This window comes from Helianthus annuus, chromosome 3 (assembly GCF_002127325.2).
Source record: "Helianthus annuus cultivar XRQ/B chromosome 3, HanXRQr2.0-SUNRISE, whole genome shotgun sequence".
Lineage (NCBI taxonomy): Eukaryota > Viridiplantae > Streptophyta > Magnoliopsida > Asterales > Asteraceae > Helianthus > Helianthus annuus.
In genome coordinates, this window is record NC_035435.2 from 133810260 (window position 1) to 133882348 (window position 72089).

General features: G+C 37.3%; 1 protein-coding gene and 1 long non-coding RNA gene across 3 annotated transcripts; both read right to left on the reverse strand.

Moving 5' to 3' along the window:
* Nucleotides 1–41294: 41294 nt before the first annotated feature.
* LOC110929754 lies at nt 41295–42782 on the reverse strand. The gene is made up of 4 exons (XR_002587374.2): nt 42469–42782; nt 42236–42342; nt 41721–41771; nt 41295–41645 (listed from the first exon to the last, which is right to left on the reverse strand). It is a non-coding gene; the product is annotated as an uncharacterized LOC110929754 (long non-coding RNA).
* Nucleotides 42783–42808: 26 nt separating this feature from the next.
* Nucleotides 42809–46146, reverse strand: LOC110929755 (zinc finger protein ZAT4-like). 2 transcript variants are annotated; one of them, XM_035988478.1, is made up of 4 exons: nt 46072–46146; nt 45656–45983; nt 43789–44841; nt 42809–43032 (listed from the first exon to the last, which is right to left on the reverse strand). In XM_035988478.1, exon 3 carries the CDS (start codon nt 44655–44657, stop codon nt 43839–43841), a length of 819 nt encoding a protein of 272 aa, XP_035844371.1. In that variant the 5' UTR covers nt 44658–44841; nt 45656–45983; nt 46072–46146; the 3' UTR covers nt 42809–43032; nt 43789–43838. The 2 variants fall into 2 exon arrangements, with proteins under 2 accessions (XP_035844371.1, XP_035844372.1); XM_035988479.1 differs by lacking the exons at nt 45656–45983; nt 46072–46146 and adding an exon at nt 43140–43189 and having other exon boundaries at nt 43789–45435.
* Between the last annotated feature and the right edge of the window lie 25943 nt (nt 46147–72089).

The following is a 72089-nucleotide window of genomic DNA, read 5'->3' on the forward strand; positions in this document are numbered from 1 at the left end:
ACTCAAGGGGGGCAAAACCTAGTTGACGATTATCTTCATAACTCATTATAAAATTCGAAATTTAGAAAACCGTCGACACAGCAAGCCTACATGCACGAAGGGCTACTCTATGAAAATAGGGTGGTCACTCGCGTAGCGCGACGCCTAAGGGGGTACCCCCTCGCGCTACGCGACGGTGTCAAAATTTCAGTATAAATAGCAGGGGTTGGGATTTGAATTTTGGCACTTGAACGACGAAAATCGGAGTTACGTAGGTCGAGTTATAAGCAAAACAGTCCAACACACACACACAATTATCGAATCGCTGCCGCAAAACAGGGTAATTAGTCGATTGCTATTACGATTCAGTTTCAGGGATCAATATACCCAAAGAATGTCTAAGTGCCGCCCACATTGGGCTATGCTTTATCGTTGTCGATAATTCGATAATGAGCCGAAGCATTGTACTTTGTCGTTGTCGATAATTCGATATACGAGTTGAAGTACTATACTTTGTCGTTTGTCATTTTGATAAATGAGCTGAAGTATTGCACTTGGACATTCATTGTAAAAATTGATCTCGGGGAATTATCGTAACTGATGTATTGATCATTAACCTGGTTCTTGTAAAATTCGTTAAGAGTTGATTTAGGTTTTACACCAATACGTATTCCATTCCGTTAAACCACCCAAAAATATTCCCAACTACACCCTTACAATCAAACAAACTATAAAATCATCAGAAGATCCAGAATAATAAAGTACATGCTTAATTATCGGGAAAAGTAGAATCCAGAAGTTTGTTAACTCAATCCTGCATGATGATTTGTGAGTTATTCTCTTTTTATAAATTTTTTTATCACAGTTTGTGACTATTTACAATACTCCAAATTATTTTCCGAATTATAACTTACAGTGATTAAGTTTATGTGAATCACCAAATTACAGCCGGTATGTGGGGTATTGTATACATTACTTGATAATCGTCACCATTGGGGCAGCCATTGGGTGATATGACCATAATCACAGATACCATTGGACGTACGGGCCAATGGATCGAGTGGTAAAGTACTGTGGGTAGTTGGTTGATATCAGGAAACATTGTAAAAGATCTTACCACTGTGAATTATAATAAATGTGTCATTTTCAGAAACTAGAATAATTCACTCAGTATTTCCCGCTGACAAAATCTTTTTAAAACGCGTTTCAGGTAATTACAATAGATTGGAGTAAGGATTGGATCCGACACTGAAGGACTTCAAGAAGTGGCTTATTTTCAAATTAAGAAATATTATTTTTATTAAAAGCTACCTTTGTAAAACATGGAATTTATTCCATCTTTTTAAATAAAATCCGGTGCTTCTAAACTCTGATATTTTTCCTAACTCACGGTCCTGATGAAATTTCCGCTGCAATGTTTTTAAAATAATCACCGGTACCACTGGACTGCTCACGGCACCGATTCCGGCTAGATGGGGTCGGAGGTCGTGACAGAAGGTGGTATCAGAGCTAAGCCACTACTTTAAGCCTATAAGTGTTGTGATAACAATACTTAAGCTTAAATAAAAAGAGTTAGGAGATTACTATTAACTTAACTGGTAGCATATCTGATAGCATTTAGACTTGAACATAAGAAAAGATGCCTTAGTATAAGCTAAGCCACTTGTTTATGCAAATAGGTGTTATAATAATACCTAAGCTTAAACGGAAAATTAGAAACTTAATATTATTTGATAGCACTCTGAATGATATTTAGACTCGAACTTAAGAATTTTGTCTTAATATAAGCTTCAAGATAAAATTACTTATATGAGTATAAAAAAGTATAATTGTTATTCAATAAGAATAACGACTAGCAGGCAATAGCATTTAATTGCTACTTATTCTTGTTTATTAGTATTACTTGGTCACGAATAAAGATATATTATGGGAATACAAATTTCTTTGATTCTGGATAAAAGTCCTAATAAAAAAAAAGGTACTTTTAAAAAATCTTGAAAAGATACTATTTATGGGAAATAGAAAATTTTCTCCGGCAAAACTGGGTATAGAGTAGCAGACTCTCCAGCTTGTCCAGATATACTGAAATTACCGCTCCGGCGCGGACCGGATAAGACGGGATAAATTGTATGTCAAACCAGTAACAAGATTTCCCTAAATAGTATCATGACCGAATATCTGACTGGTTTTTGGAAATATGAATCTATTATATACATTTAACCCTATGAAAGGTATGTATATTACAACATGTGAAATATATAATATAGATATGTATATCTATAAGGAATTCCAAAAGTCAATTAAGAATAAAGCACAAGCATATGAATATAGATTTCTTTATCAGAAATCTTTCGCATATATCTTTAATTTTGATATCAAACATTCTTTCGTTTAATCATCTACCTCGTAACTCATGCAACAAAATAATACTGGAAACCCATTAAGTTGGGACACCATCAAAAATATAAGAATTACCAAAACGTTACCATAAAATTTTTAACGCCATAAATTATGAACGCAAGTAAGAAACATGTCAAGTTTTGCTAATGCACAAGAAAATACATGAAACTTAAATTATACATCCACAGATGTCGAAGTTTATCACACACGACTTCCAAAGGCAAGATCTTTGAAAAATATAAATTAGGCACGATGATACCTACACTAATGCCATCAGTAAAAGAACTCCTCAATCAAAAAAAAAAAAAAAAAAAAATCGGCACTTTGCCACATGATCTTACAAACGATCAAAATATCGCTGAGGTACATTGGAACGATATTTCACAAACATCGGTGCATAGTCTAACCTGAGTCATAATTATTGGCACTACAAAAGAAGTCATATAGTTTTGCAAATTCCCTATTTCATTTCATTTCATTCGACATTCCTTGGTAATGTCACTTAACAAAAGTTATCACACGAGATTTCAGATAAAGTTCTTATATTTCTTTTATTGCAATTCTAACTTCTGCCTATAATAAGTTGACTTTCGTGTTCTTTTAATGGTCATCATACCATAAAGAATTCTTTCATAATAGCAAATATTGATCCATTTCGTTTCTTGGTAAATCCACACGATACACATGCACTATTTGTTGCGCATGTGGTTCATTTGAGTTATAAGACCCTAGGAAGGCATCATTTCAATTTGTTGTTTTATCAAAAGTTCAAATATCGTTCCGCTATACTTGATCTTTGCATTGTAAACCGCGTTTTACAAAGCAATGACTCTTTAATATCGAATCAATGAATTTATTGAAAAACTCGATTTTCTTTTGAAAGGGATACATGGTTTCTTTGTGATCATTAAAACTCGTTTTATCCAAACCCAGTTAACTTGCTCGCAATACGTACTCAATTCAAAGTCCCATATGATGGATTGAAACTATCATATTCAAAATAGTCCTAACAAGCACTTCAATTCTCTTAAACCATAATATGCTTGTTTAGTCTTCGAATTCATCAAATCATCTCTTTGATCACGATCTCTTTGTGATGACATTTTCACAAAATTGAAGATTGCGCTAACCTAAGATTTAATTATTTTATTTATATTGAATCCGCTTTATTAATTTATTTTATAAAAGCAATCTTAACACAATTATATGCTAAAATAATGATCCACCATTTCATGTCCTAAATTCCGAAGTCCTTACAACCAATCGAGCTTTTCGTGATATTTCTTACCTTATCATCATTAATCGAAAAACATTGTATAAACTTAATTGATTATATATAGAAACTTACAATATAGTATTTCTGTAATTAAAATTTTTGCTAAAACCATTAAGGTAAAGAAATTATATTTTTACGTATAAAATTTTGTTTAAAGTATATTCTCATTTAAGTTTATGCATTTATTATTGGTAATTAATATTAGTTTTATTATTAGCAATAATATGGTAATAATAATAGTATTAATATTATAGAGTTATTATCAGGGGCATGTATTGGATAGCCTAGCCTTAGTTAGGCATGGACTGGCCACCTATGCTTAAACAAGGCAGCACTAACCAATATCCGCCATGATAATGACTAGTTAATTAAGTCATCATACTTATTTAGTAAATCTTAATTATATATTTTACTTTGTACTGTAAAGAGAAAACATATTTTTCATAAAACAATATCAGAATTTAAAAGGACAAATAAAACAAAATAATTATGTATCATATATTTTGTGATAACTATGTACCATAACACTCTAATAAGAAAATAACCATATAAGAATAATATAGTAGTCATCGACTACATTGGATTAGAAGAACATTGTAATACATAAAGAATAGTCACCACAACATTTGTAACTACATTTTACAACGCTATATGGTTTCAAAATAAAAATGAGTAATCACCTAGAATTGACCCAGTGGTATGTAAAATATTTTACAAATACTTTTACCCCTTTTATTTACAACTTTCATTAAAACAATAAGTGATTCTTTTACAAAATCCTAATGCTAAAATATTTTGTAAAAATAATAACTTCATTATAATATTTTGTAATCTATATTACATAATAAAAATAAGTTATTTTACATAGTATAATACAATACTAAAATAATATTTATTTGAAAGTAGTAACTATTTACACATACTAAAAATATGTAACAAATAATATATATTACATTTGCTTTAGTAATATAATATAATAGTTGGTCATGCCAAAATAACTTGTTCTTATTATAATTCCATCTCTATGACATAGTACGAAAAATATAATCACTAATAGTGTACTATTACATTATTTCACCATTTAAAACAACTTGGAACTCTAATACACTAACTTTATTGTCCTTTGGTGTATCTTTGCAATTCACTCATCTCAATACATAGAATTTTTCATATCATAATTTACTATTTGACAAATCATTTTTCATGCTTTTATTTCATTTTGAACCCGTCAATTCTAAGTCTTCCTCACTTGTCAATCAAGTAAGATTCCTTTGATAAAGAATTTTATTGGTTCCAAAAGTCCTTCACATTTATTTTAAAATCTATTTATCATATATCTTTTGACCTGAACCTAGTTACCTTGAAAACTATACCATTTCACCTCATTCGTTTGTCATCGATTTCTCGAACTAATTTCGTTGAACCATTGAATCCTCCTTATTATACAACTCATATTCACAAAATTTAAGTTGATATCATTTACCTTAATGTTATTCTTTTTGATCAAAAAGTAACATAACTCTAAAAAGAAATATCGTAACCCAAATCTCGAGGACGAGATTTAAAACAAGGTGGGGAGGATGTAACATACCAATTTTTATCATGTAAATTATAAGTATGGTTAAAATTTATTAACCACTAGTAACTAGTAACTAGTTTATTCAAATAGTTTTAAACACTATTTTATATAGTTGGTTGAAATAAAATTGACATGTATATGGGTGACCTTTATAATAAAATAAAAGTCTATATAAAATCATATAATTAGACGAGTAGATTACGGATAAGTTGACTGTAAGAAATATGAAGTTCTTAGACGGGCCTAGGAACCATATAATAAATAAATTATAAAAAATAACATTACTTGAACCTACTCTAAAACTTAGACCCAAATGTAGACAAAAATTATTCTCATTCTAAAGACATATTTATTATTTTATAGAACGTTATACACGCTAAATAAATAAAGCAGTTAAATTAATTAGAATATATATAAATATTAAAATCATAAATAACCACATTTGCTGTTGGTATCTACGTGTATCATGAGAATTGATTTCTCATATATGAAATCAATATATAACATGCACGTGTCCTTTAAGATTAGGATGAATTCCTTTACGTGAGCAGCAATGAACAACTCAGCTATAAATAAGCCAAACTATTTTCAATTGAAACCTGTTCACTTCACTTCTTCTCTCGTCTACATCTTGATATATATATTTATTATTATTTACATTATAATAAAAAAATAATAATAAAGCTATGCCTCGTTTTAAGTATTATAACTCCCAATCACCGCTACCCTTTCCGATTGATCTGAGTCCCATAACGCATGTCAAGGCTCTGCCCGACTAAGTTCGTTTGGATTCTATCTCGGGACTTCGGGACAAGGTTGAATTAGGGGTATTATACTTAACACGAGTATATTATATATTTTTAGCCCAAAAGTTATACCCAAAATTTATACCAGGAGTCCTTCTAGTTGAACCCTAAAATTTCACAGTGGGTCCATTCCTTTTTCTCACCATTTTATTCTCTTTTTGTAAGTTACCCAAAATTATTATTTATTATTTATTATTTCTATTTTATAAACAAACTTTCATCAAAAGTCATACCTATTATTTTATTTACCCAATAGGGAACCATAGTTGAGACACCCAAGTAATCCTGCACAACTCCTAAAATTTTCATAGCAATCAGAATCAGGATCAGGGCCCCTAAAACTCAAGGGGGGCAAAACCTAGTTGATGATTATCTTCATAACTCATTATAAAATTCGAAATTTACAAAACCGTCGACACAGCAAGCCTACATGCACGAAGGGCTACTCTATGAAAATAGGGTGGTCACTCGCGTAGCGCGACGCCTAAGGGGGTACCCCCTCGCGCTACGCGACGGTGTCAAAATTTCAGTATAAATAGCAGGGGTTGGGATTTGAATTTTGGCACTTGAACGACGAAAATCGGAGTTACGTAGGTCGAGTTATAAGCAAAACAGTCCAACACACACACACAATTATCGAATCGCTGCCGCAAAACAGGGTAATTAGTCGATTGCTATTACGATTCAGTTTCAGGGATCAGTATACCCAAAGAATGTCTAAGTGCCGCCCACATTGGGCTATGCTTTATCGTTGTCGATAATTCGATAATGAGCCGAAGCATTGTACTTTGTCGTTGTCGATAATTCGATATACGAGTTGAAGTACTATACTTTGTCGTTTGTCATTTTGATAAATGAGCTGAAGTATTGCACTTGGACATTCATTGTAAAAATTGATCTCGGGGAATTATCGTAACTGATGTATTGATCATTAACCTGGTTCTTGTAAAATTCGTTAAGAGTTGATTTAGGTTTTACACCAATACGTATTCCATTCCGTTAAACCACCCAAAAATATTCCCAACTACACCCTTACAATCAAACAAACTATAAAATCATCAGAAGATCCAGAATAATAAAGTACATGCTTAATTATCGGGAAAAGTAGAATCCAGAAGTTTGTTAACTCAATCCTGCATGATGATTTGTGAGTTATTCTCTTTTTATAAATTTTTTTATCACAGTTTGTGACTATTTACAATACTCCAAATTATTTTCCGAATTATAACTTACAGTGATTAAGTTTATGTGAATCACCAAATTACAGCCGGTATGTGGGGTATTGTATACATTACTTGATAATCGTCACCATTGGGGCAGCCATTGGGTGATATGACCATAATCACAGATACCATTGGACGTACGGGCCAATGGATCGAGTGGTAAAGTACTGTGGGTAGTTGGTTGATATCAGGAAACATTGTAAAAGATCTTACCACTGTGAATTATAATAAATGTGTCATTTTCAGAAACTAGAATAATTCACTCAGTATTTCCCGCTGACAAAATCTTTTTAAAACGCGTTTCAGGTAATTACAATAGATTGGAGTAAGGATTGGATCCGACACTGAAGGACTTCAAGAAGTGGCTTATTTTCAAATTAAGAAATATTATTTTTATTAAAAGCTACCTTTGTAAAACATGGAATTTATTCCATCTTTTTAAATAAAATCCGGTGCTTCTAAACTCTGATATTTTTCCTAACTCACGGTCCTGATGAAATTTCCGCTGCAATGTTTTTAAAATAATCATCGGTACCACTGGACTGCTCACGGCACCGATTCCGGCTAGATGGGGTCGGAGGTCGTGACAAGTATTGGGAGGGAGTGTACTTACACTCGAACCCAGAAAACATCAAGCATGTAAACTGATTTAGACAAGTATTGGGAGGGAGTGTACTTACACTCGAACCCAGAAAACATCAAGCATGTAAAATGATTTAGACAAGTATTGGGAGGGAGTGTACTTACACTCGAACCCAGAAAACATCAAGCATGTAAAATGATTTAGACAAGTATTGGGAGGGAGTGTACTTACACTCGAACCCAGAAAGCATCAAGAATGTAAAATGATTTAGACAAATATTGGGAGGGAGTGATACTTACACTCGAACCCGGAGAATGTAAACATGTAAGATGAGTTAGATATGCATTGGGAAGGGGTGTACTTACACTCGAACCCGGAAAATGCAAATATGTTCCTTAACGGGTCATTTTTTTGTAAAACATCGAACTTAAAAATAAAGTCAGAGTATAAAAACCGAAGCAAGGTCTTAATGCATACCGGGAGGGTTGCAATAATAACAATTTCGGTAAAACACCCGGTGGATGGGTAAGAATTAAACGCATGCGTAAACCATGAGACGTGAACGCGGGTTGAAAGATCAAAGTAACGTGGATTACGAGTTATGACTATAAAATCTCGTATATAGAAATTGTGAGTAAATATGTTCAACTATTCGAAGCCGAATGGGTCGAATAAAGAATAAAGTTGATTGTTTATAAGTGATGTATTTCGCATTAATAGGTCAAACATGTTGAATACAATATAACGCCGAATGGCACAAATGAGCACTAGCCAGATAAAGGTAGCGTTAAATGCAAGAGAATAATGAGCCCAGCAATGGGACATAATCAAACACGAATGTATGTAAACTGGATAATGGTGAGCATAAGATAAACCGACGCATAAATGACGTGAGAAATCATAAAGTCGGAAAATGTGCCCGAAAAGAAACGAATGTAGCCTTAGACTACGGTCAAGGTCAAAGATAATATCAAAACGATAATAAATGATGTTAAGCAAAAACATGGTGCCTTAAGCCGTATGCGTATATAAATGTATACACATTTGAAGGAAGACTCGAATAAAAGATGATCTACGGGATCATCATAACCTACGAGGTATTAATTAGAGCAAAAGGTCTACGGGGCCAAAACGACCCACGGGTCATGATTAGAAAGAAGTTATAAGGACTTCGCCTTAAAGAGGTGAATGTCTAATCAAAAATAGCCCATAAGGCTAAGTGATAAACCTACGGGTTAGATGGAATAAAGCAAGGAAATCAGTTAAGAATCCCCGCATAAAAAAAAAAAAAAAAACTAAGACTGTAAAGGATTAAATTTCGGACTGTCAATATCCCGGTATGGATGATTGACACAAGATAAAGAAAAGATCCTAAAACTAAAACTTCGGTTTTAGTAAGAAATAATGTTCCTACAAACATAAATTCTGATAGGAATTTAAATAGTAAGCATGAAAGATACAAGTCTTGACACTGATAGGCGCAAGACGATATATTCGAAAAGTGATATTTTCGAAAATGAAAATTTGATATAAATTGAACATGAAGTACCAAAATCACGGTCAAGAAAAGTAATGTGAAGTGGAATCACATTATAACCAAGCAAGTGGTAAAAAGTAACTGGACTAATAAGTCTAAGTAGTAAGACCCGTCAAGGTCATTTAAATAAATTTGGTATGCTTGTAAGCGGTATGTTCGGTATGACTGAACCGAATAAATAAATTTGAAAACAAAGAAATTTGTTGCAAAAAGTGAAAGATTTCACTAAAGACCCTTAAATGGGTCAAGATAACGGATTCATAAAGAATTCGATAGTATATAAAAGCGATGAATATCGCTAAGTTAACTAAACTAGTGGAAATAACGAGATTTCGTTATTTCAAGTTGCACTACGTCGAAAGAGATACGTAGATAATTAGTAACCAAAAAGACGTTACCATATTTTTCTGGTAATACTAACTATTGGGTAAAAGTATAAGTAATGTTTAAAAGAATTCTTGGATCGAATACATTGAGTTAAACTCAATGAATTAAGTAAGAAAAGGTTTCGAGGACGAAACCTCTTTAAGGGGGGTAGACTTGTAACACCCCGAAAGACGGGTTTGGTAATTAAACCCTGTTAATGCTAAGAACGGGTAAAATACCATTAGTGGTAAAAATTAACCTGGTGAAAACTAGGACTTAAATAAATAATTTTATGTTAATAAAATTGAAAAGAGAATAAACGTTGTGAGAAAACGAAGTGTATATAAAGCCCGAGTTAACGGGACTTAAGAATACTACGGGTTATGACTTCCCCAAACCCATTAAGTAACTAGGGATATCAACCTAGTTGGTTAAGTATTGTTAAAACAATTAGAGAAACAAGAAATAGATAACCCTTTTTAATAACTTGGGTAAATTAGAGGGGCTAAACATGGACAAATGAAATTGAGTTTTAATTAAATCAAATATTAAAACATAAAACACACACATGCGTGTGTGTTTCCTGCGAATTCAACCAGAGCCAAGAAAGGCTCTCATGTTCCAACCCTAAACTTCAGAAATCCATCAAATTGAAAGGGGAAATCAAGCCCAAATCGAAATCCAAGCACAAATTAGTGATCACCTTAGTAAAGGGATCATAAGGTATGTAAAATTTTACTATTTGGTTCCATCTCAAATTCTGGATGAACACATAAGATTCGAAATTTGTGCTTGCATGATTGTTGTTTTGATGAAATTGGAATGAAATCATGTCTAGGAGGTAACCCTAGCCATTAGCTTGTTGAATGTTGCTCATCATGATGAAGTTCATAATCACCAATATGGGTGTTTAGTGGGTTTTGTAGAAATATGTTAAACACTAGGATTTCGATTGTCACTCTAGTGTATTTTGATCTCTATGAAGTAAGTCTATGTGTTGTTATGCATGCTAGACATAAGAACTTGTGAATGATGTTAAAACTTGGGTAAATAACTAGTCATGAAAAATGGGTTGTTGATTTTATAGAGTATGCCCACAAGGTGTTTGTTAAAATGCCTAAGTGAACGTTTATATGTTGAAAGTACGAATGAAGCGCGTAATTGCCTAAATTGACTAATTACGTGAAATATGGGTTCAAACGGGTTTTAATCATAATGTTGATTTGACTTAATTGTGTAAAACAAGTGATCAATAAGTAGTTAACTTTTGATAAGCTAAGTTAACTAATCATGAAGTCGAATAGTAGCTTCGGCATAGTAAATAAGCGAGGTGGAATAGTCGTGATTTGTATGACTAATTTGACCGCCTTGTAAATGATTGAAAATAGTTTGACGCCTAACGAGCTAGGTGGAGGCTTGGGAAAGGAAGCGGGTCAAACGAATCAAGAATGAAGGGAAGAGCATAATTCGGATGCAAGGTAAGTATAACTTACACTAGTCTTAGATTGTGTAATATTCCCTTAGCGTATAAATAACGAATGGAATAACTAAACAATTAAAATACGATGTTCCGTCGTGTAGGCGTACGGAACTAGATAATCAAAGATGAAAGAAACCATAATAATGGTTAACAAGGAAGTAAATTGATAATTCGGTCATATTATGACGAAAGTGGTAATAAAAGGTTTATAAGTAAAAATGACCGTACCGTGTTAAACGGGGCGGGTCATGTAGTTGAGATGATAATAAATATCATCTCAAAAAGACAAACGGTCAATTCGGCCAAACGGGTCAAAAGGTGTAGACATCACCTTTTGACAATATTGACTAATGATCTTTTGTCAAGTTATATGCTTACAGGAGTAGAAATCCAATGGGTACTCGCATCGCTCTTACTTAGTGATTAAAAAGCAAGGTATTTATAAATCGGGTTTACTTGTTGATCCGGGCCAGGTATGCATATTCATGTCGTAGTTTAAAATGCTATTTTGGTCGAATAAATGGGAAAGAGAGTCTTTCGTAGTAAAAAGAACATAATCGACCAAAACGCCCTTGTTGGCTAATTCGAGCAAACAACCTTTAAAGGTTGTTTGGAAACGAGTTCTATGATTAGGTAAATACATAGAATAAATTTAGAAGCATTCGAAAGCGTTTTTAGGCTTGAAAATGCTTAAATATCCGTAACGGGTCAAAATAAGTATCCGAGCAAAAATGGGTTTAATTTGAGTAATTAAACCGGCGATTAAAATCTAATATGATAGGCAACATTAAGTCGAAGTAGTATATGTGACATGAGGGTCAAATAAACATGTTTGTTGGTGAAATCACAAACGGGTCAAAATTGGCAAAAAGGGGAAATAAGCCGAAGACTTAGAAGTCTTAAATTTTGTTAAGTCGAATGTCGGATTTTAACCTCATAAGATGGAGGATTAAATTACGGACGCGTAGGAAAAGGAATCGGGTAAAACGGATCAATAACGAAGAAGTTATGGTCGTTTCCGTAAAAACTGGCATAGTTGAACTAAGCTGCAGACCTGCTGATGCAGGGGCCACCGTAAATTACGGTGTCCACCGTAATTTACGGTGGAGTCGAAAAGTGTTACGATGGACTTCTTCTGATTTACGGTGGAAGAAGAAAGTTTCAGGGGCTACCGTAAATTACGGTACCCACCGTAATTTGCGGTGGACCCTGTACAAAATTGTATTTTGATCAGTTTTGTTTCCCGGACTCGTGTAGATACGTTTTAAATCCCTTACGACTAAAGCATTTCATGTTTTTATGAAATGTAGGTATATTTTGGATGCCGGAAGACGATCAAGCTCAATGAAGAACCGAACACGATAAAGACTCATGCTTCCGCACATTGCCTCGTTGTAAATTTTAACGACGAACACAATCACGTTGGTAGAATAGCTTATGAATTGTAAAAGTTTTAATTTACTCGGAATTTCCTAAGGATACTTAACACTAAATACATGTCTGTATTCGTAATTTATACGAAAACCTTTAATATAATAGTTAGAGTGTTACACAAAGGTGAAACCAAGTTGTCTAGATTTGACATTTGAATGAATTGTGCGACAATAATGGTGAGTTTAAACCATTATAGCGATCCATCTAAAAACACGTATAATTTGATAGAAGGATATGCCCTGGGCCTAGAATAATTATTTATTCCAGTGAAAAAAAAACAATAATACAACTATTAAGTATATATCAAATGTGAACCTTTTGATTCCTAATTTACTATAATTTCAATCACCGAACTCCAAAGTATATATATCAACTCATAATACGGGATATAACTTTATGATTATATAAAAAAGAAAACGTTTATTTATAGAAAAACAAATATTTATTCTTATCTAATTTTTGTTTAAAATTATTATTATTTTTGTTTGAAATTATTATTATTATTATTATTATTATTATTATTATTATTATTATTTAATATGAGATACAAATTAAAAAAATGGAAGAAAGCATTAGAAAGTGACATGTGACCAAAAAAAGATTTTTATTTAGGGTGTGGTCATGATACTCATGACCACCATGACCCTCCATGTAAGTGTGATGTCACTCAGCTCTAATCCACCATCCAAAACCACTACCCTAAGGGTCATGACCCAAACCTTTATCCCCTAATTTATTTTAATTTATTTTTATCTAAAGGAAAAAGAAAAGATTTCTTGAAAAATGAAAGGATGACCATGGTTGTCATGGTTTAATCAATATAAACCATGGTCGATCATTCAAAGGGATGGTGTAGCCTTTCATTCATGTTCTTAGATGGTGAATCATGTTACAACTAGGTATATAGGAAGATATTTGGATTAATTTACTAATTTATGCAAAAATTAAATATTTTCTTCTTGACTTGAATTTGAAAAAAAACAAACGGCATCATGATTATTTAATAAATTAAAGATTTTTGACCAAGTTTTCTCCTCCTCATTCCCGTATCTTTTGTCAAACGACTATTCCACATCCAATCTTTTGAGTCTTCACAATCATCCATCATCATCAGTCAATATTGCCTCACTAACTGTATTCTTCTTCCGCTCTGCACATTAATCTCTTCCTCTCTCATCAATAGCTGCAATCGCCCATAACTTCCCGCCATTTCTTCGGTTGTTTAGGGACAGGCGCGTCCAACGCCTTAAAAGCATGAGGAGGGGGTTATCGTAACCTTCTAACGGCAGTTCAGTGCAACATGAAATGATCGTTAGAAAACAATTTGTGATTAGAAACAGTGGCGAAGCTTGAAATTTTTTACGGAGGGGTCGAAAACGTATATATCCAAAAATTTCTATAGAACCGGGGGGTCGAAAACATGTATACCCAAAAAATTTTATACGAAAACTACATATATAACACTACTGACCGAAAAGTTCGGGGATCAGGCGCCCTCCCGGCCCCTTAAAAAAACAAATCTTGCCATACGAAAGCTATACACATGCCATTTACTTACTTTCTAATGTAAATGGCATGTGTATAGTCTTCGTATTGCAAGATTTGTTTTTCCTTTTTATTTGTTTTATTATTTTTCCTATTACTAACTTTGTATATCTATATTTGATTTAATCATAACTAGCAAAATTACTTCGCGCTTCACGACAGAAATTCGATTAGTATTCTTTCAATTCTTTATTGTAACAATACTCACTATAGCAATTGAAAAAAAAAAAAAAAAAAAAAAAAAAACAATGCTTTAGTACTTGGGGTCAAAGGTAAAAAAAAGTAAAAAGGAAACTAAAAGAAAAAACTTTTATGGAGCTTATTTTGGGTTTCTTATGGATGGCTCGACTCGTTCACATTAAAAAACAACTTTATAAGTTAAATACCATTTAATTAAAAATAATAGATTAAAAAACATTAAGCTTTACATATGAATTTGTATCAAATAATTTTATTGTATAATAATGATCTCTTTTATAAATTCCTTTAGTGTTATAAACTTAAGAGAAAAGGACAAGTATACATTATATACCAATTGTCTCTTTTATAAAATCCTTTAGTTTTATAAACTTAAAAAAAGCACAAGTATATGTATTTATTAAAGATACTAGCTTATAGACCCATGTATTACATAGGTTGAATAAATAAAATATCTTACGTAAATTAAAAATGATAAATATCATACAAAAATTGTTTAAAACCACCCATAAATAAGAAATTGTCAAAGTTTTTTCTTTGAAATTTAGAGAAAAGTATAATAATTTTGAAATAAATTTGCAAATATTAAGAGTATTAAGAGGCCAATATATAACAGCTAATTATTATTAATAGTATAAGTTAAAACTTACAATTTAGACAACTTGAATTACAAATAATTTGAAATGAAACACTAACATAAATAATATAAAAGTACTTCTAAGTGATAAACATCAGTTTGAGCATAGATTTCATTAACGGTTTTCACTTTAATATAATATTTTCTTTTCTTTTATGCTTTTGTGACAAGAACAATAACGTTTAAACATTTTTTTTAAAATGACCACAAAATTTTTATACTCTGAATTTTAACGACTTTATTTCTTTGGTTTTTTTTCTTTCGGTTCTTTTTCAGAGTGTCATTACCGTAATGAACCAAACCGATATCGATCAAAATTGAATTCCAGCCGAATCGCACACGGGATTTCAGTAATTGCAAATCAAATCCGTCCCGTTAGGTTATCACACTGATAAAATGTAAACTCAAGATGCTATATACATATCATCTACAATAATTAGAAATGACTTAATTATTATCGGTCAAAAATTAAAATATAAGTTAAGGATTATATAAAATTTAATTTAAATACACATTTAGTTTAGTTAAAATACTCATTTAATTATATATCTGTTAATAATATATGTCACACTCTCAAATTTCCACATGTTGAGTACTACCGTGAGGCATGCGACTGACCAAAATCAAGCCACCAATCATATTGTGTAGGTCCCCCGGAGGTTGAGGTTAAACCTTATCCTTGTTATGTTTAACACACTAGCAAGTGCGGAATCCAAGCTAGAATGCAAACCGGTAGTTTATATGAGAACACAAGCTACAAAGAGAAAGGTAGACACACGAGATATCAAAGTTTTCTCTTGTATTTCAGTGGACACGGTTACAGCCCTTGACCAAACTGAAAATACGCTCTCTACAAGACTAAGTTCACTCACACTCTCTCACACTTGCCCCTTTTTGAAGTGAACACATTACATGACTATATATACCCATCACAGCTCGTCTGGTCGAAGGATCAGATAGACTGATCGAAGGATCATCTATCGATCTGAAACCTATCGAAGGATCCACATATACCTCGAAGGATGATATCCTTCGAGGTCCATCTTCATCCATCGAAGGTTTATCTTTCGAGCTCATCGAAGGATCTAAACTATCCTTCGATGACTCATCCTTCGACACAAACATGTTACACCATGTTCTAACTGTTTGGCCAAGTCAAACCAGGAGGATGGTTGACTTGGTCAAACTTACATCAAACACACATATTAACAAGCCTAAGACGTAACCCAGACTAACAGAAGACATCGTTTTGTATCATGACAAAATACAGACAAAGTACAGACACAAGTGCACCAACAAACTCCCCCTTGGCTGTAGCTTTGTCTCGATCTTCGTGTCTTCAAGTCTCTGACGTCCTTTCAAGTCTTCAATGTCGGAGGATCTTCAAAGTCTTCACGTCTTGAAAGCAGAAAGTGTATCAACAAACTCCCCGTTTCATGTAGGAAGTGTGTTGACAAACTCCCCCTTAACATAAGCTCCCCCTTGAGTTATGCTCGTGAAAGACTTGATCCTTATAGCTTGAGATCCTTGTGGTGTTGATGATGGTCAGCGGCAACTCGATCATTTTCATCTTTTGAGGGCCTTCATGTCGTGTCTTCATTCCGAAGCTTGTCATCGACCATGTTCTCCTTGCCTTTAGAATCTGCACATGCAAGAAATCTAAACGCGTAATGAGAACAACTGCTTGGAATATAGTTTATATAAACAAATGACACACGAATGACCATGTCACAATCAAACACCGTCCGACAATTTGAAAGTTTAGTAAATTTGTCAGTTTTAGTTTCTAACTTTCAAAACTTGCAAATTTCGACCGTTTATGAAGATTTAGTCAATTCGGTTTTCGTTCAGGTTTCAGGCAACGAAGACTCGAGTTCCAACATCATACGATCGAAAATAAAATAGAAATAAAATCTTTTTGGCTTTTATAAAGTTTATACTAAAACACACCTAAAATCTTTTTTTTTTTTAAATGTAAAGACTGAAAGCAGTAAATAAATATATACAGAAATTCTTTTTGCGAGTTTCGAGGGTAAGAGAATCATATCAGTGCACGGTCAAGCCAAAACACTTTCTTTGTTCAGTTAGTTAACATTAAGATAAGCATCCTATAACAATTATCGGTATTGTTGTCCACATAAGCTCAGCTTATCAGATGTAATCATGGCGAGGGGATACGTTGAGGTATGATTTATACTTACCAACCGGTGTTCATCCACATCACGACACATTCCCGTATCAAGGTATGCACGAGAATTCATCTTACCGGTGAGTATACCGATTATCATCTGTTTGACCGTATATGATGTGAGATTCTCACTTATTTTGATTTGAAAACAAGCCCTATGTGATAGAATCACTTATTGATGAGGAACTTGATTTTCATATGCATGAGGGCACAAGAGCAAGTCCGTGAACAGGTCAGTACTTCCGTACAGCAGAGAGACGAACTTGACTCCCGGATAAATGTGATATTTTATCACTTATTTGTTTGGACATGTGATTGTTTATCACTTATTGAGGTCGAATGCAGTATGTACACGTATGTATAGTATCATGGAAGATCTAGACTTGCGTCCCCGTTATTTTTCGGTAAAAGATACAACCATGATACCCAGATGATAAGCAGCATAAAGACCGAATATCTCAGAACCTCGGCAATCTCTCAAACGAAATTTCGGTACTAAGACCATATGCCAATGAATGGTTCCCACCTGGTCTTCAGTCGATTTAAGATTTATATCACCCTGCACACTTTAAAATGATTGTGAGCCTACCGATACATCTTATATAGAGCTGCTTATCGTTTTTCATTTAAGGTTTAAAAAGGTTTGGATAGACCACTGATGTACTATCATTTTCTCTTTTGCTCGCCAGGAAACTCATTTTTGTTTTTCTATTGTTTTTGTGTTTTTGAAATTTTTCGATGTTTTTGGATTTTCAGATTTTTGGATTTACTCCCCCTAAAATCAATAAACTAAGACAAATTTAAAACACAAAGGTATCTACAAAAATGATTTTCCGATGTTGGTTTACTCTTGCTTGACCTTAATGTCGTTTACCAATAATAAAAAGTCAAATCTTGATTTGTCAAACGCTTTGGTAAATAGGTCGGCACGTTGGTCATCGGTGTGGACCTTAACAACATCGATTAGCCTTTTATCAAAGCAATCACGTATGAAGTGATATTTGATATCGATGTGTTTGGTCTTTGAGTGCTGCACAGGATTTCTAGTGATCTGTAATGCAGCAGAATTATCAACGTAAATAGGAGTAGTTAGGAATTCAAAACCGTAGTCGCGTAATTGTTGTTGGATCCAAAGGACTTGGGAGCAACAACTTGAGGCAGCAATGTATTCAGCTTCGCATGTTGAAGTAGCGACACACGTTTGCTTCTTGCACTGCCATGTGACTAGGCGATTTCCTAAAAACTGACATCCAGCCGTTGTGGATTTGCCGTCGATTTTGCATCCGCCAAAATCAGAATCACTGAAAGCGATCAAGTCAAAGTTATTATCCCTAGGGTACCATAGACCGGTGTCAGGACAACCCTTCAAATAACGAAAAATCCTTTTTACAGCTGCAAGATGTGAGGCCTTCGGGTTAACTTGATATCTGGCAAGCAGGCACGTTGGGTACATTATATCTGGCCTTGATGCTGTGAGGTACATAAGAGATCCGATCATTGCGCGGTAATATGAGGGGTTAACAGCTTCACCCTTCAAGTCTGGAGTAATTCCGTGATTTTGTGGCAATGGGGTACCAATGGGCGTTGCATCAGACATCTGGAACCGGCTCAAGATGTCGCCAACATATTTAGTCTGATGAATGAATATCCCAGACTCCGTTTGTTGTACTTGTAGGCCCAAAAAGAAAGTCATTTCCCCCATAGCACTCATCTCGAATTTATCCTGCATAATACGCTCGAAATTCCTACACAAGACATCATTAGTAGAACCAAAAATAATATCATCGACGTATACCTGTACCAGAAGAAGATCTCCATCTTGTTCTTTGATGAAAAGAGTACAGTCGATAAGACCCCTTCGAAAACCGTTCTCCAGCAAGTAATTAGATAAGGTTGCATACCAAGCTCGCGGTGCTTGATGAAGACCATAGAGAGCTTTGTTGAGCAACCAAACCCGATCGGGATGAATAGGATCTTCAAAACCTGGAGGCTGTTCGACGTACACTTCTTCTTCAACCACACCATGTAAGAATGCACTTTTGACGTCCATCTGGTAAACCTTGAATCCTTTGAATGAGGCATAAGCCAGAAAGATCCGAATTGCTTCCAGACGTGCAACAGGTGCATACACTTCGTTGTAGTCGATCCCTTCAATCTGACGAAAACCTTGAACGACTAAACGTGCTTTGTTCCGGATAACAACTCCGCGGTCAACCTTTTTTCATTTAAACACCCAACGGGTACCAATCTTCTTGTAACCAGCAGGTTTCTCTACGAGTTTCCAGACACCTAGCTTCTGGAATTGTTGCAGTTCTTCCTGCATTGCTTCCACCCAGGAATCATCTTTCAATGCCTCCTTCCAAGATCTAGGCTCTTCTTGGCTAACATAGCAGGCGAAAGACCAATCATTTTGTTGTCCCAATTCTCGTATCTCAGCATACAAGCCAACATTTTCGTTATTTCTGATTTGATTCCTTGTCCTTACACCACTGAGAACATCACCTATAATATTCTGCTGAGGATGAATGTTATGAATTCGGTTTTCAGGAACTGGAGGAATTTCAACATTGGTCCTCAAGTTATTGATATTTAAATTCCCGATATCATTCTGAAGCTGTTGAGTTGTAGAAGATGATGCATTTTCTTCTTGGACAATTGGCGCAGACACTGGATCCGTTGCTTCTGAAGTACCTTGAACCGGACGCGGTGCTTCACCATCATTTGCATCAACATATTCCTCATCTTCCGATGACAAATTGTAGTCGACAGCATCATTAAACACCTCATTTGAAACGAGATTGTTGACAAAAGAAGATGCTTGTGAGTCAACAATGATTGGGCGAACTAACTGAGAGCCAGTCGCATTCTCGCTTTCAGACAACATTTGAGCAATTGCATTGTCATCATCAAATGTCGGCAGATTGAATGAGTCGAAAAGACCATCATAATCGAACATCCATGGATCTCCAGAAGGCTTCGGTGGATTAGAATATCTTTGAACTTTTACTTCACCCCACTCTTCAATCTTCTTGGTAGTCAGGTTCCATACTCGCAGATTAGGAGTAGCATACCCAAGGAAGTAACCTTCGATAGCTTTGGCACCAAACTTCCCGTCAGGCTCAATCATGGTACATGGTGCACCAAAAGGTTCTAGATATTCCAAGTCAGGAGTCTTCTTGTGTAGGAGTTCGAAGCACGTTTTGCCATGTCTTTTCACTGTGAGAACCCTGTTTAACGTGTAGCAAGCCGAGGCAACAGCTTCAGTCCAGAATCGAACTGGAAGCTGAGACTCAACCAACATGGTTCTTGCAGTCTCAATTAAGGTTCTGTTCTTTCTTTCAGCGACTCCGTTTTGTTGTGGCGTGTACCGAGTGCTGTATTCATGAAGGATTCCTTTTGCAGTGCAAAATTCATCCATAACCCTGTTTTTGAACTCGGTTCCGTTGTCGCTTCGAATTCGCCTCACCTTTAGATTATAAAGATTTTCCAACAAGGTGATCAAATTCTTTAGAATTTCTGGAGTCTCGCTCTTGTGGACCATGAAAGCAACCAATGAAAATCTTGAATAGTCATCAGTGACTACCAAGCAGAAAACCTCCCCGTGCACACTCTTGTGTTTGACTGGGCCGAAAAGGTCCATATGCAGACGTTCGAGTGGCATGTTTACAGTGTTAACCTTCTTCAATGGATGTGATTTCTTGATCTGCTTCCCTTTCTGACACGGCACACAGACATCTTGAAGTTGAAAATTCTTCACATTGACACCTCTCACCAGATTGTTTTTGACAAGATGATTCATTTTTCTGAGGTGAATATGACCCATCCGTATGTGCCAAGAGATCGTCTCCTTTTCAGTGGCTTTTGAAATAAAGCAAGTAACTTGTTTGGACTTAGTTATTGCTTGGCTCATATCGAGGACATACAAATCATTAACTCTTGGTGCTGATAAGAGAATCCATTCTTCGGGAATCTTGAAACCTGGCTTCAGCACATAACAACCGGCATCATCAAAATGCACGGTGAACTTCTTGTCGCAGATCTGAGAAACACTCAGGAGATTGTGATCCAACTGTTGCACATAATTGATTTTGTCGAAACTCACAACTCCATTTGAGATGATTCCCTCGCCGGTGATATACCCTCCTTTGTCTCCAGCAAATGCGACATATCCTCCTCTTATACTTCGCACATCGAAAAGAAGACGATAGTCACCCGTCATGTGCCTGGAAGCCCCACTATCAACAATCCAATGACTATTAATAGTTCCTCCTAGAGCCGCCTGCACATGCAACTAACTTATCAGTTTGAGAGGGGGACCCAAGCCTTTGTGGACTTGGGTCGTCCTTGATCATCAAGGAAAGTGATTTCAATCACTTGATGATTAGGAAAAAGAACCTGTGGTGCTCCCCCTGATTGAATTACCTGCTTTTGCTTCCAAGCTGTTTGTCTTTTACCAGTATTTGAATTTATTGTTTTAGCATTTACTGGTTTTACAGTTTCAGGTTTTGCTTGTACAGGTTTTTCTTCTTTGACCTCTGATTTTAAGGCCTTTTCAATTACCTTTTGATTCTTTTGCTTTAACTTCTTTTCCCTTTCTTTCAAGACACGTGGGTCTTGTTTCGGGGAAACTGGTCGTTTTTGGTAATCGATTTCTTGGGGAGCACTCGTTTTTTACTTCAGCTTTTGCACGTGTGGGCAATATCTTACAATATGCCCAACTGTGCCACATTCAAAACATGTTCTCCGCTCTACAAACTTCGGAGAAACATGCTGATGACCAGACGGAGAACCAGACAATGAACTTTGTGATCTAGACGTGCTTGGATCTAAATCACATCCATTGGTGTGTTGGGTGTAATTATTCTGATTATTTCGTTTTAAAATTCTAACTTGTTTTACAAAATCAACGTTAGATTTATCCTGAAATGTTTCAAGTTTGTCTGAACCCGTGGATCCAACAAAGTTCATTTTCGGTTCTCGTTTCTTAACAGGAGTGTCACGACCCCCGACCCACCCTGGTCGGAATCGGAAGCCGCGAGCAGTCCAGTGGTACCGGTGATTATTTTGAAAAACATTGCAGCGGAAATTTCATCAGGACCGTGAGTTAGGAAAAATATCAGAGTTTAGAAACACCGGATTTTATTTAAATAGATGGAATAAATTCCAAGTTTTACAAAGTTAGCTTTTAATAAAAACAATATTTCTTAATTTGATTTAATTAATAAAATAAGCCACTTCTTGAAGTCTTTTAGTGCCGGATCCAATCCTTACTCCAATCTACTGTAATTACCTGAAACGCGTTTTAAAAAGGTTTTGTCAGCGGGAAATACTGAGTGAATCATTCAGTTTACTGAAAACGACACATTTGTTATAATTCACAGTATTAAGAGTTTTTACATATGTTTATTATCAACCAACTTTCAAGAATAGGTATTTGTCACAGACCAGCTCTGTGACTGTGGTCATATCACCATTGGCTGTCCCAATGAGTGACGTATATCACTTTAGGCTCGCCCACCTAATGTGAAGGAAACAATAATAATAATATTGTGCACAATACCCCACATACCGGCTGTAATTTGGTGATTACATAAACTTAATCACTGTAATTATAACTCTGAAAAATGATTTGGAGTATTGTAAAACAGTTAATAAAAAGAGAATGACTCACAAATCAGCATGCAGGATTGAGTTAACAACTTCTTGATTCTATTTCTTCCGATAATTAAGCATGCACTTTATTATTCTGGATCTTCTGATGATTTAATAGTTTGTTTGATTGTAAGGGTGTAGTTGGGAGTATTTTTGGTGGTTTAACAGAATGGAATACGTATTGGTGTAAAACCCAAATCAACCTTAACGGTAGTCATGAGATTTGAACCTTAATGAATTTCACAAAAACCGGGTTAATGATCAATACAGCTTTTACGATAACTCACGAGATCAAATTCTCACAACGAACGACAAAGTGCGATACTTAAACATTCATCGAATTAACGACGAACGATAAAGTATCACCCTAATATGGGCGGCACTTAAACATTCTTTGGATATATTGATCTCGGAAAATGAATCGTAATAGCGATCGAGTAATTACCCTGTTCTGCGGTAGCGATTCGAGTGCAGTGTGTGTTTAATTGTAGTATTATAGCTCTAATTCGACGTACAGGCCACCAATTTATGTCGTTTCAACTTCAGAAAGCTACTGCCAATGTCTGCTATTTATAGTGAATTTTGGGACTCCCTTACGGACCGTATGACTTTAACCCTTACGGTCCGTAAAGGAAACCGGTAGGCTTACGGTCCGTAAGGACTTACCCTTACGGTCCGTAAAGGGTGTAGTCTATTTACCTAGCCTAGCTGGTTTCGGGACTAGCTTTGCTGGCTCATTTTAAAATCAATTTAGAATCTGTACAACGAATTTAGTTGATAATTATCAACTAGGGTTTACCCCCCCTGAGTTTTAGGGGCCCTGATCCTGATTCTGATTGCTACGAAAATTTTAGGAGTTGTGCAGGATTACTTGGGTGTCTCAACTATGGTTCCCTATTGGGTAAATAAAATAATAGGCATGACTTTTGATGAAAGTTTGTTTACAAAATAGAAATAATAAATAATAAATAATAAATAATAGTTTTGGGTAACTTACAAAAAGAGAATAAAATGGTGGGAAAAAAGAATGGACCCACTGTGTAACTTTAGGGTTCAACTAGAAAACCTCCTGGTATAAATGTTGGGTATAACTTTTTAAGCTATTTAAAAATATAATGCACTCGTGTTAAGTATAGTACCCCTATTTCAACCTTGTCCCGAAATCCCGAGATAGAATCCAAACGAACTTAGTCGGGCAGAGCCTTGACATGCGTTATGGGACTCAGATCAATCGGAAAGGGTAGCGGTGATCGGGAGTTACAATACTTAAAACGAGGCAGAACCTTATTATTATTTTTGTAGGAAAAATAAAAAGAATAACAATAAGAGAGAGTTCGAAAGAGAGAGAGAGTAGGCGAAAGAGGCTGAACAATTAAAAAGTTGAAGCTGCTTTCTTATTTATACTTGAAATATGCGTGAAGAATAAGCTACTAATAGGTATATTTTATTTCTAATTTCCTTCTTGAGACACGTCCTACTTCCTTTTATTTCAATATTTAAATTATTATTTTATTTCTTTTTTTTTTGTTATCTTGATGACACGTTTTATAGAGACACTTTATATGATTACACCTGTATACCTAAAGACTTTAACCTTTTCAATTCTTAGCTGGTAGATCCATCCACCAATGAAATTTATTTCAAATTTTATTGTTATATTGGAAAGGACACTAAATAATTGGGAAAGAGACATGACACTTCTCATAATTTCATATGTAGCCTTTTGGAATTTTTATTATTATTATTATATTTAGTTAATATAAACGTAAACTTACTTGTAAGTTTATTTAATTTATATTTTATAATTAATTTAACTGCTTTACTTCTTTGGCGTGTATAACTTTCAAAATATAATGTTCTAGAAAATAATAAACATGTCTTTAGAACGAGAATATTTTTGTCTACATTTGGGTCTAAGTTTCATTAAAAATAGAGTAGGTTCAAAATACAATGTATTTTATAATGTAATTTATTATACGGTTCCTAGACCCATCTAGGAATTTCATATTTCTAATAGTCCACTTACTCGTAAACTACCCGTCTAATATTATAAGTTTTTTATATACTTTTATTTTTTATTAGAAATGTCACCCATATTATGGCCAATTAATTAGTATAATATTTCAACCAACTATATAAAATAGTGTTTAAAACTATTTGGGTTGAAAATTTATATTAAAAATAAACTAGTTACTAGTTACTAGTGGTTAATAAATTTAACCAAACTTATAATTCTTATATATAAAAATAGGGATTTTACATCCTCCCCACCTTATTTTAAATCTCGTCCTCGAGATTTGGGTTATGATATTTCTTTTAGACTTATGTCATATTTTAGTCAATAAAAATAATATTAGGGTAGATAACCCAAAATTAAAATATCAATTTTTTGCAAGTACGAGTTATACTATGAGTAGGATTCAATGGTTCAACTGAATTAGTTTAAGTAATCGATGTCAAATGAATGAGATGAAATGATATAATTTCCAAAGTGACTAGGTTCAAACTAAAAGATATATGATCAAAAGATTTTTTTTTTTAAAGAATGTGCAAAACTATTTTAGAGTCGATAAAAATTCTTTGTCAAAAGAAAACTTACTTTGATTGGTAACTGAGGAAAACTTAGAATTAATAGGTTCAAATGAAATGAAAATGAATTGTTAAATATTTGAGGTATGAAAATCAATGTGCTGAGATAAGTGAATTTTGCAAAGATACACCAGAAGATGATAAAGTTAATGTATTATTGTTTAGATTTCCAAGTTGTTTTGGTATGACTAACCATTATAGTATATTTGTAAAGCAAATATATATTATTTGTGATCTTGTCTGAACTGTATCTTACATATCAAATATAAATACTATGTAATAATATATTTTATTTGTTTCACATTTTTACTATATATAAATGGTTACTACTTTCAAATAAATATTATTTTAATATTTTACTATACTATGTAAAATAACTTATATTTACTATGTAATATAGATTACAAAATATCATGGTGAAATTATTACATTTAGTATTATGATTTTGTAAAAGAATCGCTATTATTTATAACGTTAAATGAAAATTGTAAAAAAAATATTTATTTGTACAAAAGTATTTGTAAAATATTTTGGATATATATATATATAACAATTAATGGGTTGATTCTATGTGATTACTTATTTTCAATTTGAAACTATATAACGTTATGAAATGTATTTACGAATGTGAAAACGGGGACTATTCTTTAGATATTACAAGGTTCTTCTAATCCAACGTAGTTGATGACTACTATATTATTCTTATATGGTTATTTTCTTATTAGAGTGTTATGGTACATAATTACCACAAAATAGGTGATACATAATTATTTATTTTATTCGTCCCTTTAATTCTGGTATTTGTTTTATGAAAATATGTCTTCTCTTTTTAGTACAGGGTATATTTATAATTAAAATTTACTTAAATAAGTATGATGACTTAATTTATATATGTTAACTAGTTATTATCATGGTTGGATATTGGTTAGTGCTGCCTTGTTTAAGCATAGGTGGCCAGTCCATGCCTAACTAAGTCTAGGCTATTCAATACATGCGCTTGATAATAACTCTAGTATCTAAAAATAATAATACTAATAATATTTATGCATAAATTTAAATGAGAGTATACTTCAAACAAAATTTTATACGTAAAGATATAAATTCTTTACCTTAAAATTTTTTAAATATAGGAATACTATAGTGGAAGTTTCTATATATAATCAATTAAGGTAAGAAATATCACGAAAGGCTCGATTTAGGTTGGAAGGACTAAGAAATTATGAAATGGTGGATCATTATCTTAGCACATAATTGTGTTAAGATTGCTTTTATAAAATAAATCAATAAAGCGGATTCAATATAAATAAATAAATAATTAAATCCTAGATTAGCGCAATCTTGAATTTTGTGAAAATGTCATCACAAAGTGATCGTGATCAAAGAAATAATTCAGTGAAGTCGAAGGCCAAGAAAGCATGTTATGGTTTCAAGAGAATCGAAATGCTTGTTGGGATTATTTTGAATTTGAATATGATGGCTTAAAATATCATATGGGACTTTGAATTGAATACGAAATGTGAGCAAGTTCAAAATGATTGAACTTTGTTTAAACAAAACGGGTTCAAGAAAGTTTTGACATGGTTACAACAAAACCATGTATACCATTAAAAAGGAAATCGAGTTTTTCAAGAAATTTAAAATATCTAAGAGTAATCATTTTGCAAAACGCGGTTTACAATGCAAAGATCAAGTATAGCGAAATGATATTTTGGATAAAATAATAATTTGGAATGAAGCCTTCCTATGGTCTTCATAACTCTAAGGAACCACATGTACAACAAACAGTGCATGTGTACCGTGTAGATTTACCAAGAAATAATATAGATCAATATTCGCCATTATGAAAGAAATTCTCATTGTATGATGATCATTAAGGGAAGTAGCAAAAGTTTATTCATAGAGGTCAGAATTGCAACGAAGGAACTTCTTATCTGGAATTTCGTGTGATAACTATTTGTTAAATGACATTACCAGAGAATGTCAAATGGAGTGAAATGAAATAGGGGATTTGGAAAGAATGACTTCTTTTGTAGTGCTAATAATTATGACTCAGGTTAGTCTATGCACTGATGTTTGTGAAATATTGTTTCAATGTACCTTAACTAGATTTTGATCGTTTGTAAGATCATGTGGCAAAATATCGCTTTTTTATTAGTAGTACTTCTACCGACGGAATTAATATTGGCGTCATCGTGCCTACTTTATATTTTTCAAAGGTCTTGCTTTGGAAGTTGTGTGTGATAAACTTTGACGTCTGTGGACGTATAATTTAAGTTTCATGTGTTTTCTTGTGCATTAGCACAACTTTACATGCTTCTTACTTGCGTTCATAATTTATGGCGTTAATAATTTATGGTACCGCATTGGTAATTCTTATATTTTTGATGGTGTCCCAACTTAATGGGTTTCCATTTATTATTGTTGCTCGAGTTACGAGGTAGATGATCAAACAAAATAATGTTTGATATCAATATAGGTAAGAGATTCTTGATAAAGGAATCTAGATTTATTATTAACACATATACTTGTGTTTTATCCTTATTTATCAATTGTTATGGATTTTGAAATTTCTTATAGATATACATATCTATATAATCATATATTTCACATGCTGTAATATACATACCCTTTATAAGGTTAATGTATTTAACAGATTCTTATTTTCAAAAACAAGTCTGATATCAGACCATGATACTTATTTAGGGAAATTGTAACACCCCCAAAAATTCCACCTGCGGAAACCCCGCGAGGCGTGTTACGCATCAGAGTTCGAGCCACCAATCACATTGAACCAATAGTAAATACTTAACAAAACATGCCGTTAATTACCAATAGAAGTTGTTAAACATAATATCAATTCCCAAAATGTTGTGTAGCGGAAGCATATAATAAATCGTTTAGCAATTGTTTCATAATAATACTTAAAACCAATGTATCAAATGTAAGTTAATCCAAAAGTCTCGATCCATGACCACTCCAGCACTCCCAGATAGCAAGTCCACGTTCCATACGTTAATGACCTACAAGCATGCAAACAAGTGTGTCAGACTACGCTGGTGAGTTCAAGGTTTTGTTAACGTGTTGTGTTACCAGATGTATATTAATGCGATTCAATGTTGTATTACGATGTTGCTCATGCTAGTTACCCTAGGGAGTACGCCCTTACGTAACCGAGGAGTGTGCCTCTTAGCAACCCACTATGTTGTTCACGCTAGTTACCCTAGGGAAAACGCCCTTACGTAACCGAGGAGTGTGCCTCTTAACAACCATAGTGAAACCCAGATAATTAGTTCACCCCGGCCCGGTGTGAGGTTTCCCACCTAATAGCGCTATCAACTAATTACCCCATTGCCCTCCAGGCAATAACCAAAACCGATTAAGTTGTTTACCCAATGTTTCCCTTCCAAATGTTTACCAGTTGTCCCAAACCACCGGGACGCATGCTTGAGAAAATGCATTGAACTCACCTGGGGTTGCTCGGTATGATACGCACAGTTCAATTAAGTTATAAAGCGATTAACCACGTCCTACCAAAGTTATTGTACTGATCAGATTCGTATACAAGTAGGGCACGTTTGTTCCACACATTTTGTAACAGGTTGTACAAGTATTCAACATTGTATTCCACGTATAGGTAATCACGTAACAAGCACGTAAACAAGCGGAGTCCAAGTGTTCAGCCCAATCAGTTGGGCTCGTAATAGTGCAGGCCCAACAGTGTGTACGTATGTATGGTCTCGAGTCGCAACCGGACTCGCAACCATGGTCTCGGTTTGTACTGGTTTCACAGTCTCGAGTCGCAACAGTGTGTTCGTATGTATGGTCTCGAGTCGCAACCGGACTCGCAACTGTGGTCTCGAGTCATCATGTCCTAGCCGAGATCACACGGTCTCGAGTCGCAACCGGACTCGCAACCGTGGTCTCGGTTTGTGCTGGTGTGTGCGAGTGTTGTGGTCTCGAGTCGAGACTAGGAGATCCCGACTCGCAATCGGTGTCGCGACAGTGCATGTAACAACTTTCCATAATTCTTAGCGACAATCATTCCGTAATATCAGTAAACATCTATGGCAGTTTCACAATTCAGATCAATCATAGAATTCAATTCAGAAATTATCCTTATTCATATACGTTCATATCATCATCACCAAGAACATTGAATCAGCAAATAAATCAAGCATACAAGTCGGATCATTTAACTATCATGCAACCGGATTCTAGACCAAACATGCGAACAATATTCAGTCAAATAACATCATGTAACAGCCGATTAACCATACATTCGGTTCACGAAATCATCATAGTAACAACTAGTCATGGTAGTCTATCCTATCTAATCGGTTTTTAGATTATTATCATGCAATTCAAATCATGAGAATATCATCATAATCAACATGCTATCAAGAACCCTAGTTTATCATTCAAGATCATAATATCATCAATCATACAAACACTAACCGATTGAAAAGAGAAAGGAATTAATCCGAGCACAATGATCTTCAAGAGGGAGCAATTCTTGGCTGCCTTTGGTTCCGAGCCGAGAGAGAGAGTGTTTGGTGTGTGTGTTCTTGGTTGCAAGGTTGTGAAACTAAAACCCTAAAGGTGTGTGTACGTGTAAACATATAACCGAGCTAAAGGGAGTGGGCCGAGCCCAAGCTTAGTGAGCCGAAACTAAAACCGGCCGTCCTAAAGTCCGAGTACAAGTGATACGGCCCAAAAGGACTTGTGCGATCGAGTGGGTAGCGTTGTGTGGTTCGGGTTTCATTCAAACATGTATAACACACATTCACATATTTCATTAATCATAAGTTCACAAAATCACATAAACATGCATTTAATCAATTAGAGTAACTCGCGTAACATTACAAGATAGGTCTAAAGTACGAGTTGTCACAGTATCCCCAACTAAAAAGAAATTTCGTCCCGAAATTTAGTACGCACTCACTGAGAAAGCTAGATAAGTTAAAGCTAGGTAAGTTATATCGTTTGCTGGTTTTCCTGGGGTGTCACATCCTCCCCAACTTGAATGGGAATTTCGTCCCGAAATTCACTAGTTGCATCAACATTAGGTTTGCTAGGTTTCGTCTGGTCTTCGGGGAACAAATGTGGATACTTAAGTTTCATCTGGTCCTCGCGTTCCCACGTGAACTCTGGACCACGTCTTGAGTTCCAACGAACTCTCACAATCGGTATACGGCTGTGTTTACGAACTTTAACTTCCCGATCCATAATCTCAATTGGTTCTTCGACAAACTGCAATTTGTCGTCTATCTTCAGCTCTTGAAATGGTACAACTAGTGTTTCATCAACCAAACACTTCTTTAGCTGCGATACGTGAAATACATCATGGACATTACCCAACTCAGCCGGTAATTCCAACCTGTAGGCCACCTTTCCAATTCGTTCCAGAATTTTGAACGGTCCCACATAACGAGGGTTTAGTTTGCCGCGTTTCCCAAAACGCACCACACCCTTCCAGGGTGAAACCTTTAACATAACGCGGTCCTTAATTTCAAATTCCAACGGTTTACTACGCTTGTCAGCGTAACTTTTCTGACGATCGCGGGCTGCGGCCATACGGTTTCGGATCTGCACAATGCTTTCTGATGCCTCAAGCACCAACTCAGGGCCTGTGATCTGACTATCACCCACCTCAAGCCAGCAGAGAGGTGAACGACATTTTCGTCCGTACAGTGCTTCAAATGGAGCTGCCTTAATACTTGTATGGTAGCTGTTGTTGTAGGAGAATTCTATCAATGGCAGGTGTTTCTCCCATCCTTTCCCAAAGTCGATTACGCATGCCCGTAGCATGTCTTCAAGTGTTTGGATGGTGCGCTCGCTTTGACCATCCGTCTGCGGGTGATAAGCGGTACTCATGTCGAGTTGGGAACCAAACGATTTATGCATTGACTGCCATAACTCTGAAGTGAAACACGGATCTCGGTCCGAAATGATAGAAGTTGGCACCCCATGCCTAGAAACCACCTCCTTAAGATACACTGCTGCCAGCTGAGAGAATTTGTCCGTTTCCTTGATTGCTAGGAAGTGTGCTGATTTCGTGAGGCGATCAACAATCACCCAAATGGTGTCATTCCCAGCTTGAGTTCTTGGTAGTCCTGTCACGAAATCCATGGCGATCTGTTCCCACTTCCACGTGGGTATCTCTGGTTGTTGCAGTAGACCTGAGGGCTTTTGATGTTCCGCCTTGACCTTAGCACAAGTCAAACATTTGCTGACGTAGGTTGCTATATGCGCCTTCATGCTGGGCCACCAGTAGGTAGTTTTCAAGTCGTGGTACATCTTATCTGATCCAGGATGTACAGAGTAGCGTGATTTGTGTGCCTCTTCCATTACAAGTTCCCGTAAGTTGCCAAAGAATGGGACCCAAATGCGTCTCCCTTTCGTTCTAGTCGTTGCCTCTTCCATTACAAGTTCCCGTAAGTTACATAGTAAGCACCGTCTCCCTTTCGTTCTAGTCGTTGCCTCGAGCCACGTAAAGCTTCAGCTCGAACGTTCTCTGGTTTCAACGCTTCTAACTGAGCGTCTCGTATCTGGGAAGGAAGGTTGGACTGGATCGTGAGTTGCAATGCTCGCACACGCCTAGGTGCATTATCCTTTCTGCTGAGGGCGTCAGCTACAACGTTCGCCTTGCCCGGATGATACTTGATGGCACATTCATAATCGTTCAATAATTCCACCCATCGTCGTTGTCGCATATTCAATTCTTTCTGGTCGAAGATGTGCTGGAGACTCCTATGGTCGGTGTAGATGGTGCATTTGGTACCGTACAGATAGTGCCTCCAAATCTTCAACGCAAACACCACCGCTCCTAATTCCAAATCGTGGGTCGTATAGTTCTTCTCGTGCACCTTTAGCTGGCGAGAAGCATAAGCTATCACTTTCTCGCGTTGCATCAACACGCAACCGAGACCCTGAATCGAGGCATCACAATAAACCACAAAATCTTCGGTACCCTCTGGTAACGACAAGATCGGTGCACTGCAAAGTTTCTGTTTTAACAACTGGAAGGCCTCTTCCTGCTTCGTTCCCCAAGAGTACGTCGTGTTCTTCTGTGTCAGTGAGGTGAGGGGTTGCGCGATTTTCGAGAAATCTTTAATGAACCTTCGATAATACCCTGCGAGACCAAGAAATTGTCGCACTTCAGACGGAGTCTTTGGTGCCGCCCAATTCTTAACCGCATCCACCTTCGCAGGATCCACATGTATCCCTTTTTCGTTAACAACGTGCCCAAGGAAATGCACTTCTCGAATCCAAAAGTCGCACTTAGAAAATTTCGCATACAGCTGTTCCCTTCTCAAGAGTTCCAAGATGAGACGTAGGTGGCGCTCGTGGTCTTCCTTGTTCTTCGAATAGACTAAGATGTCATCGATGAATACTATAACGAATTCATCGAGATAAGGCTTACATACGCGGTTCATGAGATCCATGAAAACCGCTGGTGCATTAGTCAATCCAAACGGCATAACCAAAAACTCGTAGTGTCCATAGCGCGTTCGAAAAGCCGTCTTGGGAACATCCTCTTCCCTAACCCTTACCTGGTGATACCCCGATCTCAAGTCGATCTTGGAAAAGAAACTTGACCCTTGCAGCTGGTCAAACAAGTCGTCGATGCGTGGTAACGGATAGCGGTTCTTAATGGTCACCTTGTTGAGCTCTCGATAGTCGATACACATACGGAATGACCCGTCTTTCTTCTTTACGAACAGAACTGGGGCTCCCCAAGGCGAAGAATTGGGTCGAATGAAACCCCTATCCAACAACTCCTGTAGCTGATTGGACAGCTCCTGTAACTCTCCTGGTGCTAACCGGTAAGGAGCTCGAGCAATTGGAGCCGCTCCCGGTGCAAGATCAATCTGAAATTCTACTTGACGGTGAGGAGGTAACCCTGGTAGCTCCTCTGGAAATACATCAGCGAATTCTCGCACCACTGGTAGATCCTCAATCTTACTCTCTTCAGACTGAGCGTTGGTAACTAACGCTAACATTGCTGGATACCCCTTTTGTAGATACTGCTGTGCGCGCATGGCCGAGATAATACCAACCATCGTCCCACTACGATGCCCCTGAACTAATAATGTCTCCCCATCAAGGAGAGGGATACGCACGATCTTCTCCTTACACAAAATTTCTGCTTGGTGCTTAGACAACCAATCCATGCCTACTACTATATCAAAACTACCGAGTGTAACGGGAAGGAGGTCAATATCAAACACTTGACCCACGAGATCTAGTTTGCACCCGAAAAGGACATTCAAGGCTTCTATCGTCTTACCATCTGCTAGCTCTACTACTTGTTTAGCTTCTAAAGGTGTTGAGGTTATCCCTAATCGTTGACTAAACTCTATGGACACATAACTCCAATCGGCACCCGAATCAAATAATACAGAAGCAATACGATTGTTAACAGGAAACGTACCAGTTACAACGTTGCCGTCATTCCTGGCATCCCCTGCTCCAAGCTGGAACACTCTGCCGCGAGCACCATTTCCCCCATTGTTGCCGTTGTTGTTGTTGTTGTTTCCAGCATTGTTGTTATTCGGGCGGTTGTTGTCGTTATCGTTCTGGTTTAACTGAGGGCAATCCCGCTTAAAGTGGCCCTCGTCGCCACACTGATATCACCCCTTCCTGAAACCTTGGTTCTGCTGGGGTGGCTGTCCCTGTTGTCTCTGGTTTTGTTGGTTCTGTTGCTGCTGGTGTTTGGGTTGTGAGGTCCTACAATCCCTGGCCTCATGGCCCGGCTTACCACACTTGTTACACATCCGACCACACGGCCCAAAATGATGATAGCCACACCTGTTACACCGTGGCTTCCTCCCTGCATACGAACCCTGGCTGTGGCCACTTCCCTGGCCTTGATTGACAGAAGACGACTGACTGATGTTGCGGTTGCTGTTGTTGTCTGGCCTTTTCTGAGTCTGACTAGCACTGGATGCTTTATCATAATCACTCCACTTCCGCTTGTTATCATTAGCGGACGCAGTGGCAGTGGGTGTAGCAGCAGTAGTGGCCGAAATACGCGGGGGTAACGAATTGCTTTCTACTTCTTGGTCCACTATCTTATGAGTCAGACGAACGATCTGTGTCAAATCATTGAGATGGGCTGCAGTGACCAAGCTCTTCACACGCGGAGGCAACCCTTTGATGAATAACTCAATCCTCCGAGACATAGGCCGGGACAAGTTCGGGCACATGTCGGCCAGTTCATACGATCGTTTCACATATGCTTCGACTTCAGATCCAACCATTTTCAAGTCGTAGTACTCGTTTTCCAACTTCTGGACTTCATCCCAAGGACAGTACTCCTCCCTGATCAGTTCTTTAAAGTCCTCCCATGTTGTGGCATTCGCTGCCTCAATGCCCAACAACTGTACCTGGGCGTTCCACCACGTTAGGGCACCATCTGCCAAGGTACCCGCAGCATATTTCACCCTGTCCCCAGCGGGACAGTTACAGATAGCAAACACGGACTCTGCTTTCTCGAACCATCTCAGAAGCCCCACAGCCCCTTCAGTCCCGGTGAAGGTCTGTGGCTTACAGTCCATAAACATTTTGAATGTACAAGCAGGTTGATTAGGTTGGGGTTGTGCTTGCTGACCTAAATGACGGAAGGAAACACATTATAGGAGTGAAAAGACGAGTACGTGGTATAAGAGTAAAGAGTACTTGGTACATTCCGTACCAGCTTGATAGGCTGCTAAAGCCTCAGCCACGCGGGTATTGATTAAGTCAGTCAACTCAGCCTGAGTCATGTTGATGTTGCCACGTCCGTGTCCTCGTCCACTCATGTTTCTATAGTTGGGAATAAACCGATTTAGAAATCGAAACGAGATGGAAGTCAAGTGTCATACTGATATCTATATACTACCAAGTTTACACATAGTAAGGCAGAACCCTTCTCACGCTCGATAAGCCTCACTGGGACTTGCATGCACCCCGCGTTATTATTAAGTGTGCACCCATAATAATAAGGCAATTTGCATGCTTATCTCAGTGCCTCTTAGTTTGCGCTCAAAGTTTCCCCCGTTCAAACAACACAACAGATGATATCACAGGTCTATGGTCCACATGAGTCGAAGGGTAGTGTCATACTATCAAGTCACTATAGGGTTAAATGTTTCAGTTCATATACGTTGTGAGTGTGTGACTGCTAAGCTAGTAATGTATAAAGGGAGAGACGAACCTTGCAATCTGGAGCTGAGTGTCATGATCGATCTTCGAAGTTGTTTGGTTATAGTCTGGTTTTACAAAACGTTTTAAAACCTAGTTCACTATAACCAGTGGCTCTGATACCAACTGTAACACCCCCAAAAATTCCACCTGCGGAAACCCCGCGAGGCGTGTTACGCATCAGAGTTCGAGCCACCAATCACATTGAACCAATAGTAAATACTTAACAAAACATGCCGTTAATTACCAATAGAAGTTGTTAAACATAATATCAATTCCCAAAATGTTGTGTAGCGGAAGCATATAATAAATCGTTTAGCAATTGTTTCATAATAATACTTAAAACCAATGTATCAAATGTAAGTTAATCCAAAAGTCTCGATCCATGACCACTCCAGCACTCCCAGATAGCAAGTCCACGTTCCATACGTTAATGACCTACAAGCATGCAAACAAGTGTGTCAGACTACGCTGGTGAGTTCAAGGTTTTGTTAACGTGTTAGTGTTACCAGGTGTATATTAATGCGATTCAATGTTGTATTACGATGTTGCTCATGCTAGTTACCCTAGGGAGTACGCCCTTACGTAACCGAGGAGTGTGCCTCTTAGCAACCCACTATGTTGTTCACGCTAGTTACCCTAGGGAAAACGCCCTTACGTAACCGAGGAGTGTGCCTCTTAACAACCGTAGTGAAACCCAGATAATTAGTTCACCCCCGTCCTTACGGCCCGGTGTGAGGTTTCCCACCTAATAGCGCTATCAACTAATTACCCCATTGCCCTCCAGGCAATAACCAAAACCGATTAAGTTGTTTACCCAATGTTTCCCTTCCAAATGTTTACCAGTTGTCCCAAACCACCGGGATGCATGCTTGAGAAAATGCATTGAACTCACCTGGGGTTGCTCGGTATGATACGCACAGTTCAATTAAGTTATAAAGCGATTAACCACGTCCTACCAAAGTTATTGTACTGATCAGATTCGTATACAAGTAGGGCACGTTTGTTCCACACATTTTGTAACAGGTTGTACAAGTATTCAACATTGTATTCCACGTATAGGTAATCACGTAACAAGCACGTAAACAAGCGGAGTCCAAGTGTTCAGCCCAATCAGTTGGGCTCGTAATAGTGCAGGCCCAACAGTGTGTACGTATGTATGGTCTCGAGTCGCAACCGGACTCGCAACCATGGTCTCGGTTTGTACTGGTTTCACAGTCTCGAGTCGCAACAGTGTGTTCGTATGTATGGTCTCGAGTCGCAACCGGACTCGCAACTGTGGTCTCGAGTCATCATGTCCTAGCCGAGATCACACGGTCTCGAGTCGCAACCGGACTCGCAACCGTGGTCTCGGTTTGTGCTGCTGTGTGCGAGTGTTGTGGTCTCGAGTCGAGACTAGGAGATCCCGACTCGCAATCGGTGTCGCGACAGTGCATGTAACAACTTTCCATAATTCTTAGCGACAATCATTCCGTAATATCAGTAAACATCTATGGCAGTTTCACAATTCAGATCAATCATAGAATTCAATTCAGAAATTATCCTTATTCATATACGTTCATATCATCATCACCAAGAACATTGAATCAGCAAATAAATCAAGCATACAAGTCGGATCATTTAACTATCATGCAACCGGATTCTAGACCAAACATGCGAACAATATTCAGTCAAATAACATCATGTAACAGCCGATTAACCATACATTCGGTTCACGAAATCATCATAGTAACAACTAGTCATGGTAGTCTATCCTATCTAATCGGTTTTTAGATTATTATCATGCAATTCAAATCATGAGAATATCATCATAATCAACATGCTATCAAGAACCCTAGTTTATCATTCAAGATCATAATATCATCAATCATACAAACACTAACCGATTGAAAAGAGAAAGGAATTGATCCGAGCACAATGATCTTCAAGAGGGAGCAATTCTTGGCTTCCTTTGGTTCCGAGCCGAGAGAGAGAGTGTTTGGTGTGTGTGTTCTTGGTTGCAAGGTTGTGAAACTAAAACCCTAAAGGTGTGTGTACGTGTAAACATATAACCGAGCTAAAGGGAGTGGGCCGAGCCCAAGCTTAGTGAGCCGAAACTAAAACCGGCCGTCCTAAAGTCCGAGTACAAGTGATACGGCCCAAAAGGACTTGTGCGATCGAGTGGGTAGCGTTGTGTGGTTCGGGTTTCATTCAAACATGTATAACACACATTCACATATTTCATTAATCATAAGTTCACAAAATCACATAAACATGCATTTAATCAATTAGAGTAACTCACAAGATAGGTCTAAAGTACGAGTTGTCACAGTATCCCCAACTAAAAAGAAATTTCGTCCCGAAATTTAGTACGCACTCACTGAGAAAGCTAGATAAGTTAAAGCTAGGTAAGTTATATCGTTTGTTGGTTTTCCTGGGGTGTCACAGAAATCTTGTCACTTGTTTGACATTTTATATACCCCATCTTACCCGGTTCGCGCCGGAGAGGTAACTTCAGTATATCCGGATAAGCTGGAGAGTCTGCTACTCTATACCCAGTTTTGCCGGAGAAATTTTCTATTTCCCATAAATAGTATCTTTTCAAAATTTTAAAAGTGCCTCTTTTATTAGAACTTTTATCCAGAATCAAGGAAATTTGTATTCCCATAATATATCTTATTCTAAACCAAATAATATCAATAAGCAAGAAGCAATTAAGTACTATTGCCTGCTAATCGTCATTCTTATGGAATACCAATATTGTACTTATATAAGTAATTTACCTTAAAGTTTATTTTAAGGCAAAATTCTTAAGTTCGAGTCTAAATATCATTCAGAGTGCTAAATATTAAGGTTCTAACTTTCCGTTTAAGCTTAGGTACTATTATAAAACCTAATTGTTTTAAACAAGTGGCTTAGTTTATACTAAGGCATCTTTTCTTATGTTCAAGTCTAAATGCTATCAGATGTGCTACCAGTTAATAGCAATCTCCTAACTCTTTTATTTAAGCTTAAGTATCGTTACCATAACACTTATAGGCTTAAAGCAGTGGCTTAGCTCTGATGCCACCTTTACTGTCACGACCCCCGACCCACCCTAGTCGGAATCGGAAGCCGCGAGCAGTCCAGTGGTACCGGTGATTATTTTGAAAAACATTGCAGCGGAAATTTCATCAGGACCGTGAGTTAGGAAAAATATCAGAGTTTAGAAACACCGGATTTTATTTAAATAGATGGAATAAATTCCAAGTTTTACAAAGTTAGCTTTTAATAAAAACAATATTTCTTAATTTGATTTAATTAATAAAATAAGCCACTTCTTGAAGTCTTTTAGTGCCGGATCCAATCCTTACTCCAATCTACTGTAATTACCTGAAACGCGTTTTAAAAAGGTTTTGTCAGCGGGAAATACTGAGTGAATCATTCAGTTTACTGAAAACGACACATTTGTTATAATTCACAGTATTAAGAGTTTTTACATATGTTTATTATCAACCAACTTTCAAGAATAGGTATTTGTCACAGACCAGCTCTGTGACTGTGGTCATATCACCATTGGCTGTCCCAATGAGTGATGTATATCACTTTAGGCTCGCCCACCTAATGTGAAGGAAACAATAATAATAATATTGTGCACAATACCCCACATACCGGCTGTAATTTGGTGATTACATAAACTTAATCACTGTAATTATAACTCTGAAAAATGATTTGGAGTATTGTAAAACAGTTAATAAAAAGAGAATGACTCACAAATCAGCATGCAGGATTGAGTTAACAACTTCTTGATTCTATTTCTTCCGATAATTAAGCATGCACTTTATTATTCTGGATCTTCTGATGATTTAATAGTTTGTTTGATTGTAAGGGTGTAGTTGGGAGTATTTTTGGTGGTTTAACAGAATGGAATACGTATTGGTGTAAAACCCAAATCAACCTTAACGGTAGTCATGAGATTTGAACCTTAATGAATTTCACAAAAACCGGGTTAATGATCAATACAGCTTTTACGATAACTCACGAGATCAAATTCTCACAACGAACGACAAAGTGCGATACTTAAACATTCATCGAATTAACGACGAACGACAAAGTATCACCCTAATATGGGCGGCACTTAAACATTCTTTGGATATATTGATCTCGGAAAATGAATCGTAATAGCGATCGAGTAATTACCCTGTTCTGCGGTAGCGATTCGAGTGCAGTGTGTGTTTAATTGTAGTATTATAGCTCTAATTCGACGTACAGGCCACCAATTTATGTCGTTTCAACTTCAGAAAGCTACTGCCAATGTCTGCTATTTATAGTGAATTTTGGGACTCCCTTACGGACCGTATGACTTTAACCCTTACGGTCCGTAAAGGAAACCGGTAGGCTTACGGTCCGTAAGGACTTACCCTTACGGTCCGTAAAGGGTGTAGTCTATTTACCTAGCCTAGCTGGTTTCAGGACTAGCTTTGCTGGCTCATTTTAAAATCAATTTAGAATCTGTACAACGAATTTAGTTGATAATTATCAACTAGGGTTTACCCCCCCTGAGTTTTAGGGGCCCTGATCCTGATTCTGATTGCTACGAAAATTTTAGGAGTTGTGCAGGATTACTTGGGTGTCTCAACTATGGTTCCCTATTGGGTAAATAAAATAATAGGCATGACTTTTGATGAAAGTTTGTTTACAAAATAGAAATAATAAATAATAAATAATAGTTTTGGGTAACTTACAAAAAGAGAATAAAATGGTGGGAAAAAAGAATGGACCCACTGTGTAACTTTATGGTTCAACTAGAAAACCTCCTGGTATAAATGTTGGGTATAACTTTTTAAGCTATTTAAAAATATAATGCACTTGTCCCGAAGTCCCGAGATAGAATCCAAACGAACTTAGTCGGGCAGAGCCTTGACATGCGTTACGGGACTCAGATCAATCGGAAAGGGTAGCGGTGATCGGGAGTTACAATACTTAAAACGAGGCAGAACCTTATTATTATTTTTGTAGGAAAAATAAAAAGAATAACAATAAGAGAGAGTTCGAAAGAGAGAGAGTAGGAGAAAGAGGCTGAACAATTAAAAAGTTGAAGCTGCTTTCTTATTTATACTTGAAATATGCGTGAAGAATAAGCTACTAATAGGTATATTTTATTTCTAATTTCCTTCTTGAGACACGTCCTACTTCCTTTTATTTCAATATTTAAATTATTATTTTATTTCTTTTTTTTTTTGTTATCTTGATGACACGTTTTATAGAGACACTTTATATGATTACACCTGTATACCTAAAGACTTTAACCTTTTCAATTCTTAGCTGGTAGATCCATCCACCAATGAAATTTATTTCAAATTTTATTGTTACTAGTGGGAGAGCCCGCGCTTCGCGGCGGGAGAAGATCGATAATTTTTAACAAAATTAGATAGAAAAAAGCAATACTCAACAAAAATTTTGTATAAGAAAAAAGAAAACCAAAAGTGAGCTTCAAGTTAGGCTCAAAATTGATTTAAGTCGACTCGATTCAAGTATTTAACAAGTCCATATTAACATTAACTTGCTCATATGCAACTCGACTCAGTACACTCAACCTAAAATTTTATATTTAAAGAAAACTTTTAAAAGTTACACATAAAAAGTGAACTGTTAAACAAATACATGAGATCTGAGCGTGTCAAGAGGTAAGCATTTTATAAACAAATAAAAATGTTCATAATTTTTTGGTCAGACGTGTTTGTTTTTGTGACTGCCACAAAATTATAAACAAAAGCCGATTAGCCATCTCTTTTTATTTCGACATTTTTTTTATTTGTGTTCTCTCCTTTTTCTACAACCATGAAGTCTTGAGGAACGCACGCTGCAACAACTTTCAAAGGTGAATTCTTTGTTTCTTGCATTCTTCATCATCATGTTGGTAGTTGTTTGTTTCATGAATACCCATTTGTTAAACTTTGCGTCTTCACGTGGGATAAGTTACTTAGTAGTTACCTATGACCATATCTTTACTCCCTTATTTAGCTACAACTAAAATAAAAAGAAAATCATTTAAATATTTTACAGCAAAAACCAGGAAAAAAGTATTGTTAGTATTGTATATACCTGCAGTAGCTCTTTTTCACATGAGTTCAGCTTCTGTGTTGTAGTTGGAACCTACAACTACATCTAAATTAGCAGAAAATAAACATGCATAAATTATGTGATAGCATATGAGCGATCCAATCTGACCCATTCTAGTTTAGCTTGTTTCATATGAGTGACCCTTGTATAATTTGAGAGACCCAAATCAACTCATTTAGCTAAACAAAAATGACCCAAATCAACCAATTTTTTTAAGAATGGGTCATGATTGCCATGTGTATAAGATATCCACGGAACTGTTTTAGTTTTCTGCCTTGATAAATTGCATTACATCTTGTATTGAAAGCTAACCCCCTTGACTATAAAGTCTAACTAATGCTAGTTTGGGGAAGGGATGGTACATTTCAAATCGATCATGATTTTTAACCTTTTCAAGTTTCAAGAATCAACTATGTTCATATTCAGAAAGCCAACTTTGATCTTAAAGTGACCCACAAACATAAAAATTAAAAAGGACAGCACTAAAGAAAGTGTACCTTTTTAAAACATTCTCATAGCTTGCCCGACTAATTAGAGAAAAAGCTAACACATATGTTTGCACCTCTGTAGCTTAATGGTCTAAATCTGCTGTGATCTTCCTCACCTTCAAATCACAAAAAAGAAAAGTCAAAAGAAAAGCAATACCCTCAAGGAGCAAACTGATTTATCAAATAACCAACGAACTTGCTACACTTTACACAGTTCGGTTGGTTCAACAGTTTATGAATACCTTTGCCCAAAATCACCCCACTGGAGTTCTTCTTTTCATGTACCGGAATTCATATAAAAATGGTTGCCCACAAAGAAACTGTAAAATAAACTCATGAAAGATAACAAAGATTAGATTTCATGCGTTCTTCTTTAACTTGGAAAAATCGTGGGTTTCCCCCGCGCTTCGCAATGGGAATTTGTTAGGTATCGGTTCGGTTCGTTACGATACCAGCACTCACTATAGCAACGAAATACGAAAAATAAAGGCGTTATATGCTAAAAAAATTTCGACGCGTGTTTTAAATCAATCGAACTTAAAAAATTCATTCAAATCACTGGGCTTACAAAAACTAGTGGGAATGCCCGCGCGTTGCCACGGGTGTCCAGACTGACATCAGATTCATTTACGATGTCTATTATGAACCACTACCCAGTCCGGGTTTCTAAACTTTTATATTCCATTTAACGAGAAATAGTCATCGAAGTTTGAATTTCGTGCATCTTGTTCAAGTGTCATCCTACGTTCGTGTAATGCTTGCTTCCTTCTTTCCAAGCTAGCTTGAAGTATTGTGTTTCCTCTTGCCTAAAATAAAAAAAAATATATTAATATTGTTTAAAAATATATATTCACTGCATGCACAAAGAAAATCAAAAGTGCAATGCACCAAACTCTAAAGTGCATGATCTTACTCTTCTTCAGCAGAAGAATCAAAAGATTCAACTGAAGGAGTCTTTCTAGCCTGTAGGAAAACAAAAACAATGATTAGAAAAAAGACACAATGTTATAAAAGCGGCTGCTAAACGGGCTGTGTTCATAGGGTGGGGATCGATCCTGAACACGACAGGTGTATTTGCATGTTGACACGACCATGACCTATTTCACCCCAAAAAAAGTTATTTAACTATTTTTTACATATTGGCACTCTAAAATATTAAGTTTACATATAATTTTTAAGCATTTAGGTTTAAATTATGCCAAACCATTTTTAAACTTTAATACTTTTATATAAATATACTCAGATAGTTTAAGTATTATATGAAACACATTAAACATATAAAAATGGGTTAAATGAGTCAAATCTGTCGGGTTGACACGAACATGACCCATTTGGCTAAACGTATTCACGGGTCCGACCCGAAACTGGCCCAAACTCATTCAGACTAAACCCAAACCCGTGAATATTTGTTAGAGCATGTGGTTTCGAATACTCACACCCCTAGTTATTATATAAACCACAACAATATTAATTTCTGCAGAATTTCCAATTTGATATAGTAATTAAGATGCTATATATGAAAATTTTCATTTAAAAAAATCATAGATAAAAGTGAAACTTACATTATTCCGTCCCCTTATTGTTGTACGCCTAGACTTAGAATGGGATCCTGTTAGTTTGTTAACAGGAGTCTCTGTGCTTGAATCAACTCCAGATAAAGATTGAGGTAGATCCATCTGATTTTCACTTGCTTTGTTTGGCTGCATCTGTTACTCAATAATTTTAATTTTAGAATCTTCATCAAGAGGTTGAGAATCTGCCAATGACACCGTTTGTGACCACCTAAAGCTTGCCCCGATTTAAACATCCTGAAACAAATCAGGCATTCGTGCCCTTTGATCTTTTTCACCTTCGTTTTCTTATCGTATTTCGCCTTTCGAGTATGTGCAAAGTCACCTTCTAAACTGTTTTCGCCACTGTCGTGTTTTGACCCGACCGTATTGTTCTTTTTGTGACACGGTCTATGCCCGCCAAGCCCTTGAAACGACGTAAAAAGCTTGTTGCAGTTCAAGCATTCGTACTTATTCCGTTTCTTATTCGGCCCCTCGCGTTCTAGTTCAGGAGTATACGAATCATCATCATCGCGAACTCTTTTTTTCAAATACGTGAATTCTCTAAACAAATTCCTTCTTATTTCGAGATTCTGTTCGTAAGTCAGTTCTTGCGCTTTATCGAATACCCATTTCGACTTCTTGTTCGGGTCACCGTATCGAAGCAATTCCTCAACCGAAATGTCCGATTCCACTTTTCTAGCAGTAAGATTCTCGAATTGAACAGTATCGGCATCCAAACCGCCACTTGCTTTCTTACTGATTCTTTCAACCGAAGACGATTTCGTCTCGAGAACAGCAGAGTTATTGTCCGACGATTCGACAACCGAATTCACACCAGCCCAATTCGCGGAATCTTTCGACAACATCATCAAACACATAGCAAGTTCTTCTTGATCAAGCTCACCAGTCTCAGAAACAGAAGATGACCCATAGTGTTTCACAGTAAGTCAATGAAAAATCCAAATCCGATGCAATGAAAAAATCCAAGAGTCCCGATCTGATCTGAGCATATTCATACCGATCTGCCATTATTTCGGTATCACCAACAGCTGCATCTAAGATCTGCATGGTAAAAGTTTGATTATAAGTAACACATGTTAAGCTATTAATAAAGGGATTGATTAAATGTGCCCTTGTATGCTTTAGTGAACACCTCTATTGAATAAAAGTAGGGAGAGATGAAATGACTGATTTAGTAGAGAAGAGATACGCCAATGATGGCCAGCCCAGCTGGTTGGAGGTGGGAGGGTTTACCACGCTTGCGTTGGTTCCCGCCCGGGTGGTTCCGAGTTCGATCCATGGGGTATGCAAAACATGCGAAGCCTTCGGGCGAGGGGTTGAAAAGCCTGTATGCGCTGGGGATTCGAACCGTGGGTGTGTAGGTTGTAGGCAAACGACTTACCCAGGTGATCTAAGCCGTTCAAAAAAAAGTAGAGAAGAGATACATTTAGTAAAATAAATAGGGATGGGGTGCGTGTAGCACAACCCTTTGTTGGTGTTTTAAGCTTCAAAATCACACACAGCAAACTCATGAACATGAAGGTGTTTACTGTTTAAAACACACTCTTCATTCATTGTAAAATTTACATGTAAATAGAACAAAAACAAAACTGACGTGAAGTATCTTGACCCACTACCCGTTACTTTGACTCGAATATAAACTAATTAACCCTTGTTCTAGACACACTACTTGCATAATAAAAAAAAATTGACCCATCACCTATTATGAACAATAAACCTGTGACTAAATAACAACTTTTCTGTTGACCCATTCTAAACTATCCACAGCTGACCCGTGACCCATGAACAATCCGATTAGACCTACACCCTTAATATATTATGCAAATATAAAGCTTAGGAAAAAAAAATATTATACCTTGTTATGAACTTCAGCGACCAGGTCATCATACGTGCCGTTACAGGGAATAAACACACAAGACAATGAATAATTAAGCTTCTTCACGGCAGCTTCAAATACTTGTATCGAAAATCCAGTCACGTAGGTTTCATTCTTGTCTGGATCATAACTAACATTAACAAATTGCCTGAAAGCACCTCTTGCTGGCACACCAATCTTTAGTGGTTTCTCTTCATTTCTCAGTACGCGACCCATAGGCGTTGGTGCCAGTACCAATTACCACTGCGGCAACTGTGTCTTTATCAAGAAAGTGCCCAACAGCCAATGGTCCCACACTATCATTCACCTGTTTACAAATAAACCCATGTACAAGACTGTGTTAATCTTCAACAATAAAAAACAAATATTATTTTTCTGGATGTTAAAATTCTTACAAGTGCAGCGACATTCATATCTAGATCTCTTCTAGACAATGCTTTTTGCAGACATTCAACGGCGTCTTTTTCAACCTAAAATAATAACAACATGATATTAGATACATGACGATATAGTTACAAACTTCAAAATGATACCAAATGCACCCTCTGAAGTATCAACTCAGTTTTTTATACAATAGGGGTCAATTTTGTTTACTTAATTGCAGTCCGATTACATCACATGATTGCACGTTTGCACTTTTATAGCAACTTTAGATGGCCTTTACATTTGGAAATTCATGAACAAAACAAAAAAAAAACTTTGCAACATATAAGGCTGATGTAAATGCCTAATAAACATTAAGCTTTATTGTTTAATATGTAGCAAATGTGATAATCATCAAATTACAGAGAAGGAAATTTGTGAGCAACTCTTGTGATTAGTCCCAAAATCATTCAACAAAAAGTTATGTACTGCATCATAATATATAATATAAAAGCGGGAAACAGAACAACACAATACCATTTTATCTATAAGGATTAAGATAATTCTAATCAAGAAATCGGTGTATTCAGAGGTCAATTAAATTCACATGATAATGAACAAACAAGGAAAACCTGAATGGAATACTTAAAACCCTAGCTTCTGGTCGGGCCTGCTTCTAAATCGATCTTGCTTCCAATCGCTTCCAATTTGTCGCTCTCTCTCTCTCTCTGATCATGAACCATAGACAAGGGTGGGATGGAAACGGAGGGGAGGATTGAAGCGACTAATTAAAGGCAGGACGATTGGTATGAAACTGGTCGTGGGTTACAATTATATTCAATCACACTTAAATCCCACAATTGCCCTTTTAGGCGTCTTAAACTTGAGTGGAATTTCCAATTTTCATGGCTTTAAGCACCTTGTACATGTTGCTTTAAAATTAATACGTATGGAAATTACCATTTTGTACATCACTTCTCCTTTTTATAGTATTATAGATTATAGATATTGGAAAGGACACTAAATAATTGGGAAAGAGACATGACACTTCTCATAATTTCATATGTAGCCTTTTGGAATTTTTATTATTATTATTATATTTAGTTAATATAAACGTAAACTTACTTGTAAGTTTATTTAATTTATATTTTATGATTAATTTAACTGCTTTACTTATTTGGCGTGTATAACTTTCAAAATATAATGTTCTAGAAAATAATAAACATGTCTTTAGAACGAGAATATTTTTGTCTACATTTGGGTCTAAGTTTCATTAAAAATAGAGTAGGTTCAAAATACAATGTATTTTATAATGTAATTTATTATACGGTTCTTAGACCCATCTAGGAATTTCATATTTCTAATAGTCCACTTACTCGTAAACTACCCGTCTAATATTATAAGTTTTTTATATACTTTTATTTTTTTATTAGAAATGTCACCCATATTATGGCCAATTAATTAGTATAATATTTCAACCAACTATATAAAATAGTGTTTAAAACTATTTGGGTTGAATATTTATATTAAAAATAAACTTGTTACTAGTTACTAGTGGTTAATAAATTTAACCAAACTCATAATTCTTATATATAAAAATAGAGATGTTACATCCTCCCCACCTTATTTTAAATCTCGTCCTCGAGATTTGGGTTATGATATTTCTTTTAGACTTATGTCATATTTTAGTCAATAAAAATAATATTAGGGTAGATAACCCAAAATTAAAATATCAATTTTTTACAAGTACGAGTTATACTATGAGTAGGATTCAATGGTTCAACTGAATTAGTTTAAGTAATCGATGTCAAATGAATGAGATGAAATGATATAATTTCCAAAGTGACTAGGTTCAAACTAAAAGATATATGATCAAAAGATTTTTTTTTTTTTTTAAAGAATGTGCAAAACTTTTTTAGAGTCGATAAAAATTCTTTGTCAAAAGAAAACTTACTTTGATTGGTAACTGAGGAAAACTTAGAATTAATAGGTTCAAATGAAATGAAAATGAATTGTTAAATATTTGAGGTATGAAAATCAATGTGCTGAGATAAGTGAATTTTGCAAAGATACACCAGAAGATGATAAAGTTAATGTATTATTGTTTAGATTTCCAAGTTGTTTTGGTATGACTAACCATTATAGTATATTTGTAAAGCAAATATATATTATTTGTGATCTTGTCTGAACTGTATCTTACATATCAAATATAAATACTATGTAATAATATATTTTATTTGTTTCACATTTTTACTATATATAAATGGTTACTACTTTCAAATAAATATTATTTTAATATTTTACTATACTATGTAAAATAACTTATATTTACTATGTAATATAGATTACAAAATATCATGGTGAAATTATTACATTTAGTATTATGATTTTGTAAAAGAATCGCTATTATTTATAACGTTAAATGAAAATTGTAAAAAAAAAAATATTTATTTGTACAAAAGTATTTGTAAAATATTTTGGATATATATATAACAATTAATGGGTTGATTCTATGTGATTACTTATTTTCAATTTGAAACTATATAACGTTATGAAATGTATTTACGAATGTGAAAACGGGGACTATTCTTTAGATATTACAAGGTTCTTCTAATCCAACGTAGTTAATGACTACTATATTATTCTTATATGGTTATTTTCTTATTAGAGTGTTATGGTACATAATTACCACAAAATAGGTGATACATAATTATTTATTTTATTCGTCCCTTTAATCCTGGTATTTGTTTTATGAAAATATGTCTTCTCTTTTTAGTACAAGGTATATTTATAATTAAAATTTACTTAAATAAGTATGATGACTTAATTTATATATGTTAACTAGTTATTATCATGGTTGGATATTGGTTAGTGCTGCCTTGTTTAAGCATAGGTGGCCAGTCCATGCCTAACTAAGGCTAGGCTATTCAATACATGCCCTTGATAATAACTCTAGTATCTAAAAATAATAATACTAATAATATTTATGCATAAATTTAAATGAGAGTATACTTCAAACAAAATTTTATACGTAAAATATAAATTCTTTACCTTAAAAATTTTTAAATATAGGAATACTATAGTGGAAGTTTCTATATATAATCAATTAAGGTAAGAAATATCACGAAAAGCTCGATTTAGGTTGGAAGGACTAAGAAATTATGAAATGGTGGATCATTATCTTAGCACATAATTGTGTTAAGATTGCTTTTATAAAATAAATCAATAAAGCGAATTCAATATAAATAAATAAATAATTAAATCCTAGATTAGCGCAATCTTGAATTTTGTGAAAATGTCATCACAAAGTGATCGTGATCAAAGAAATAATTCAGTGAAGTCGAAGGCCAAGAAAGCATGTTATGGTTTCAAGAGAATCGAAGTGCTTGTTGGGATTATTTTGAATTTGAATATGATGGCTTAAAATATCATATGGGATTTTGAATTGAATACGAAATGTGAGCAAGTTCAAAATGATTGAACTTTGTTTAAACAAAACGGGTTCAAGAAAGTTTTGACATGGTTACAACAAAACCATGTATACCATTAAAAAGGAAATCGAGTTTTTCAAGAAATTTAAAATATCTAAGAAATTTAAAATATCTAAGAGTAATCATTTTGCAAGGAAATCGAGTTTTTCAAGAAATTTAAAATATCTTACCCTTTCCGGAGTTGACTTGTTGTTTTCGCTCAATTGGTAGTTTTTGGTTTCCGTATTGTTTTCTAATTTGTTCACACGGAATTGGATCACATTGAGTGACGGTAACTTTGCCACTTTTGTTCCCCAAAAACTTATCAGTGCATCCTTCAAAAATTTGCTCAATTAAATCTTGATTTACATTTTTAATTGGAAAATCTTTGTTAGAGTAGATTTTGCTATCTCCTTTGAGCGTGTACAACAAATTATTCCCTTCAAGGCTAGATACAATGGACTCCATTGCTTTTGAACTTTCAGTCTTACTCGGTTTCACTGGTGGATCACACAAGATGTGATTCTCGATTGGAATATCTGTTGTAACCGAGTTAGACTGTTGTTTCACAATTTCTTTAGATTCATCGTCCGAAGAATCAGCATCCTCAACAATGGGAGGACTTTGTTCCTTAACACACGATGAATCTGTCACATTCTCAGATTCTGATTGACCCGAGGATGATGTACCAGTTGTGAACCCGAGGCCTGCTGCAAAGTCATCTAGACCGAGTGGCACAGTAGGTTCAAAACGGGGCATATCCTCGTCATCAGGCAATTTGCAGTAATTGTGATTCATTGGGGGAGGACATGATTTGAATCCAATACATTTTGCATCCCCCTTTTTCTTTTGAACGTCAATAATGTGATCCAATACATAGCGGGAATTGGAATAGCTTTCCAGTTTCTGCTTAATTGTCTCACATTCACATCGAGCTGTTGCTAACTCTACCATTTGCTTTTCAATTGTGTCAATAAGATTATTGTTAGCATGTTGTTTTCGCAAAACAGCCTTTTGTAATTCTGAAACATCATGTCTTAATGACGCAATTGTTGCTTTAAATTCCTTTTCATTTCTGGTTAAAAACAAGTTAGCTTCGGTTGCTTTAGAAAGATCTACAATCAATTCTTGATTGTGTTTGTGTGTGATTTCAAACTGACTTTCCTTTTCTGCATATTTTAAACACTTTGCACATTCAATAGGAACAGAAATAGAGTCAGAATTAGTATCACATACCTTAGAAGTCTGACCTTCTACGTGAGCCATAAAGGCTGTATGAAAAGAAAAAGATCCATCTTTAGAGAAGAACTGAGCAAGCTTCTCGGAAGTTCCAGCAGATTTCTGGCAGAGAATAGATCTTCTCTTGCATAATGCTTCAGCTTCAGCCAAAAGCTCATCAACCTCCAAATCTAAAGCATCACTTGATAAATCACCAGCATCAATTCCCCATCCATGCTCCCACTATAACCCGAACTATCTTCATCTTCTGAAGATTCACCAGCAGACACGGGTTCTACTACCTTCTCAATCACTTTAGCATAACATGCTGTTCCACCATTTCCTCCTTCTCCAAGCTGAAGGTTCCAGTTGCAGATTTCATCAGCTTGAACAACCAATCCTCTGTGGGGATTAGTGTTTGTGGATCCAGATGCATTTCCTCCAACGGGAACTATTGATCTGACAGAATTGTTGTTCAGTTGCTGTTGTGGCTGTCCTTGATTCCTGAAGGGATTCTGATTTCCTTGCTTAGGTGGCTTCTGACACTCCCGCTTGAAGTGACCCTTTTCACCACAATTGAAGCAAGTGACAGCATTCTTATCAAAACCATACTTGGTGTTGTTGTTGCTATCCAAGTTGGTTCTCCCCGTCCTTTCCATAAACTCCTTTGCTCTTCGAATTGCACTAGCAAGAGCCCATTTGATATCCATCATTTCAAACTCTTCTCTATCCACTTGCTGATAATCTTCATTGGTTAGATTGATATTCCCAATCTGACCTGCGACTAATCCACAATAAGCACTAACCAAGGTATTCAACATCTCCATATGCTCCTTGGCTATTTCAACGGTGACTTTGGAAAATTTGGAAGTGTCTAATCTGACTGTGTTCGGATTGGAAGTGGCTTGAAAGTTTGAAGAGCTTCCATAAAACCCTTGCTGTTGCGGTTGTTGCTGCTGAGCTCTGCTTGGGTCTAAGAAAGGCGGTGGTGTGAATTGCTGAGCTGTCGGTTGCACATACTGTTGTTGAGAGGAAGAATCTGGTCTTGAATACATCATCGTGTATGCTGAAGGATCAAACTGATTTGTTGTGGAAGGTCCGGTGTTTGAGATGAAAGCTGTTTGAAGCTTCGCGTGTTGAGAGGCTGGTTTTTCTCCACTGATACCTCCTGCAATCCCATAGTACATCTCTGGATTTTGAGGAGTTAGTGTTCTTTTTGCCTTAAGCTTTTCTTCTACATCCTTGTTCTCCAATTTTTGAATTAACTCATAAACGGTGATTGTGTCTAGAACACTGTTCTGTTTGAGAATTTCAAGAAAACTGCTCCACTTTGCTGGTAAGCTATCAGCGAATCTCTGCACCATTTCTTGTGGAGTGGCAGTGACTCTAAAAGCAAACATCTCGCTCAACAAGTGATGGAACCTTGTAGATAACTCTGCCAAAGTCTCATTCTCCATACACGTGAATCCTTCAAACTCTTTCTTCAGTAATTCTTGCTTGATCTTTCTAGATTGAGCATTTCCTTCACATCGTAACGTGAGCATATCCCACAAGCTTTTAGTAGTCGTGCAGTAAACAAACTGGTGGTAAATGTCTCTGTGAAGAGCTTGTGTGAGAATCATGAATGCTTTCTTTTCTAACTCAAATTTCTTCTTATCATCATCAGACACAGTGCTGTAAGTTTGTGGATTAGATCCTGCAACTTCCAAATCATTGTCAAATGCAGTGAAGAAGCACATCCATAGATCTTGACCTTGCCCCTGAACATAAGTTCTCAGCCTTTCTTTCCACCATCCCCAATCATTGAAGTGATTTACCTTTGGCGGTTTTGTGCTTGTACCAGTTTCACTGTCGTTCTGCATCATTGCTTGAATGCTGCTTCTTTGATTTGTGACCAATGCCCATTGATTTGCAGTTATCATTGCAGTTTGAGGTGGGGCAATAACTCGCATCCATGCAGTTTTGTCGAAATCTGACGCAGATTGCGTAGCTGATGATTGTGGAGTCAAAGTTGTTATAGTCCACGCGGTAGGATCCCACTGACCGTTTGTTCCCATTTTATAAAAATTAATATATTAAGTGAAAATTGATCTAAAATTTGAAAAACAAGTTTTTCCCTTTTTTAAAAAAAAAAATAATTTTCACAAACTATGTTAATATCTCGAATGATAACAACCAGCCGAAGGATCCCTGATCGAAAGACCTGAAAAACACAAACTTGTTAAACTTAAACAGACTAGGATCGAAGGATCAATACTTGTTCGAAGGATCAACAGTGTTCGAAAGATCACTGTTGAATTTCGAACAAAGATTTCGAAAGATTCTCCAATCGAAAGACCCTTATCTTTCGAATAAGAACTGTAGATCGAAAGATATATCCTTCGAAAAGATTCCTTGGATCGAAGGATAAGTCACAGACTTCGAAGGATGTTCGAAGGATGATTATCTATCGAACTTCCTTTGATCGAAAGATGATCTTTCGACTTCGAAGGATATCCTTCGATCTGTACTGACACAGTTGACAAAAAGTGAAAAGTTGGTGAAAAAGGTGATTGGTTGGTAGAGAACTTTCGGCAGAAGGTATGTTCAGACCATACTTTCTACCAAACCAGATTTGACCAATAAAATATTACCTAAAAAAGAAGGTTCTTATCCAGAAAACCGGTCACCGGAGTAAGCCGGAATTTGGCCGGAAATTACCAAACTTCTTAAAAACAAGTTTTTAAGTTACCCAACCCGTCCTTTAACACACCCGGTTAGTTTAGAACACGTTTTTACGTCTAGAAATACGAGAAAAACACTAAAAACGGGTGCTAAACCATGTGAGTTTTGTCCAAACACTCCAAAGTCTTGTATAAACTCGGTCTTTAACAAGGAAAAGAGCCACGGCTCTGATACCACTTGTAGGTCCCCCGGAGGTTGAGGTTAAACCTTATCCTTGTTATGTTTAACACACTAGCAAGTGCGGAATCCAAGCTAGAATGCAAACCGGTAGTTTATATGAGAACACAAGCTACAAAGAGAAAGGTAGACACACGAGATATCAAAGTTTTCTCTTGTATTTCAGTGGACACGGTTACAGCCCTTAACCAAACTGAAAATACGCTCTCTACAAGACTAAGTTCACTCACACTCTCTCACACTTGCCTAAAAAATGAAGTGAACACATTACATGAGTATATATATACCCATCACAGCTCGTCTGGTCGAAGGATCAGATAGACTGATCGAAGGATCATCTATCAATCTGAAACCTATCGAAGGATCCACATATACCTCGAAGGATGATATCCTTCGAGGTCCATCAACATCCATCGAAGGTTTATCTTTCGAGCTCATCGAAGGATCTAAACAATCCTTCGATGACTCATCCTTCGACACAAAACATGTTACACCCATGTTCTAACTGTTTGGCCAAGTCAAACCAGGAGGATGGTTGACTTGGTCAAACTTACATCAAACACACATATCAACAAACCTAAGACGTAACCCAGACTAACAAAAGACATCGTTTTGTATCATGACAAAATACAGACAAAGTACAGACACAAGTGCACCAACAAACTCCCCCTTGGCTGTAGCTTTGTCTCGATTTTCGTGTCTTCAAGTCTCTGACGTCCTTTCAAGTCTTCAATGTCGGAGGATCTTCAAAGTCTTCACGTCTTGAAAGCAGAAAGTGTATCAACAAACTCCCCGTTTCATGTAGGAAGTGTATTGAAAAACTCCCCCTTAACATAAGCTCCCCCTTGAGTTATGCTCGTGAAAGACTTGATCCTTATAGCTTGAGATCCTTGTGGTGTTGATGATGGTCAGCGGCAACTCGATCATTTTCATCTTTTGAGGGCCTTCACGTCGTGTCTTCATTCCGAAGCTTGTCATCGACCATGTTCTCCTTGCCTTTAGAATCTGCACATGCAAGAAATCTAAACGCGTAATGAGAACAACTGCTTGGAATATAGTTTATATAAACAAATGACACACGAATGACCATGTCACAATCAAACACCGTCCGACAGTTTGAAAGTTTAGTAAATTTGTCAGTTTTAGTTTCTAACTTTCAAAACTTGCAAATTTCGACCGTTTATGAAGATTTAGTCAATTCGGTTTTCGTTCAGGTTTCAGGCAACGAAGACTCGAGTTCCAACATCGTACGATCGAAAATAAAATAGAAATAAAATCTTTTTGGCTTTTATAAAGTTTATACTAAAACACACCTAAAATCTTTTTTTTTAAATGTAAAGACTGAAAGCAGTAATAAATATATACAGAAATTCTTTTTGCGAGTTTCGTGGGTAAGAGAATCATATCAGTGCACGGTCAAGCCAAAACACTTTCTTTGTTCAGTTAGTTAACATTAAGATAAGCATCCAATAACAATTATCGGTATTGTTGTCCACATAAGCTCATCTTATCAGATGTAGTCATGGCGAGGGGATACGTTGAGGTATGATTTATACTTACCAACCGGTGTTCATCCACATCACGACACATTCCCGTATCAAGGTATGCACGAGAATTCATCTTACCGGTGAGTATACCGATTATCATCTGTTTGACCGTATATGATGTGAGATTCTCACTTATTTTGATTTGAAAACAAGCCCTATGTGATAGAATCACTTATTGATGAGGAACTTGATTTTCATATGCATGAGGGCACAGGAGCAAGTCCGTGAACAGGTCAGTACTTCCGTACAGCAGAGAGACGAACTTGACTCCCGGATAAATGTGATATTTTATCACTTATTTGTTTGGACATGTGATTGTTTATCACTTATTGAGGTCGAATGCAGTATGTACACGTATGTATAGTATCATGGAAGATCTAGACTTGCGTCCCCGTTATTTTTCGGTAAAAGATACAACCATGATACCCAGATGATAAGCAGCATAAAGACCGAATATCTCAGAACCTCGGCAATCTCTCAAACGAAATTTCGGTACTAAGACCATATGCCAATGAATGGTTCCCACCTGGTCTTCAGTCGATTTAAGATTTATATCACCCTGCACACTTTAAAATGATTGTGAGCCTACCGATACATCTTATATAGAGCTGCTTATCGTTTTTCATTTAAGGTTTAAAAAGGTTTGGATAGACCACTGATGTACTATCATTTTCTCTTTTGCTCGCCAGGAAACTCATTTTTGTTTTTCTATTGTTTTTGTGTTTTTGAAATTTTTCGATGTTTTTGGATTTTCAGATTTTTGGATTTACTCCCCCTAAAATCAATAAACTAAGACAAATTTAAAACACAAAGGTATTTACAAAAATGATTTTCCGATGTTGGTTTACTCTTGCTTGACCTTAATGCCGTTTACCAATAATAAAAAGTCAAATCTTGATTTGTCAAACGCTTTGGTAAATAGGTCGGCACGTTGGTCATCGGTGTGGACCTTAACAACATCGATTAGCCTTTTATCAAAGCAATCACGTATGAAGTGATATTTGATATCGATGTGTTTGGTCTTTGAGTGCTGCACAGGATTTCTAGTGATCTGTAATGCAGCAGAATTATCAACGTAAATAGGAGTAGTTAAGAATTCAAAATCGTAGTCGCGTAATTGTTGTTGGATCCAAAGGACTTGGGAGCAACAACTTGAGGCAGCAATGTATTCAGCTTCGCATGTTGAAGTAGCGACACACGTTTGCTTCTTGCACTGCCATGTGACTAGGCGATTTCCTAAAAACTGACATCAAGCCGTTGTGGATTTGCCGTCGATTTTGCATCCGCCAAAATCAGAATCACTGAAAGCGATCAAGTCATAGTTATTATCCCTAGGGTACCATAGACCGGTGTCAGGACAACCCTTCAAATAACGAAAAATCCTTTTTACAGCTGCAAGATGTGAGGCCTTCGGGTTAACTTGATATCTGGCAAGCAGGCACGTTGGGTACATTATATCTGGCCTTGATGCTGTGAGGTACATAAGAGATCCGATCATTGCGCAGTAATATGAGGGGTTAACAGCTTCACCCTTCAAGTCTGGAGTAATTCCGTGATTTTGTGGCAATGTGGTACCAATGGGCGTTGCATCAGACATCTGGAACCGGCTCAAGATGTCGCCAACATATTTAGTCTGATGAATGAATATCCCAGACTCCGTTTGTTGTACTTGTAGGCCCAAAAAGAAAGTCATTTCCCCCATAGCACTCATCTCGCATTTATCCTGCATAATGCGCTCGAAATTCCTACACAAGACATCATTAGTAGAACCAAAAATAATATCATCGACGTATACCTGTACCAGAAGAAGATCTCCATCTTGTTCTTTGATGAAAAGAGTACAGTCGATAAGACCCCTTCGAAAACCGTTCTCCAGCAAGTAATTAGATAAGGTTGCATACCAAGCTCGCGGTGCTTGATGAAGACCATAGAGAGCTTTGTTGAGCAACCAAACCCGATCGGGATGAATAGGATCTTCAAAACCTGGAGGCTGTTCGACGTACACTTCTTCTTCAACCACACCATGTAAGAATGCACTTTTGACGTCCATCTGGTAAACCTTGAATCCTTTGAATGAGGCATAAGCCAGAAAGATCCGAATTGCTTCCAGACGTGCAACAGGTGCATACACTTCGTTGTAGTCGATCCCTTCAATCTGACGAAAACCTTGAACGACTAAACGTGCTTTGTTCCGGATAAAAACTCCGCGGTCATCCTTTTTGCATTTAAACACCCAACGAGTTCCGATCTTCTTGTAACCAGCAGGTTTCTCTACGAGTTTCCAGACACCTAGCTTCTGGAATTGTTGCAGTTCTTCCTGCATTGCTTCCACCCAGGAATCATCTTTCAATGCCTCCTTCCAAGATCTAGGCTCTTCTTGGCTAACATAGCAGGCGAAAGACCAATCATTTTGTTGTCCCGATTCTCGTATCTCAGCATACAAGCCAGCATTTTCGTTATTTCTGATTTGATTCCTTGTCCTTACACCACTGAGAACATAACCTATAATATTCTGCTGAGGATGAATGTTATGAATTCGGTTTTCAGGAACTGGAGTAATTTCCACATTGGTCCTCAAGTTATTGATATTTAAATTCCCGATATCATTCTGAAGCTGTTGAGTTGTAGAAGATGATGCATTTTCTTCTTGGATAATTTGCGCAGACACTGGATCCGTTGCTTCTGAAGTACCTTGAACCGGACGCGGTGCTTCACCATCATTTGCATCAACATACTCTTCATCTTCCGATGACAAATTGTAGTCGACAGCATCATTAAACACCTCATTTGAAACGAGATTGTTGACAGAAGAAGATGCTTGTGAGTCAACAATGATTGGGCGAACTAACTAAGAGCCAGTCGCATTCTCGCTTCCAGACAACATTTGAGCAATTGCATTGTCATCATCAAATGTCGGCAGATTGAATGAGTCGAAAAGACCATCATAATCGAACATCCATGGATCTCCAGAAGGCTTCGGTGGATTAGAATATCTTTGAACTTTTACTTCACCCCACTCTTCAATCTTCTTGGTAGTCAGGTTCCATACTCGCAGATTAGGAGTAGCATACCCAAGGAAGTAACCTTCGATAGCTTTGGCACCAAACTTCCCGTCAGGCTCAATCATGGTACATGGTGCACCAAAAGGTTCTAGATATTCCAAGTCAGGAGTCTTCTTGTGTAGGAGTTCGAAGCACGTTTTGCCATGTCTTTTCACTGTGAGAACCCTGTTTAACGTATAGCAAGCCGAGGCAACAGCTTCAGTCCAGAATCGAACTGGAGGCTGAGACTCAACCAACATGGTTCTTGCAGTCTCAATTAAGGTTCTGTTCTTTCTTTCAGCGACTCCGTTTTGTTGTGGCGTGTACCGAGTGCTGTATTCATGAAGGATTCCTTTTGCAGTGCAAAATTCATCCATAACCCTGTTTTTGAACTCGGTTCCGTTGTCGCTTCGAATTCACCTCACCTTTAGATTATAAAGATTTTCCAACAAGGTGATCAAATTCTTTAGAATTTCTGGAGTCTCGCTCTTGTGGACCATGAAAGCAACCCATGAAAATCTTGAATAGTCATCAGTGACTACCAAGCAGAAAACCTCCCCGTGCACACTCTTGTGTTTGACTGGGCCGAAAAGGTCCATATGCAGACGTTCGAGTGGCATGTTTACAGTGTTAACCTTCTTCAATGGATGTGATTTCTTGATCTGCTTCCCTTTCTCACACGGCACACAGACATCTTGAAGTTGAAAATTCTTCACATTGACACCTCTCACCAGATTGTTTTTGACAAGGTGATTCATTTTTCTGAGGTGAATATGACCCATCCGTCTGTGCCAAGAGATCGTCTCCTTTTCAGTGGCTTTTGAAATAAAGCAAGTAACTTGTTTGGACTTAGTTATTGCTTGGCTCATATCGAGGACATACAAATCATTAACTCTTGGTGCTGATAAGAGAATCCATTCTTCGGGAATCTTGAAACCTGGCTTCAGCACATAACAACCGGCATCATCAAAATGCACGGTGAACTTCTTGTCGCAGATCTGAGAAACACTCAGGAGATTGTGATCCAACTGTTGCACATAATTGATTTTGTCGAAACTCACAACTCCATTTGAGATCATTCCCTCGCCGGTGATATACCCTCCTTTGTCTCCAGCAAATGCGACATATCCTCCTCTTATACTTCGCACATCGAAAAGAAGACGATAGTCACCCGTCATGTGTCTGGAAGCCCCACTATCAACAATCCAATGACTATTAATAGTTCCTCCTAGAGCCGCCTGCACATGCAACTAACTTATCAGTTTGAGAGGGGGACCCAAGCCTTTGTGGACTTGGGTCGTCCTTGATCATCAAGGAAAGTGATTTCAATCACTTGATGATTAGGAAAAAGAACCTGTGGTGCTCCCCCTGATTGAATTACCTGCTTTTGCTTCCAAGCTGTTTGTCTTTTACCAGTATTTGAATTTATTGTTTTAGCATTTACTGGTTTTACAGTTTCAGGTTTTGCTTGTACAGGTTTTTCTTCTTTGACCTCTGATTTTAAGGCCTTTTCAATTACCTTTTGATTCTTTTGCTTTAATTTCTTTTCCCTTTCTTTCAAGACACGTGGGTCTTGTTTCGGGGAAACTGGTCGTTTTTGGTAATCGATTTCTCGGGGAGCACTCGTTTTTGACTTCAGCTTTTGCACGTGTGGGCAATATCTTACAATATGCCCAACTGTGCCACATTCAAAACATGTTCTCCGCTCTACAAACTTCGGAGAAACATGTTGATGACCAGACGGAGAACCAGACGATGAAGTTTGTGATCTAGACGTGCTTGGACCTAAATCACATCCGTTGGTGTGTTGGGTGTAATTATTCTGATCATTTCGTTTTAAAATTCTAACTTGTTTTACAAAATCAACATTAGATTTATCCTGAAATGTTTCAAGTTTGTCTGAACCCGTGGATCCAACAAAGTTCATTTTCGGTTCTCGTTTCTTAACAGGAGCTCTTTTGTTTTGCACCTTTTGTTGTTGAACCTTAGGTTGCTCAACCTTTGATTGTTGAATTTTAGGTTGTGCAGCCTTAGGTTGAGTAGCCTTAGACTGTTCAACTTTAGGTTGTTGAACCTTTGGTTGTTCAGTCTTAGGCTGCTGAACTTTAGGTGCTTGAACATTCTTGTTCTGAGCCTTCTTTCCCTGTACCTTACCCTTTCCGGAGTTGACTTGTTGTTTTCGCTCAATTGGTAGCTTTTGGTTTCCGTATTGTTTTCTAATTTGTTCACACGGAATTGGATCACATTGAGTGACTGTAACTTTGCCACTTTTGTTCCCCAAAAACTTATCAGTGCATCCTTCAAAAATTTGCTCAACTAAATCTTGATTTACATTTTTAATTGGAAAATCTTTGTTAGAGTAGATTTTGCTATCTCCTTTGAGCGTGTTGATATTCGCTAATTTACACATATTTTAATCCCCCGTTTTACCCCCATTTTATGCGTTTTCGGCCGTAAAACCGTCATTCGGATACTTAATTATCTACATTTTGGTTTACAGGCCTAAAACAGCATACCAGAAGAGATGATACCAAAAACGAGGACTTTCCGGACAAAACGATGAAGCTGCGAAGATTTTGTGGAAAAAGACTGACCTGGGCGTTTGGCACGGTCATGCGGCCATATGCACGACCGTGCATATCCGACAAACCAAGAAGATCCGGCAGTGAACCAGGCGTGCAACTCACCGTGCAAGGCACTGAAGGCAAGCCCGGTAAGGAACGACCGTTCCCGATCAAGAACGACCGTGCGGATCCGAGGTCAAACATAAACTCGGAAAAGAACGACCAAAGAACCGAGCGTGCAACTCAAACCTCGAAAAGGAACGGTCGTGCCACCCCAAGAACGACCGTGCGTGACCGAAGACCAGTCAACGATCTGTGACGTCATGCAGTATGGTGGCCCACCACCAATAATGCTTAAAGTGCACGGTCGTGCGATCGGAAGAACGGCCGTGCAACTTCGAAAAAGCATTTTAACAGAACAGCACCATTTTAGTAGTACCTCTGGACATTCTGGGAGCTCTGCAGGCGATTTTGAGGCTCCGAAGGCTGCTGCTTTCACTCGGATTCAAGCCACATTGCCCGGTTTTGCTCATTTACTATCCAGATTCTCATTCTTATGCTTGTTTATGGTTTGGTTTCTCAAAACTTTCCATTATTTTGTTATGTTTCAAGCATTTAGATTGATTATTATGTATTAATGTAAGCCTTTTGGGCAAAAACACAACAATCCCTTGCTTGATTATAGCTATTAGTATGTCAATCTATGTTTGTAATGACATTTTGAAGTGTTTTCTATGATTATCTTTGATGATTAGTTTGCAACCTTGTTATTGATATTGATTTCTTGATTATAAGTAATTGTGTTGGATGATTGGTGCTTGGTTAGGTAAGATAGTTGCAAAATGAAGCTTATTTAATCATGTATTAGTAAACTTTTAATTTGGTTAACTAGTTTAACTTAGTTAAAATGTAGGCACCATGATACTCTAACGGGTTAGTGGTTTAATAAAATGCAATTATTATTAATCAAGAGAGCTTGCCCTCACGGAAGGACTCTAACGGGTTAGATGGTGTTGTTATGAATTCTTGCCATGATTTGTTAGCTTAGTTAGTAGTTTCGGCCAAAATTGCTATCTTGGTGAATTTATGTGCAAGATTTGTAAAATGAACTCGGTTGTGATTTAATCTAGTTTATGCTTGTCTCGGTGGTTGCATTGTGTTTATCGGTGTTGCTTTCCTTGATTAAGTGAGGTTAGAAAACTCCTAACGGATGACTAACTTATTTTTAGGAGATTTTTGTAGACATTTATCAATTGCACGTTAAAGAACAATTTTAGGTGGTTAAAGTGTGTTTATCGTTTTAACTTTCCGAATGATTGTCATGTTAGGATTCCCGAAAGGGATACTAATTGTCTCGAAATGGAAAATTGACCGAATACTTCTAGTGCCAAAACTGAGTTAGTTGACATGCTTTGGTTGTGTATTAAGCAAGGCTATTTATATATAATTTACTATGTTTTATAAGTATTTATTTATGCTTATGTTAGATTAATTAAAACCAAAACAAATTATGTTTTTACCGGTAATTTAGTGGCAAAGGTCTAGTATTATTTCTCCGCCCATTTCCGTGGATCGATACTTGGTTCTTACCGATACTTTACTACATATATGACGGGGTACACTTGCCCTTTCGTGTGTGTTTTGATGTAAAAGTAATAATCACTTTTATAAATTTAAAACCAATTCGTGTGTAATTTCATTGTAAAAATATGTACAGTCGCCCACGTAACAAGTTTTTGGCGCCGTTGCCGGGGAAATGGCGAGTTTTAGGAACGACCCGAGTCATTATGTTATCGGTGTATATACTTGTTAATATTTGTGAATATTTTCTTGATTATTTATTTTTTTATTTATTTGTTATATATTTCTTGATTTTAATTCAATTTATTCGTTTTTGTGATTCTTTTGTACACTTGTAAATTTTTGTTCCATTTATTTGTTCGAATCCGGATTTATTTATTCATTTATTTTTTTTAGTTTTCGGCTCCGAAAAATTATTTTCATACTAGCCGATTCGATTATTTTAGTTATTTTAATTTTCATAAAATTTTGGGCCCATTTTCGAATTTTTATAAAATTTCCAGCCCATTTTTCTATATATTCTGTTTCTTTTCAGCAAAAAAAAAAAAAAAAAAAAAAAAAAAAAAACTTTATTATAATAATATTATATGCATGTGTGTCAATTTCTCGTTTGCAGGTTGTTGTCCTCAACCCCCGCTCTCGACGCTGCTGAGCCTTCAGACGAACCCGAGCGTGATCTGAGGAGACGTCTTCGTAAGAGATCCCGTGCGGTTGCGCTGCAACTCGTAGTAGCTGTGGACGAGCAGGTGGTACCCGCTTAGGCCGAGGACCCAGCCGATGAAGGACACATCATCATGGCTAACGACAAGAAGCGTGTTTACGAAAAAGCTTCATTCACGTAGGACAGGACCATACACAGTAAAAGAGGTATTTCCTTATGGGACTGTTGCAATAGAGAACGCGGACGGCGTTATTTTCAAGGTAAATGGGCATCGGTTGAATGTTTACGTTGGAGGGCCGATCGAGTCGGCGGTGGAGGTTATCGAGCTCCACACCCCGCATACAGTTTAAGTGTGGGGACATGAGTCTTGCTATCGACTCGCCGAAAAAAAAAATTAGCATGAGTCTTGCTATCGACTCGCCGACAAAAATTTAGCATGAGTCTTGCTATCGACTCGCCTACAAAAATTTAGCATGAGTCTTGCTATCGACTCGCCGACAAAAATTTAGCATGAGTCTTGCTATCGACTCGCCGACAAAAATTTAGCATGAGTCTTGCTATCGACTCGCCGACAAAAATTTAGCATGAGTCTTGCTATCGACTCGCCGACAAAAATTTAGCATGAGTCTTGCTATCGACTCGCCGACAAAAATTTAGCATGAGTCTACGCTACTGACTCGCCGACAAAAATGTAGCAGGAGCGTCTTTGGCGCTATAGGGGCAAAATTGTCCATTTTTATGTTTTTATAGTTTTAGCGTAATTTAGGTTAGTTAGGTGGTTTCCGTTTGTTTGTACAGTTTCTATTCGTGCCGAGCGAAGGTTCTATGTTGCAATATTGTTAGAACAGTTGGCGTGTTGTAAAAATGGCGAAAAACGGCCAAAACAGTTGCTGGAAATGCATTCTGCAGAAAATTCTGATCTGCAGCTGATGCACGCCCGTGCCAGTATCCGCACGACCGTGCGTTTTCGAGGATCAGGCACGGTGGGTTGCACCCTCGGTGCATCACCGAGGAAAATGAAAGACGTCGGTTTCGCACGACCGTGCCAAAGGTCGAACGACCGTGCGGCAGGCTGAGGGCATTTTTGTCATTTTGCACATTATATATACCCTCATCTGCAGAAAAATCTATCATTCGCGAACCCTAGCAACTGCAGCCGTTCCAGAACGGTTTTTACACCAAATCGCACGATTCTTCGCACGATCTCGCACCCAACTTCGCACGGTACGTCTCTAGTGTTAGATTTCTTGTTTTCCCACTTTCTAGGTTAGATTTATTCCGATTCTTCAAGGAAATTTTTAGGGTTCTCTTCATAAACAAATCGAAACCCTAACCCTTGTTGAATCGAAGTATCGTGAACACCCGGTTGACTTTCAGACCCCTGTTGACCCAATGCTTGTTAAAATTTTTATAGAAATCAGGTTGTTCTAAGTACAGGGGTCGAAAACTGCAGAAACTAAACGGCACGGTCGTTCCTCAGGTGGAACGGACGTGCATTTCCTACTTTTTCATAATTTCTGCTGTTGATCGGTGATGCACGGTAGTGCAAAGGGTTGTCCGATGTTGCACGGTCGTTCCGCTTAAGGAACGGGCGTGCGTGTCCGACAATCACTGGGCTTGACTGTTAGTTCTCGGATATGCACGACCGTGCATATCGAAGCACGCACGTGCCATTTGCCCAGTTCAGTTGGACAGAAGCTTCATAATTTGCTGCTCGGCTGTTTTCAATTCCATTTTCTCCTGTTTCTGTCTTTCTAACAATGTTCCCCATTACAGATGGATCATCCCTTCCTACAGTTCGATCCTAACAACGAGCGTGAAGCTTTGTGCATTCCAAAAAGAGACGAGTTATGGGCCCGGAGGGGGCAATTCGGAGTCCCTAGATGGCTTGATTGGGAAGTTATGCAAGAACTAAATCAATACGACCGTTTGGAAAATATGATGAGTCGTCCACTTATAAATCTGGTCGGTTGCAACCGACCCGTGTACTTGGAGCTTACCATAGAGTTCTTTGCATCATATGCTTATGAGAAGCCAGTTGCTGCTCGTAGACCCAAATTCCGCCACAAGGAGCGGATAGCTTTCCGATTGTGTGGTAAATGGCACCGGTGGTCGGTTGGTCGTCTGGGAAGGAGACTCGGTATTTACACTAGGGAAGACATGGATGATGCCAGTGTCTTCACAGAGCAGTTCACTTTCCCGTCTGATGCAGCAAGGGATGAGTTTTGGGCTGCAAATGCTGTTGGGGACCCATACAACCCAAGGATGTCAAAGGCCTCACGACTTAGAGACCCTCTGGTGCGGGTGATGCACCATGTGTTTAGCCACACTATATGCGGGCGCATGGACAGTCTTGGTAACTGTCCAACACCAGATCTGATTTTTCTTTACGCATTGGTGGAGAAGGCGCCAATTAATTTAGCGGCGCGTATGGCTGAATACTTTGTGAAGAGCTCAGGAAGGACCCCTAACAGTCAGATACATGGCGGTCAATATGTGACCGAACTTGCATACAACGAACACCTCATGACTGACGAGGTACTTCAGAGTCTCACCCTGATTACTGAGGGAGTGCATGTTGACATCAGGTCGTTGAAGGCGATGGGGGTTATTGTCGAGACTGATCACGGGGATAGGTTGAGGGGGCTGAATAACGAGGTCTGGGACCCGTTACCCCCGCTCCCAACAGAGGAAGAGGAAGAAGATGTAGAGATGCACGAGCAGCACCAGCCACACACACCGCCACACCAGCCGCAACACCTTGATTACCACCAGCATCAGGAGTGGCCAGAGTTTTACCAGCAGTTCCAACAAATGCGAGTTACGCAGAAGCAGCATGGGACTTATATCGACCAGAGTAGGACTAGTCAGGACCAGATCAGGGCTAGTCAGGATCAGCTCAGGGCCACTCAGGATCAGCTTAGGCATAACCAGGAGAGTTTGTACCAGGGAGTGAGTGTTGAATTTTCGTACCTATTTGGGGAGATGCGCCATGCATATCCCAACTACTTCCAGAACCCTCCAGAGTTCCCACCGTGGAACCCTCCTGGTTACGGTGGTGCGGGCCCGTCCTTCACGAGACACGATGACGATGATGATGAGTAGGAGTTGGCGGTGATGATCGTGGTGGCTTTTATATTAGTATTTGTTATTTCGGGTGTTCTTTTTGCATACTATTTCGGACACCCTCGGATTGTATTGTACTTTTAAACATTTTGCTTTATGTTGCGTCTTTGTTTGAACTAGTAGTATTTATGTAAATTATGGTTTATTTGGGTTTATTCTGTTACTGTTCTTTTGCGCTGTACCATATGACATATTTGCAGATTGTGGCTATCAAGTCTTTGACCGGAGCATATGACAGACGCAGCTTTGGAAGCCTCGATACATCAGATATCATCTTGAGGGGAGTACTATTATCCTTTTTCTCTATATTTCGGGTTTCGCATTGGGGACAATGCGAAGTTCAAGTGTGGGGAGGGGGTTAACTTTGTTAACTTTGTTTGTCCTCATTTATATATAAAAAAATAAAAAAAAATAAAAAAAAAATCAGAAAATTCAGAAAAATCATTCAAAAATACCTGTATTTTGTATATATATTAGTAAATAAATCGGTTGATTGTGTTTTAGAAAGCTTCGGACTTGATAAAAACTCGACAAGCAAAATATTTTTGAAAAAGGAAACCGGAAAGCGTGACAAACAGAGAAAGACTTACATGATAGTTTTCACACTTTTACCCATTCCATCCGTTACGTGAGCATATTTGAGCCTATTGTTATATATTTGTTCATTTCGGATATAGGAGTGAGCCGAATGTTATGTGTAATTTAGAATTTGTCACTAGTATGCTTGTTAAGACCATGAACTTGTGAATTCGTGTAAAAGTGATAGAGGCACTTAGATTACCCCTTTGTTGTAAACCTTGTTCTTTGTGTTGTGCTTCCCGTTCACCTTATATTACCCTTTAGGATTAACCATGTCGAGCCTTCCCGTTTACCTTTGTTTACCCACATTATCGCCCACTTAGCCAAATTTAGCCTTTGTATGTTTTAAACCCTTTTTAGTGTTGAAACTCGGATAAAATAATCGTTTAACTAGCATTTGTTTCGGTTTATTGTATAGTTATTTATATATAAAAAAAAAAAAACACAACCCAGAAAATAAAACACCCTAAAATAGGGTGAAGTTGATAGAAATCGAGCAATTTTGAATGCTTAAATGTTAAAATTTCGTTGATAAGCTCGATTGCGCTCTAGTCGCCTTTTTAAGGCGTTTGTATGTATAGTTGTATTATGTTCTTGCTAGTTAAACGCTAAAACCGAGTTTTAACCATTTTCGCCACTTTAAATGTCTACTTCCATACCCTTCGCCCAAGCCTAACGTTACAACCCGTAAAGACCTCTTGATTTACACTTATTTGCATGTTAGTTGGTGGAGACGAGATCTTATGACAAGCTTATGATATAACATGTTTCATTGACTAGGCGTTGAGTGTTTACACATACACATTTTATGTATGTTTCATAAATAAAACCGAGTGTGTGTGAATATTGTGAGTCGTGTGAAGATTAACATGTTGAGTCAATTAAATGTGAAGTCACGGCTTTTTGGTTGTCGCTATTATAATTGCATATGCTTGTTGGGTTTGAGTCTTTTGATGATGTCTTTCGACAAACCGGCCAACCGTTTATAGTAGTTTTCAATAAAATAGTGTGTAAATTATCGTACTTGTTTCTTTCCGTCTTTTATTGCTTTTTAGTTCTGCTTGCTTGAGGACAAGCAAGGTTCAAGTGTGGGGAGATTTGATATTCGCTAATTTACACATATTTTAATCCCCCGTTTTACCCCCATTTTATGCGTTTTCGGCCGTAAAACCGTCATTCGGATACTTAATTATCTACATTTTGGTTTACAGGCCTAAAACAGCATACCAGAAGAGATGATACCAAAAACGAGGACTTTCCGGACAAAACGATGAAGCTGCGAAGATTCTGTGGAAAAAGACTGACCTGGGCGTTTGGCACGGTCATGCGGCCATATGCACGACCGTGCATATCCGACAAACCAAGAAGATCCGGCAGTGAACCAGGCGTGCAACTCACCGTGCAAGGCACTGAAGGCAAGCCCGGTAAGGAACGACCGTTCCCGATCAAGAACGACCGTGCGGATCCGAGGTCAAACATAAACTCGGAAAAGAACGACCAAAGAACCGAGCGTGCAACTCAAACCTCGGAAAGGAACGGTCGTGCCACCCCAAGAACGACCGTGCGTGACCGAAGACCAGTCAACGATCTGTGACGTCATGCAGTATGGTGGCCCACCACCAATAATGCTTAAAGTGCACGGTCGTGCGATCGGAAGAACGGCCGTGCAACTTCGAAAAAGCATTTAAACAGAACAGCACCATTTTAGTAGTAACTCTGGACATTTTGGGAGCTCTGCAGGCGATTTTGAGGCTCCGAAGGCTGCTGCTTTCACTCGGATTCAAGCCACATTGCCCGGTTTTGCTCATTTACTATCCAGATTCTCATTCTTATGCTTGTTTATGGGTTTGGTTTCTCAAAACTTTCCATTATTTTGTTATGTTTCAAGCATTTAGATTGATTATTATGTATTAATGTAAGCCTTTTGGGCAAAAACACAACAATCCCTTGCTTGATTATAGCTATTAGTATGTCAATCTATGTTTGTAATGACATTTTGAAGTGTTTTCTATGATTATCTTTGATGATTAGTTTGCAACCTTGTTATTGATATTGATTTCTTGATTATAAGTAATTGTGTTGGATGATTGGTGCTTGGTTAGGTAAGATAGTTGCAAAATGAAGCTTATTTAATCATGTATTAGTAAACTTTTAATTTGGTTAACTAGTTTAACTTAGTTAAAATGTAGGCACCATGATACTCTAACGGGTTAGTGGTTTAATAAAATGCAATTATTATTAATCAAGAGAGCTTGCCCTCACGGAAGGACTCTAACGGGTTAGATGGTGTTGTTATGAATTCTTGCCATGATTTGTTAGCTTAGTTAGTAGTTTCGGCCAAAATTGCTATCTTGGTGAATTTATGTGCAAGATTTGTAAAATGAACTCGGTTGTGATTTAATCTAGTTTATGCTTGTCTCGGTGGTTGCATTGTGTTTATCGGTGTTGCTTTCCTTGATTAAGTGAGGTTAGAAAACTCCTAGCGGATGACTAACTTATTTTTAGGAGATTTTTGTAGACATTTATCAATTGCACGTTAAAGAACAATTTTAGGTGGTTAAAGTGTGTTTATCGTTTTAACTTTCCGAATGATTGTCATGTTAGGATTCCCGAAAGGGATACTAATTGTCTCGAAATGGAAAATTGACCGAATACTTCTAGTGCCAAAACTGACTTAGTTGACATGCTTTGGTTGTGTATTAAGCAAGGCTATTTATATATAATTTACTATGTTTTATAAGTATTTATTTATGCTTATGTTAGATTAATTAAAACCAAAACAAATTATGTTTTTACCGGTAATTTAGTGGCAAAGGTCTAGTATTATTTCTCCGCCCATTTCCGTGGATCGATACTTGGTTCTTACCGATACTTTACTACATATATGACGGGGTACACTTGCCCTTTCGTGTGTGTTTTGATGTAAAAGTAATAATCACTTTTATAAATTTAAAACCAATTCGTGTGTAATTTCATTGTAAAAATATGTACAGTCGCCCACGTAACACGTGTACAACAAATTATTCCCTTCAAGGCTAGATACAATGGACTCCATTGCTTTTGACATTTCAGTCTTACTCGGTTTCACTGGTGGATCACAAAGATGTGATTCTCGATTGGAATATCTGTTGTAACCGAGTTAGACTGTTGTTTCACAATTTCTTCAGATTCATCGTCCGAAGAATCAGCATCCTCAACAATGGGAGGACTCTGTTCCTTAACACACGATGAATCTGTCACATTCTCAGATTCTGATTGACCCGAGGATGATGTACCAGTTGTGAACCCGAGGCCTGCTGCAAAGTCATCTAGACCGAGTGGCACAGTAGGTTCAAAACGGGGCATATCCTCGTCATCAGGCAATTTGGAGTAATTGTGATTCATTGGGGGAGGACATGATTTGAATCCAATACATTTTGCATCCCCCTTTTTCTTTTGAACGTCAATAATGTGATCCAATACATAGCGGGAATTGGAATAGCTTTCCAGTTTCTGCTTAATTGTCTCACATTCACATCGAGCTGTTGCTAACTTTACCATTTGCTTTTCAATTGTGTCAATAAGATTATTGTTAGCATGTTGTTTTCGCAAAACAGCCTTTTGTAATTCTGAAACATCATGTCTTAATGACGCAATTGTTGCTTTAAATTCCTTTTCATTTCTGGTTAAAAACAAGTTAGCTTCGGTTGCTTTAGAAAGATCTACAATCAATTCTTGATTGTGTTTGTGTGTGATTTCAAACTGACTTTCCTTTTCTGCATATTTTAAACACTTTGCACATTCAATAGGAACAGAAATAGAGTCAGAATTAGTATCACATACCTTAGAAGTCTGACCTTCTACGTGAGCCATAAAGGCTATATGAAAAGAAAAAGATCCATCTTCAGAGAAGAACTGAGCAAGCTTCTCGGAAGTTCCAGCAGATTTCTGGCAGAGAATAGATCTTCTCTTGCATAATGCTTCAGCTTCAGCCAAAAGCTCATCAACCTCCAAATCTAAAGCATCACTTGATAAATCACCAGCATCAAGTGATTCCCCATCCATGCTCCCACTATAACCCGAACTATCTTCATCTTCTGAAGATTCACCAGCAGACACGGGTTCTACTACCTTCTCAATCACTTTAGCATAACATGTTGTTCCACCATTTCCTCCTTCTCCAAGCTGAAGGTTCTAGTTGCAGATTTCATCAGCTTGAACAACCAATCCTCTGTGGGGATTAGTGTTTGTGGATCCAGATGCATTTCCTCCAACGGGAACTATTGATCTGACAGAATTGTTGTTCAGTTGCTGTTGTGGCTGTCCTTGATTCCTGAAGGGATTCTGATTTCCTTGCTTAGGTGGCTTCTGACACTCCCGCTTGAAGTGACCCTTTTCACCACAATTGAAGCAAGTGACAGCATTCTTATCAAAACCATACTTGGTGTTGTTGTTGCTATCCAAGTTGGTTCTCCCCGTCCTTTCCATAAACTCCTTTGCTCTTCGAATTGCACTAGCAAGAGCCCATTTGATATCCATCATTTCAAACTCTTCTCTATCCACTTGCTGATAATCTTCATTGGTTAGATTGATATTCCCAATCTGACCTGCGACCAATCCACAATAAGCACTAACCTAGGTGTTCAACATCTCCATATGCTCCTTGGCTATTTCGACACTGACTTTGGAAAAGTTGGAAGTGTCTAATCTGACTGTGTTCGGATTGGAAGTGGCTTGAAAGTTTGAAGAGCTTCCATAAAACCCTTGTTGTTGAGGTTGTTGCTGCTGAGCTCTGCTTGGGTCTAAGAAAGGCGGTGGTGTGAATTGCTGAGCTGTCGGTTGCACATACTGTTGTTGAGAAGAAGAATCTGGTCTTGAATACATCATCGTGTATGCTGAAGGATCAAACTGATTTGTTGTGGAAGGTCCGGTGTTTGAGATGAAAGCTGTTTGAAGCTTCGCGTGTTGAGAGGCTGGTTTTTCTCCACTGATACCTCCTGCAATCCCATAGTACATCTCTGGATTTTGAGGAGTTAGTGTTCTTTTTGCCTTAAGCTTTTCTTCTACATCCTTGTTCTCCAATTTTTGAATTAACTCATAAACGGTGATTGTGTCTAGAACACCATTTTGTTTGAGAATTTCAAGAAAACTGCTCCACTTTGCTGGTAAGCTATCAGCGAATCTCTGCACCATTTCTTGTGGAGTGGCAGTGATTCTAAAGGCAAACATCTCGCTCAACAAGTGATGGAACCTTGTAGATACCTCTGCCAAAGTCTCATTCTCCATACACGTGAATCCTTCAAACTCTTTCTTCAGTAATTCTTGCTTGATCTTTCTAGATTGAGCATTTCCTTCACATCGTAACGTGAGCATATCCCACAAG

Excerpts from the sequence above, each read along its gene's own strand:
- LOC110929755 (XM_035988478.1), bottom strand. The coding sequence starts at position 44,657 with ATGTGTTTGATGATGTTGTCGAAAGATTCCGCGAATTGGGCTGGTGTG.